The sequence below is a fragment of the Watersipora subatra genome, chromosome 11 (genome assembly GCF_963576615.1).
Source record: "Watersipora subatra chromosome 11, tzWatSuba1.1, whole genome shotgun sequence".
Lineage (NCBI taxonomy): Eukaryota > Metazoa > Bryozoa > Gymnolaemata > Cheilostomatida > Watersiporidae > Watersipora > Watersipora subatra.
The window spans coordinates 9,623,831-9,695,919 of NC_088718.1; the positions used below are offsets into that span (position 1 = coordinate 9,623,831).

Below are 72,089 nucleotides of genomic sequence, written 5' to 3' on the forward strand. Positions count from 1 at the left end.
ACCCAGATCTTGACATTGGAATCTCATGTGATGCTTCAGAAACTGGACTGGGAGCTGTACTATTTCATCATTATCCTGATGGAAGTGAGAGACCAATAGCCAATGTTTCAAAAACACTGACCAGCACACAGAGGAAATATGGACAAATACAAAAAGAAGCTCTCTCAATCATATTTGCTCTAAAGAAGTATCACCAGTACCTGTATGGTCGACGGTTTATCTTGGTAACTGACCACAGACCTCTTCTCACACTTCTAGGACCTACCAAAGGAGTTCCAGCTCTAGCAGCCAACAGACTAGCAAGATGGGCACTGGTACTAAATCAGTATGACTACACCATAGAATACAGATCTACCCAGCATCATCAAAATGCAGATGTCCTCTCAAGACTGCCAGTTGGACCTGATAAAGAGTTTGATGCAAGAGAAGATGAGGTTGATGTTGATACAGTATGCACTATTCACACTATTGGACAACAGCTCAACTCTACAGACTACAATGTTCTAGCAAAGGAGACAAAGAAAGACCCAACACTAGCCACAGTAATGCGCTACACAGCAGAAGGATGGCCTGGTAACAAAGAGATGAAGGAGACTCAGCTGTCACTCTTCCACAAGATCTCAGATTCACTTTCTATCACTGAAGGTTGTCTTCTATATGGCAACAGAGTAGTCATTCCTGTCAAGTTACAGCAGGAAGTATTAAAGATCCTTCACCTTGGACACTTTGGAATGGAAAGAATGAAGAAGCTAGCTCGAACTGCTGTCTATTGGCCTCGCATTGACTCTGATATAGAGGAGACAAGCCGACAGTGCACTGCCTGTGCTGAACACCAGAAGCTTCCACAGAAGTATCCTATACATCCCTGGATGCTACCTGAGAAGCCATGGAGTCGTCTTCACTTAGATCATGCAGTGAACTTCATGGGTAGCCAATGGCTAGTGATGATAGATGCCTACTCAAAGTATCCATGCATACACAGGACGTCATCTACTTCTACCAGAGCCACCACAGACATCTTAGAGGAGATATTCGCACACTTTGGATACCCTCACACCATAGTCACTGACAATGCTACCAGCTTCACCTCAGGAGAGTTTCAGCAGTGGTGTCAAGAGAGAAGCATTGTTCACCTCACTGGAGCACCCTACCATCCAGCTACAAATGGCGCAGCTGAAAGACTAGTACAATCCTTCAAACAAGCCATGAAGAAATCGTCACTCTCACCTAAATCTGCACTACAACAGTTCCTGATGCACTATAGAAGGACACCACTTCCTACAGGATACTCTCCCAGTCAGCTGCTGAATGGAAGACAGATGAGATGCAAGATTGACACCCTATTGCCATCACCCGCACACATAGCACAGTTTCATCAATCCAGAGAAGTCAACCGATCGGCAGAAAAGACAGTTAGCAAGATACACAGCTACAATCTTGGAGCACCATGCTATGCCTTGTATCATGGACCTAGACGCAACAGACAACCTAGATGGGTTCCAGCCATTGTTACTAAGATATATGGAACTCGTAGTCTCAATGTCAAAGTGGTACCAAAGGGACCTACTTGGAGAAGACATGTTGAACAACTCAGACCAAGATACTCAACAGAAGAAGATCAAGACCCTGGAGATAAACCTGATATAACAGAGGAGACAAAACTGCAACTACCAGCCCCTACAACTGTAACAGAGCAACCTCCGTCTAGAAGAAGACCACGCAACCCTCGTCTACCTGATGGAGATGAGTATAGCAGAGACAAACCCCGAAGGTCTAAGAGAACCAGAAAGAACCTTTAGCTTAGTGAGGAGGTGTCATGCAAGTACCAAGTATTACTGGTACTTTGCCAACAAACATTATGCTTTTTAGCTAAAGCTTTATACAAGCTAATATTATATAGTACTGTCTCATTATAGCTATTAATAATGCTTGTAGCTTTTTACAAAGCTTTTCTATGACCAAACATATAAATACTTGGGTTTTCTGTTATCAAATCAGTTGTCTCTGGAGTGTGCAATAAACCATCTCTCTAATTTAATACTCTATTTAATTGCTTCTGTGCAGAAACATAACATTAATCATATCAAAACTCTAAAAAAAAGCCTTTAGTTTCATATTTCATGAAGATTAAATAAATTATTTTATAGTCCAAATCTAATAATGAATACTATTTAAAATTTTAATTAGAGATTTTGTTATTCTGAATTGTAACATACATGTACATGTTCTGGCTGATAAATTTTGTACGCAAAACAATCCGTTTTTTTACTTTCCAAAGAAAGACAACTCTATATGGCCATTAGCAATGCATTACATTTTATCAATATTAGATGCCTAGATGGACAGAGCTTATTGGCAACTATCCATTATAATGGAGATTTAAAATTGTGATGGAAACCTGCAGTACCATCTCCTTTTTGGTTATTATCATTAGAGTTGTGTTCTCTTGTGTTATTTTATATAGTCACGCCCCTAGAGGAGGTTGGCCCTAGCCACCTCATTTGCATATTCTGTTATATTTAAGGCCGTGTTTATCGGCCTAGAAGTTGTTCAATACATGCTTTGCATTTGGACCCACACTCTTCTGTTACCTTGCGCAATAACAGAATCACACTGAGCACTTATTTACTCCAAGCCTCAGTCTACGGACTGTGCTTTGGGAGTAGAGTATAGAAACACTGTCGACCCCGGTCGACCTCAGGTCGACCTTGTCGAACGAGCATAATATCACTCAGGGAGCAATTCCCCGTGTAAGGTGGTTGTAGTAGACCGGTGGTGTAAGCCGACTGAGTCGCCTCCGCGTGTTGGTCAACGGGCAACACTTACACGGCCCCTGTGGAAGGTGAATGCAGACCGGTAGAGTAAGCCGACCCAGGTCGCCTCTACGTGTTGGTCGCTGGATCCAACACACTGGTGGCAGCAGTGGGATCAAATTGCGGTAATTAGGACTTATAAGACGAACCTAGTAACCATGCCAAACAGCCGATGGAATGCTACCAGAGATCTGGCTGAGGCAGAGTTACAGCAGGTCGACCAGATTGGTCAACTGACAGAGGCTATCACTAGAGCCTTACAGATACCCCGAGGGGGAGCCAACTTCAAGCCTCCGAAGTTCGATGGGAGTGAGGATGTAGAGCTATTCATCTCCCAGTTCGAAGAGGTCGCGGAAGCAAATGAGTGGAGTGAGAAGGCCACGCTCCTCCACCTGCGGGAGACCCTGAAGGAGGGAGCCAGAGGATGCAGTCGAGGGGACTCACCTGCCTCCATCTTCTCGGCTTTACGCATGAAGTACGGGCTCTCCCCGAGAGAGGCTAGGAGTAAACTCCACCTAAAAAGAGAACCCAAGACGAGTCTCCAAGAACATGCCACAGAGATGGAGCGTCTGGTGAAAATAGCATACGCTGACCTCCCAGAATCCTACCAGTCCAGTATGGCCATGGATGCGTTTTCTCTGACACTGGGAAATACGCCCCTCCAACGCCACCTGTTAGCAATGAAGGCACAGAGCTTGGAGGAAGCAGTGCAGGCGGGGAACGAGTTCCTGCAAATCCAGCCCACTCTTCCTCGACCTGGTGCCCGACCCCTAATAATGACGGTGGAGGAGGAAGAAGTTACCCCCGCTACAGTCGCCCCCGTCCATTCGGAACCCCCATCAGCCACCTTGAACGACGTCCTGATGGCTATAAAGGGGTTAGCAGATGGACTGAGGGAAGGGAAGCTGTTGGGACAACGGGGAGTGGACAAAAGGGGACCAAATTGTTGGGGTTGCGGCCAGGCAGGGCACATCCAACGCCGGTGCCCCCAAGCCCCCCAAGGACAACGGCCTCAAGTCACGAGGCCGGGAAACGGTTACCATCCACAGCAGTAGGGGGAAGTACTGACTGTGGATCAAATATACCCTTGCAAGGACAGTGGCAACAGCCACGACGGACTAGGCGACGCAGGCTCCCCCCCTGTTCGCCACCGGTCCCCTTGCATAACCAATATCAACCCTTACCTGAGTGTGCAGGTCTCCCACTCTCAGAAGCCAAGGACGAAACCTACGTCTGGCCAAAGCCGTCTCGGCCTTCCAAGAAGGGCCCCCAGAGGACTAGCAAAGCCAGACGGACCCACGGAGACGAATCATGGAAGCCGCATAATAGCAGCTATTTCTTGCCAGGTCGCATCGGAGGTCAGTCCGTCCAATTCCTCGTGGACACCGGGTGTACCTCTAATTTGTTGGGACGACATGTCTTTGAGCGGTTACCTAAAGACGTCAAAAGCAAATTGGAGGTCCGGGAGGACTATGGGCAAATGGCAGATGGTACCCGGCTGCAGTTCCACGGACTCATCACTCTCCCGGTCAGAGTCAGGAGTGTCCAGGTTACTGTGTCTCTCGTGGTGTGTGCCCTGAAGGAGGATGCCATCCTGGGCATGCCTTTCCTGGTCGACCACCACTGCGAGATGAACTTCCAGCAACCCACGTTGGTGTTAAATGGACAGAAGTTGACGTGCACTGACCGAGAGGGTCGACCTCTGACAAGCAGCGTACAGGTAATGCGAGCCACAACGCTTCCCCCTCGAACCGAGGTCCTGGTTGCCGGACGTCTCACGTCCTCCTCCTATCAGCCAGTCGGGTTAATTGAGGGAACGAAGAACGGATATATGGTGGCCGCCAGCCTACACCAACCCGGTGAGAAGGGGAGAGTGGCCATCCGTTGTATGAACCCCACCGACCATCCCGTCAGTGTGACGGCAGGAACGGTCGTGGGGCAATACACTGGGGTCGGGCCGGACGAAATAGGGGCCCCCTGGACAGCGAAGGGAGAAGCCGAGGTTTCCAAAGAAACTCCCCCTCCTGTCTCCAATGTACCACCCCACATGCTGGACCTGCTCCGACAGGCGGCACCACATTGCTCGTCCCCTACCGAGCACCGAAGAATGAAAGACCTCTTGACCCGTTATGCGGATGTATTCAGCCAAGGGAGCAAAGACATGGGGCGTACCACCCTGGTACAACACGAGATCCCCCTCCTCCCAGAGGCACAACCCATCCGTCAACACCCGTACCGTGTAGGACACGAGAAGGAAGCCGAAATCGAACGACAGGTTTCGGCCCTGGAAAAGCAAGGCATGATTGAGCCCGCTCACGGGGCCTGGAGCTCTCCGGTGGTCTTGGTGAGGAAGAAGGACGGGGCGTGGCGATTGTGTGTAGACTATAGGAAACTTAATAGTGTCACTCGCCAGGACGCCTACCCCCTCCCCCGGATTGATGAGAGCTTGGACGCCTTGTCTGGCAGTAGGTTCTTCAGTACCTTGGACATGATGAGCGGGTACTGGCAGGTACCCCTCTCCGCCGAGGCCCAGGAGCGGTCGGCATTCGCCACACGCAGTGGGTTGTGGAGGTGGAAGGTGCTCCCCTTTGGACTGACCTCCGCCCCAGCTACCTTCCAGCGGCTGATGGAACGTGTCCTCCAAGGGCTACACTGGAAAACCCTGCTGCTGTACCTCGATGACATCATCGTCATGTCAGCCGACTTCTCCAGTCATGTCACTAGGCTCGCCGAGGTGTTGGAACGATTGAAGCAGGCCGGGCTGAAATTAAAGCCCTCCAAATGCAGCTTGTTCCAGACCCAAGTCAAATACCTGGGCCACATAGTCAGCAACACAGGGGTGGCTACCGACCCTGAAAAGATTCAGGCTATAAGTGGATGGGCAGCACCCCAAGATGTGACACAGCTAAGGTCATACTTGGGTACCACTGGGTACTATCACAGATACGTGCCGGACTATGCCTCGGTCGCCAAACCTCTCACCTTGTTGACCAGCGAAGGGGTCCCCTGGAAATGGGGAGAAGAGGAACAGGAAGCTTTTCTTAGGCTCAAATGGTCGCTGACACACGCTCCAGTACTGGCATATCCCGACCCCTCCTTGCCCTACGTACTAGATACTGATGCTAGTAATGTAGGGACTGGGGGTGTGTTATCCCAGGTCCAGCAGGGCACGGAGCGACCCATAGCCTACTATAGCAAGACCCTCTCCTCCGCCGAACGCAATTACTGCGTAACCAGAAGGGAGCTACTGGCAGTGGTACAAGCTGTCCGGCATTTCCGGCCCTACCTATATGGCAGAGAGTTTACCATCCGAACCGACCATGCCTCCTTGGTTTGGTTGCACCGGAGGAAGGAACCCTCTTGCCAGGTGGCCCGGTGGCTGGAGAGTCTGGCCGAGCACAAGTACCGAATTATCCATCGAAAAGGCGATAAACACGGGAACGCCGATGGATTGAGTCGACGACAGTGCGTCGACTGCCGGCAGTGTGCTGTTATTGAGAAGCGGGATCAAGGGCCAACGAGGTCGCAAGTATACGACTCCCTAATAAACCCAGGAACGAATTGGGACACTGCGGTGCCAGTGGACCAAGTTCCGGTACAGCCGCCGAGAGGCGTCGGAACATCCAGTCCCAACCCCCGCCAGTTGGATGAGGATGAATGGCCTCAACTACCTGGCAACAGACCGGCTTTAGGGCACGGCCCCCCGATTCTCACACCAACCAGTCCAGTCCCGGTACGGCTGCCGGGCGGGGCAGGAACACCTAGAGTGTTGGACCACCCTCCCAGAAGACCTCAGGATCCTCAGTCACAAGCCGTCAAGATAACTGGCGAAACCAAAAATTTGGATGGAACTGGTGAAAGTGTAGTCAAAAAGGGTCCAGAACAGCTGACGGTGGTACAAACCCCGCTGGACGAAGTACGGGCGCTACAACAGAGGGCCACTACCGACCTAGGGGTCATTTACCAAGCCGTCAGGGACCGGAAAGGAGTGGAAGAAGCCGTGCTACGAGTGGGCAGCCCCGAGCTGCAACGATTGGCCCGGATGTTTCACCAGCTCCAGCTCGACGAGTCGGGCGTGTTGACTCTCCATCTTACCCAGAATGGGCGAGAAAAGGTAGTGGTGGTATGCCCGAAAACATTGAGACAGGAAATCCTGTGGAAAGCCCACGAGCAAACACACTGCGGGGTGGAGAAGACCTTGAAACGCGTCCAATTGGACTGGTATTGGCCGGGTATGGCCGGAGATATCCGGAGAGCAGTCCTCTCTTGCGAGGTTTGCCAGAGGGCCAAAACAGGAAAGGGGCGGACCTCCGGGAATAGACAACGGCTGTACGCCGGGAGGCCGTGGCAACGCCTAGCCGTAGACTTGGTGGGACCCCTACCTCCGACCCCTCGTGGAAACAGTTGGGTGTTGGTGCTCACTGATCACTTCACTAGGTGGTCAGATGCGTTAGCCATCCCCGACGCTACAGCCCCAACGGTAGCCCAGATCCTAGACGAAAGGGTATTTAGTTACTTCGGGCTACCCGAGATTATCCATACCGACCAGGGGAGCCAATTTGAATCCTCATTATTCCAGGAGCTATGCGACTTGTGGGGAGTCGATAAGTCTCGGACCACCCCGTACCACCCCGAAGGGAATGGGGTGGTCGAGAGAAACAATCGTGTGTTGGGTGACTCCCTACGAGCTCTCTTGCTGGGCAGAGGACAGGAAGATTGGGACCAGCTACTGCCACAAATCATGAGGACGCTGCGAGGGTTACCACACTCCGCGACTAAAGAAACACCCAATTATCTGATGTTGGGTCGGGAACTACGTCTTCCTGACCAATTGCAGTATGGGAATAGACTAGAATCATTCGCAAGCATACATGAGTATGTGCAGACTGTCCACGACCGGTTGATACAAGCCCATACTCTCCTCCGAGATAGGCAAAAAGATATTGTGTCAACCGACGCGAGAGAGCCTCCGTTATTCAATGAGGGTGACCTCGTGTGGTTGCTAAGCAAGCGGCGGAGAAGAGGGGAAAACCCGAAGCTAGCGGCCAAGTACTTGGGGCCCTATCGCGTGTTGAGGAGTCACGAAAACCACACTTACGAGATAGAGAGGTATGGACAGCGATCTATCCAAGCAGAGGGAAGGTTACGACTCTGTCGCCCCAGTCCGGTGCAACAAGGACGAGCCCCAGTTGAAGTCGAGCCTGCTCGCCGTCCCAACATGAGGGGCCGACCCAGAAGGCAAATCGCACGAGGAAACGATAACCCAGAAGTAGTTATTTCAGAGTTGCCCCTGCCTAGCCAACTAACGGAGTTGCGAATACCTCAGTCGCCAGGAAGGTCAGAAGCCCTTCGAATTCCCAGGAGGGACCCCTTGGTTCCCCCAGGGGAGCACAATCCTACCTTGATGATTGACCCCGACCCTGGCGACGAGTCGATACCCGAGGAAGAAAGAGCCACAGAAAATATGGGAGCCCAGGCTAGTGATACCGGGGCTGGAGATGCACCACGGCCCCAACGAATCAGGAGGCCTCCCGCGTACTTGGCCAATTACGACACTAGCACCGTCCAATCGGGAGAAGCCCTCGAAGTTCAAGGTCAGAAGGCGGCCATTTTGGGTCCCAGACAGAACGCGCTCATTACTTGTTACCAACTCGAGGCGCACACACCTATATCTTTTCTCAACATGGAAGTCACCAAAGAAACCGTGAAGAAGTCGGCACCGATTATCGGAGCTTTACCCCTGTTGCCAGAAGTAAAGATCCTGCCACTGGAGCTCCACCCAGCGCCGGGTGAAACCCTGGACGACTCAGAAACGGATTCTTTAGATAATCACGTTCCACACCCCCCACTACCAACCAAATGGATTGCGGCAGAGACAGCTAAAACGATCTCGAAACTATGTCGAGAGAAAGGTACTAACTGTCCATTGTGCCAACAACTACTCTCTACCCCTCGACGGCGCAGAATCCACATCGCCCAGCACTTTACACGCTTTTTCTGCAAATGTGGGAGAAATTCTACATCTCGAGATACTATTGCCAAACATCAGGCTCGGATCAAGGATGCCGAAGTAAGGAAGGCGCACGGTGGAAAGGGAATTACTATATACGAGGTCGACCGAGATAGCTACCCGGCCTGGAGCAAAAAGGTACAATTAAATAATCCTCCGGCCTTTGAAAAGCCTATACCCTACGGGCCAATTAAAACCAAGCCACCTACACGAAGAGGACCTCCGGCACCTCTCCCCTCTCCCCCGAAGAAGAAGTGGTACAGTCCGCCTAAGCTGGAACGACCGGTCCCAGCTCCTAGAAGGTTGACGACAATAGGCAGCATCCAGAGCCGGCTGGGGGACGTACGACCCCGGGTTACAGTGGACGCTTTACGAGAAGAGGCCTCCAACCTCCGACGGGCGGCTCGTCGCCTGGAGGACCTGGCAAATCGCATGTCGACCTCCTAGATGACCCGGTCGACATGATTTATCCGTATTTCTCTTGGTATTTAGTAATTGCGGTTTCTCATATTATTATATTCCCTTTTCTTTGTCTGTTTTGTTGTAGCTAGTTGGTGTGTTCCTATATTTCTTGTGTTTTTTTTCTTTCTTTTCTTGTGGTTTTTTTTTATATATATATATAGCCGGTAGTCGTCTATAGGGGCGGCGTGTGTGATGGAAACCTGCAGTACCATCTCCTTTTTGGTTATTATCATTAGAGTTGTGTTCTCTTGTGTTATTTTATATAGTCACGCCCCTAGAGGAGGTTGGCCCTAGCCACCTCATTTGCATATTCTGTTATATTTAAGGCCGTGTTTATCGGCCTAGAAGTTGTTCAATACATGCTTTGCATTTGGACCCACACTCTTCTGTTACCTTGCGCAATAACAGAATCACACTGAGCACTTATTTACTCCAAGCCTCAGTCTACGGACTGTGCTTTGGGAGTAGAGTATAGAAACACCGTCGACCCCGGTCGACCTCAGGTCGACCTTGTCGAACGAGCATAATATCACTCAGGGAGCAATTCCCCGTGTAAGGTGGTTGTAGTAGACCGGTGGTGTAAGCCGACTGAGTCGCCTCCGCGTGTTGGTCAACGGGCAACACTTACACGGCCCCTGTGGAAGGTGAATGCAGACCGGTAGAGTAAGCCGACCCAGGTCGCCTCTACGTGTTGGTCGCTGGATCCAACACAAAATACATTAGTTCTTTTAACACCAATATGGTTACTGACCCAAACAGTCAATGTCTCAGAATGTTTAACAGAAGCGAACATACTGTATCTTGTTATGCTGGAAAATGTACAGAACAGGAAGACAAAAATGACAACCGGCTTGAAGCACAATTTTCTTATCCAAATGACCTTCTTATAGACATCGACAAACAGCTTCTCTGTATACTGGACAGACCCGTTTTGAAAATAAATATGCTCTCAATGCTAACTGACGAAGTGTTGACTTGGTTGGCATTACCTAGTGGCGATAGCTCTACGGGTTTTAGTTTTCTACCAGCGGGTCAAGAAAATGTGATCATTTACAAGACATTGATATCTATGAGAATATTTCTGGAAGCATAAGAAACATCTTAGAAACACCGACTAGTAGTGAGCAAATGATAAGACGAATAGTCAGCCTCTCTTCAAGAAAAAATCTGATAAACAATAAACCGCAGTCAGGAGTTCAACTGTTTGACAGCAGTAATAGGACGATCATGCCTTTTTGCAAAGAAAAAATGTCATATTTGAGTGAAATACATGCAGCAAATTGCTCGCTGAAGTCACAAAACATTGTATTGATGGTGAGCGGAGACTATGTGCATATCCCTGGACTTAATGACAGCCACATAACAATAAAATCACTCAAAGGTAGCTCTTGGTGAAAGTGTATTAGAAGTTGTCCAATCTATTAAGCTATGTCTTTCATGTTAAACCCTGAAAGTTGAGGTCATTTGAAGCATCAGTTTATTTCTGTAACTAAAGTCTACATACATATTTAACCAAGGCTTGAAAACAATTGCATTCTTTACCAGACATCAAATGTAATTTTCAAAAAAATCAAATGAGTTTGCTTATATTACACAATATAGATTTGATTGTAGTTGTGAAAGGACATATTTTTTCTCTGCTGTCTAGTCGGGTGTTCGGCATTAGAGTGGGACAGTTGGAACATATGTAGTGCAGCACAATCAGTTGGTAGTCAAACAAGAATCACAAGCCATGCATTCGAGACCTGCAACTACACAGGTCAATATGATCCATGTTGGACAAAGTTGTCTGTAGGTAAGACATGTCTAATAAAAATATTTTTGAGTAGTTACTTTTTACCTATACACTCAATTTGTAAGAAAAAGTTATTTTTGGCGAACAAGAACCAAATCCAAATTTCTTGTTTTAGTATGAGTAGCCCATTAATAATATACATATTGTGGTGATGACCACGATATGTGTTAGCTTTATATCGACATCATCTGTTCTAGCCCATAACAGCCACGAATATTAGATTTTAGTATGTCTTTATTAAAATTCTTATTGCTTTAAATGCTAAAGTCTAAAGAATCTGATACTGATAATGCAAACCAGATTATCACTCATATTATACCAACAAACACCTGCTCTATCTGTCAGTTTTTACTGTGATGTTTGTCATCATACAAGATCCGACAACTTTTGTTATTTCAAACCTTAATTTTTCAGTAAAATAATGAAATTTGAAAGATACAAAAATAATTGATAACTGCGGAAATGGTACACTGCAAAAAAGGTTTCCCACAAAATATCATCACAACTAACAGGAAAAACTTTCAGTTCAATTTATTTCATTGCTGTCATTTTGCGGCAAAAATGTTTTACGCTGTTTGAAATTGGTCAGAAATCTTGACTATCACAAACTATGGCTTACTGCAATCACCAACTGAATCTCTACTTGTAGATAAAACCATTGAACATTTTGCCTTTGTAAATAATGGCTGCCATATTGGAGAAGAACTTAGAGACTCACAAAGCAAAACAAAATGCGCATCATATTGTAAACTAGATATTGACTGTTTTTCTTTTAGTCACACAGATTCTGAATGCAGAAAGCTATTCCACTTGAAGGAGGTATTGACGACTGTTACATAAAACCAGTTTGAAAAAGTTCATCGTTTGCTTCTGTTAAAAACGATTATTTCATGTTTACCTGTTTTGCTATTTGATTAGTGAAGTTCTGAGCCGTAAATGAGTGTCTCTACTAGTAAATTCTACTGTATCACTTTTGTATGTGTGTTTCTGCTGTCTGTCGCAGGTAAAAATCATGCACGGTTTAGTTGATTATCTCAACCACCAACTATAGCTTCTGCATGAACGTACATCGCTCTTATATAAATATTAGGTTAATACTTTTTATTAAGACATGCATGTACAGGTAATGAAACAGATATCGTTTTGTGGTTAATACACTGCAATATAATTAGTAGGTAAGTAGTTTGATTCACACAAAAACAACTGGGGTCACAAGGGTATGCAACAACAACTGCCCTTGGTTACATCAAAGCAGTCATCAAATTCTGCAGATCCTGTCCAACAAAGTCCTAGATATGATTCTCACTGTGGTATCAGATTATAATCAATCCATGAGCTTCTGGTATGCTTATACTGGCAGAACTTACTTTAATCATTGTGAAAAAAGGTTATAAACGATCTAAACTTACCTTATCAATCATGACGATGAACTAATAAAATAATCACCTTTGACAAAATAAGCATAGCCACTAGCAAACATTTTAAACCATTGACACCTTAACACAGTTTCTATTTTACTGTTCTGGCTAAACCGCATGTTTACCAATTCATAACTCTAGCATAGTCTAGAAGTTTTAAGTTAATTGTATAAGGATATCAAAAAGGCATGTATGAGGTACTAATGAATAATCACATATTGGCATGCATAAATATGGTAAATTATATGATGCTTAATATACTCTACCATTCATTATAAAACTCTCTCATTTTGTCTCTTTTTTTCAGTCACATTGTAATAATAATAACTATGACTCCACTGCCTGTTTTTTGAACTTTTTATTTCTGCTTGTTGTGTAGCCTTTTGGTAACTTTTACATGCTTTTAGTCTAGGTGGTTTAAAGATCTATTACAAATGGCATATTTTAATTGCATCAGTAGCATATTATAACATGTGGTCTACATAGCAATTTTAGATTTATATTTTTAAGCTGGTCCAAATAAAAAAGTTATTTTTAGTCGATAGAAATTAACAACAAATCCCTCATTACGTTAAAAGAAACTTAAGTAAAATATAATTCGACCATTAAAAATATGCTTAAGTTAACTAATAGACTTTATTTATTGAATGATATTTAAAGTTTAATTTTGTATTACATGTAATTAAATCCTGTAAAAATAATTAACTCTTCTGGTAGCTAGTTATATTTTTGATGACTAACATTTGAAACACTGATAATAACTATTTTATAAAATATGAATAGTGAATACTTACTAGTAACAATTGTATCGTCTAGGGCAGTGTTGTCTGCCGGGTTAGGAATTGACCAGGTTTTGACGCAGATTGCCTTGAAGTCAACTCTTCTTTGGCATCGGGCCCTGACCTCAGCAATCACTTACCATATAAGACTTTTTTTCTAATTAAGAGTAAAAAACTTGTGTTCCATTTAAAGCAGAAAGTTTTTCATAACACCTTTATGCTGGATAAAGTTTTGATTTGATCTTAAAATAAAGTTTAGCAACTTTCAAGATGAAAAAACTGTCAAAAACAAGATAAGTTTATCTTAACAAAAAATAAAAATCAATATATTTCACACTTTCTATTTTCTTATAATTGTATATGACATACATCACCATTTTTTATTTTAATTGTGCAGGACCCAAAGGTTTTATAATATGAATGCAAATGTTTTGTGAAATTTTTTTTATGCTGATTCTGATTTGTTTTTAGGGTCAGAAAAAATATTCAATTTTATTTTTATTGATTTTAGTTTTTTAATGACTTTTCTAAATGTATCAATTTTAATACATTGCGTTAAAAAGAATTATATTTAGAATATTTTAATAAAGTATTGACGAACTCAACAAGGAGAAAACAAAAAAAATATAGTAACTATCAGAGCAGAAGCGAAAAGCATTGTTCAAATAAAACTGTTCGAAGAAGTTACAAATGATTGTCAAACTCACATACAGACCCGCTTGAAGCAGTTTCTTTATTTGCTTAGACATAAGCAAACATCACGTTTGTCACACTTAATGCTGCTTTGCCCTTCAGTAAACAGGTTGCACCCATTTTTCTTTCTCAGCCACTGTAGGCCAGTGATGATAGCCGTCCTGCTTTATGTCTTTGCAAGGTGCTTTTTTGGCATGCTGACATGAACTGCTACAGCTGGCTCATTATCTGCGGCACATCCGGTAGTAGGAGGTCGTATTCTACCTCTCCCTCTGACATCAACTGTAATGACTCTGCTGGTGGCAATTGACTGGAAACGGTGTCTGCCCATAACTTATTTTGTTGGTATTGCCAGTAATCTGCAATCACGGTGGTAGAGTAGCCAGGTGTTGACTATAGCTACTGTTACAAAATTTAGGAAGATGTACTTGTACCACCTTTGTGATCTCAAGAGGAACCTATGCTTTTCTACAAATGAAGCACATTCATACCTCCCATATTAGTATTGTAGCTTTTGATGATCGATGGCATTGCTACAGGCAAGTGTTCTTTTCTTTTTTGTCCCAGCACATTGCTTCAGTAAGTGGCTCAATTCCAGTCTCGGTAGAACACAAAAACAGCCTAGTGGCCAAATCATTAGTGGTTTAAACCAATAAAGTGAATTTCAAAAATAAAGTATTTGGAGGCCATTTACTATTACTATTAAAGCATTACTATTACATTAAAAAACTGTTCACAACTAAATGACAATAACTGAGACCACTGTGTTTTTTACAACACATATAAATATACCGAATTGAATAACTGTATTGTTAAAGTATTGGACACCAATATTTTGGCAATACCGTAAAACTTGAATGTTCTGTTTGGTTAATTTGTGTAATCATTTACACTTTACTAACCTTGTAACCTTCATATAGTTGGCAGATAGCAAACTTTTTTACACCATGCATGCTATACAATTTGAAGCCAATGGTAATAGACAGAAAACCACAATTAGCAACAAAACCACAATTAGCAACAAACCAATCAAACTTTTCGGATTTTTGGTCAAGATAACACATTGGGATTTAAGGTTTAATAAAAAATTAGCAAATTGGTGCATATGAAAGGCATTTATGATTTCAACAATTTTGATGTGCTAATTTTAACACAAGGGGCTCTGCAGGGTTAATAGATGTATAAACACAGCATTTATGTGCAGTCTTTACAACAAATAATTGTAGTTGCGCATTCATGAAAAGCCCTTTGCAAACAGTTCCAATATAGCAGTAAAACCCACTCAATAGTTTATGAAGTTTGGCTTTGCAGTCTATTAAGTTAATCAAGCTTAGATGTATATTAACATTTTATAACATATACTACAGGTTAAAACTAATTGCAAATATACATGCATATATATATAAACAGTGAAAATATAACTTAAATTCAGTTTAAACCTCTGCATTGTATAGCTTAATGTATGTTTATTTACAAAATTTCAAGAAAAGTTATGAAATTATTCCAAAGGCTTAGAATATATTTATTTATATTTCATATATTGTAATATTTAAAAAAATTATTAAAAGACACACATTGTATAAACTAAGATGAGAGCATTAAAAATTCTAAACATTTTCTTTTTTAAAACTTTGTCGGTAAAATCACACAGTCAACATTTAAATGAAAAACCTTAATTTGTTAACACTAAACTAACAATTTTTTACTAAAATAGTAAGTCACATTCCATAGTAGAGGCAAAGCAGCTAATCACCATATGTAGTAAACAGATTGAAAATATACACCCAGTTCTGACTAGTTTGACCTAGTTCTAACTGGCTTAAACTAGTTATGACTGGAATATTGCAAATGCATGTAATATGCCTAATGAGTTATTAACTTGTACTGATGAAGTCAACTCTGTCTGTTTTTATAGATATTACTCACAGTTAAAGTTCTGGGAAAGAGCATACTGATTATGAATTTATAAAAGTAGTTTTGCAGCTGATACAGGAACAATTAAATTACTATTACAAAACAATTATAATAAATAAATTTTAACCAGATATTCAGGTTGAAAAATTTGACAAATCAACTTTGTAAACAAATGAAATTTTCTGAGCAAAAAAGTGTTTAACTACTATCAGAGTAGGTGGATGATCTGGTGAGTAAAAATCTGCCTTTTCCCACTAAAATGCAAATGTTCAAGATCCGGGCTTGACTTGCTTAAGCCATTCATCCTGTAAATGACATTTGGAAGTTTTTAAAAAGATCTTCCAAAACTCTTAAATCAGATTGCTGTGTAATGAAAGTGAAAGATCCAACAATGAGAGTATGAATGAATTTTGGCTACCATTTCATTTATTCACAAACAAAACTGACATTTTGAAATTTAAAAACAAAAGCAAAAATCATTTGCACTAAAATTTGAATTGAAATATTATTAATATAAGGATTTAGTGCATGAGTCAAAGTTAAAGTGGATAACAGTAATAATTTGGTCAAAATCGATTACCAAAAATGTATATGATACCGACCTTGTCTCGTTGATACTAACTTATCAGTAAGCCTTGCATAACTCAATGTACACAGCACAAGAGACAGGACCTATTACCACTCACTTACTCTCTGAACTTTGCTAGTAGCTGTGTTGAGGACAGACCACTGAGCAATTAAAGTGCATAAAGAAAACACACAAAAATGACCACATGCAAACAGGCCTGAGCTTAACTAACGATACAGCGCACAGATACACAATTAAAAGCGGGGCAGTATTTCAACTGTCAACTTTCATAGAGATTATCAAAAAAATGTTATGGTGTTGACACTGACGCTGATGCTAGAGGTGAAAGCTAGTCTGCTCTTCTTGAACTAAAAAGGTAACTCTTCTCGCTAATGATTAAAGCCTGGTTCCCATATACAACGCAAAGCACTGGCGACAGCACTGCAGGCTATTAGCAGTGAAATAGGAACATGCACACCGGATACCGCCGAGGACCGCCAGTAGTTGCCGGCGGCACTTCAATTGTTTAGCGCTGTTCAAATTTTGCAAAAGGCCACAGGCAAAACCTTTCCGAAATGCACTGTACAGGCAAAGGTCACCATTATAGAAACGGCATGGCGAGCGAACATTGTATTTGATTACGCGATTATTTTTAGCAATGCAGCTGATATGTAAACATAAGCCGTCTGCCTAACGTCGCAAGCGTTTTGCTGCACAAGTTACCGCAGGAGTTTCGATATGGGAACTAGGCCTAACAGACCGAATAATCATTTAAAGATGGGATTATAGCGGCAACATCTATGCATTTCACACAAATATTTACAGGCAGACAGCTTAACTTTAAGTAAAGGTATTTTCTTTCCTGAACAATTTACGAAGTATATTTTTTCTGTAAAACACTATCGATTGTTTGTAAACAAGTGGCAGTGCAAGGTTTGGTCACCATATCTATGTTGTCATTAAGTCACTAGACTAACTCCACATGTTGTGGATGTTTTGTTAGCTTGGCATTTTTTCTTGGTGTTTGCAATCACAATGTTTGATTGTTGTTGGTTGAAAGAGATAATGATGTTACATTTTTAGATAAAAAACAAGCTAAGAATACTCACCCACACACAGTATTTACTATAATAAGAGCAATGTACATTGGTCTGGAATTTAAAGATAGAGAAAAACATTGCATTGTACAATGCTCAAACCTACAACAATAGGTTCCACCATTGCAGATCGGCAGGCCATCTACCTTATAATTATTAGAGCCATTGTACACATACTTGTTCTCTGTGATTTATCAGCCCACCCGGTGTTGTCTCCCAGTACAGTGAACTGCTAGGGTTTTAGCCTTCACTATAATAAGAGCCCGTCTGTTCAAAGCTATAGTTGAAGGTTGAAAAAAGATTAGCCCAACTGCGACTAAAACCCATCCTATTTATCTTACCAGTTTGACACTTTGATACCCCCACTTATCATCCACTTTCCAACATTCCAGAATAATCATGAAAATACTTATTCTTTGTGCTTTCTTGGCTCACCAGGTAATCTCTCATGTCACAGTGGACTGTCAGAGTGCTAATGTAGATAATAGTAGCATTATATATAAAAATTGGTTTTCTAAATATTCAATAATGGTACAAACCATACAAGATTATACTGGCTAATGCCATGATTATCAGTCTCCTAGTGGCCACCCTAGAATTCCATGTAACCATAGCAATTAATCTTTCCAAACATGTAAACGGCCATGACACAAAAATAAAACCTTTCTAAAAGTTTCTTCTTCCTAATCTCACCCAACTTCAATTTGCGTCAAACAAAAGGCAAAGTACAAGAAGGGTTGACAATGGATGACGGATGACAGACAATTTTTATCTTTCATACTTCCCAGGGACGTGCTTATTCTATTCTGCCGCAAATAAAATTTCTAATGAAGAAAATAAAACAGCTGAGTGATACATTTATAATAAAAGTACTGAAAAATAATCAATTATTTTGTGTCGATTTTAAAGATAACTCTGAAATTTTGGACACTTATAATGAGTACTATGGTATTCCAACTTATGTCTAAAGCAGTGGAATTAAAATAAACGCTGATTATATTTTTGTAGCGACTCTTATAAGAATATTACGATATTTAATTATTAGAATAATGATTCGATTTTATAAGATTATTATAAGATTTAATTATAAAAATAATCATTCAAATTTACAAGACCAAACTATATACTCACCGATGGTGTGCCATATGCTACTGTTATTATTTTTCAAAATATTTTGTTGATGCTACTACGGCTGTGCCCATTATTGCGGTACTGCCAAGCCGTTTTTACTATCTGCAAAATTGAAAATTAGGACTACATTTTTTTTATAGATATACAGCTATTTCTATGACAACCAACTAAAATCTGTTCAGATTTTTAAATTCAGCATAATTTTTTGGATATAAATAGGGAAATCTAGACAAATATCTCAACTTCTTGATAATGGTTGCTATGACGTTTTGCAATGTAAACAAAATTGTGCATTGGTTTTCATTTTCATTCTCTTCAGTTTTGCTGTTTGTTGTACATGATAACACCCAGTAAATTACAGCTAACATTGCAACTACTATTGCAGTTCTCCTATCGCACTGCAGTGCCATTTGACTGCTAATATTGCATTGCTAAACCAGCAGTACCAGTACCCTTTTTTTCCAATATCACTTTGGTCGCAAACTGTATGACAGGGGAATTACTAGTAGTAATAACAGTAGTAATAGTAATAGTAGTGAAGATAGTATTATTAATAGTAACAATAATAGAAATAGAGATAGTAGTTGTAAATGTTAAAAAACCTCCTTCTAACCGCAACTGAAAGTTAATGCCAAAACTTAAAAAGCAAGCTTTATTTATATTTGCAGTACACCTCGATAATTGGATACATACAGCGCATATCTGAAACAAAAACCACATCCTTCCAAAAAGTTGAAATTATTTGCTACGTGAAGTATAGCATCTAAAAAGACATATTGAAACATAATCACATTCAATATGAGTGAACAAAACACAATTTACTACTGTTGCGAGTAAAATGCTATTTGTATGTACTAACCTGCTGTACAATTACACTTGAAATTTAAAGAAAAGAGTTTTGTTGACTCTTCTGCTCCTATATACTTGTTGTGCTCTAGTGTGCGTGGTGTCTCAAGCATTTACTTAGTCTTGCCAACAACTACTTCTACACAACTTTAGTAGCTTGCAGCAGTGGTCACTATATGTCAGAGCAGAGAATTTAGTTATTGAACTTTTATGAACACCTGGGGGTGTTGAGGGGGGAGTGGTGTAAGCCCCCAACAGGTTTTTCTTATGAAGGGCCTCAGCCGGGCCTATCGATTGAAGTTTTAAAAATTTTTATTGGAAATAATCAACATTTTTCTATTTTTTGAGATTTGTTTTGTTTTAGGTGATGTGACTGATGAGACGTTTTTAAATTAAAATAGGCAAAACTTGACCGCTGGTAAAGCGCTCAGAAAAAAGACATCTTTTTCTTTTGAGCGTTTTAACAAAGATCAATTTTGCCGATTTTATTTTAAGTTCATCTGGAGGTTTCTACGCTTTCGATGGGACATGGCCAAGCGGATGTTTGGTAAAACTTGATATTTTGCAAACCTTTATAAAGGTGGTTAACAAGAATATTTTGCGACTGATGATGATGATAATGACGCCTAAGAGCTACTAAAAGTTGATGTTTGTCTCTATGGCTTCGAATAAAGTGATATTCTACAGCAATAAAAATCGTCTCTGTAGCCGTTGGGCAAATAACTTTTCGAATAAATGATGTTGAGGTCGAGTTATCTGAAGCAATTTATCATTGAGTGGGAACGAACCAAACTAATTCATTTGAGTTAACCTTGTGTTTGAGATGAAATGTTATATTTTATCCGAGGGCGAGTTATCCGAGTTAGACTGTACTTAGCCGCGGAAAGTTCCTAAAAAGTTTGGACGGCTCAGCCGGCCAGCTGCCCCAGAGAATACAGGCCTGATCATCTGATGTGACATTGCTTTTGTATTAATGTTGATAGTTGAAGCTCTTTGGTACAACTCTCTCTGTGCTGTAATGTTTATGCGTATTATACATGTACATAGCCATTTTGCTTGAACCAAACTCTAAACAGGTAATTGAGGCCTATTGGCATGCAGACTAGTCTGAGAAAGAGAGTGGGAGAGTGAGAGAAATAGAAGAAGAGAGAAAGAGAGAGAAAGAGAGAGAAAGAGAGAGAGAGAGGGAAATGGAGAGATAGAAAGAAAGAGAGAGAGAGAGGAATAGGGAGAGGAAGAGGGAGGGACGGAGAAAGAGAGATAGAGGGAGAGAAAAGGAGAGTGAAGAAAAGACGGAAAGAGAGGAAAAGATAAAATGAGAAAAATAGAAGAGGAAGAATGGGAGAGAGAGAGAAAGAGGGCAAAACAAATGACAAAAGGGAAAGAGGGAGAGATAAAGGAAGAGAGGAAAAAAGAGAGAGAGGAAAAGAGGGAGAGGACAATATGGAGAAAGAGAGAGAGAGGAAGAAAGATAGAGGGAGAGAGGGAAAGAGGGAGCGAAGAAGAGAGGAATTGCGAAATAGCGAGGAAGGGAGTAAAAAGGAGAGAGAGAAGAAAGGGAACAATGGGAGAAAGAGGGAGAGCCCTTTATTTTTAAATGATTTTTCTGTTGCCTAAAGGGGTTTTACTTGGAGTTAAACCTTAACTTGCTGTGCAGATTGAGCGCTATAGACCACTAGGTCAATGCTATTTCTAAGAAACTGATAAAACAAGTTTTATTAAGGAATACAAAATGAGTCATACTGTAGTTATAAAGTATCTTTCGTTTTTTTTAATTGTTTAGGCATAAAAACAGAAAACTTAGTCACCAACAGTGAGCCAACAATTTTCATTTTTTAAATGGTATATTTTTTTTGCGCTCACAATGTTTAAGCGAGGCATTTTTTATCAGGTCATGTGATGTCATGTTTTACCACACAAAGCAATTGACCTCTGATTTGAATCTGAGAGGTCATCTCCAAGAGGTGCTAATTCAGAGCTGGTTAATTAAGGTGAAAATGAACCTGCTAACTATATAAACATTTCAACAGCTGGAAAACCACAATGAAAACAGTTTTACGCATTATGTCGCAATCAAGCTGTTGTTGTGAGACATTTACTTTGCACTTTGTGATGCAACGAAAATGTCTTATGCTTTCATTTTTGAGTATGCACTATGCATCCAGATCCTTAACTCGATGCAGTCACTCCTTACTTTCTAATGTTTTTTGTAACAGTGGTGTTATGTCTGATGCCGGGGCATCAAGTTTTTTAAGCTATATGCAAATGCTAAAGGTTCCTTCGCTAAAGGCAGTAGCTGTTTAATATTCTTCTTCAAAGTTTAGTTTTTTTCATTTTTTGGCCAAAATTTCATTGATGGTTTTGAGCATGGTTGCTCAGAGTACTCTTTTGTAAACGAGTCTCGGCAAGAGTGATTGGTGTGTGATGGAAATAATTTATACAATGTCAGCAATGATATTAAATATAAATACTTTTTTTAGAGTAGCGGAGGTGAGAGTTTGTACAAACTATGTCGAGCCGGAATTTGGTGTATACACATATAATCACATCTATTCAGCACTCTCTGTAGTGTCGGTCATAGGTTACTTGGTTTATTATTTCGTCAAGGCTAAAATATCTGTTACAGGAAACTTTTTGATCAGCTCTCTCATCACTTTTGTTGCCGCTCTGATCTGTTACTGTCTTGTATACCCAGGTTCCTCTATTGGTTGTAGAGTTATTGCCACACTGAATTGGTATTTTCTAATTAGCATTTAAGTTTGGACAAATGGTATTGGCATTTGAATGATACAATATATAAGTACACTGAGGAGAGCAGATTGGTTCAGATGTGAAAACCTTTATTGGTTATGCTGCCTACACTTGGCTGAGTTTACTAGTGTTTGTTATTTTAGCACATTTTCTTCACTTGGGGAAGGTGGAAAAATTCTATCCTGTATTTACAGACAGTTTTTGCCTTATACTCAGTAGTTGAACTCATCTTTTTTTGTTCACAGGCCCTATATACTTATACATTTTGTTAAACTCTCTGCTCTGTATGTCAACAATAGTCAAAAATGTTCAAAATGGCAACAAAGTCACAGCAAACGATAAGCAAATAATGCAAAACAATGTACTAACTGTAATAAAACTTCAGATTGCATTTGGCTTACATAGGATTCTTTTGCTGTTAAATGTAAACCCGAAAGTCAACAGTGAAATTTTATACAAAATATTAAACAGTTTTCTAACTCTCCAAGGAAAAATCCTGGTACTCATACAGTTTTTGACTCTGAAAAACATTAATAAGTTGAAAGCTTCATTACTTTCTCTGACAACCATTCTGTCCAAACCAAGTGGAGCAGTGCAAGAGTCTGACAACCATGCCAGGCAACCGCTTTGCATTTCTCAAAAACCTAGTATTTCCTTAAATCTTTTAGCTCACAAAACGACCAATAGATAAAGCTTTTCAGCAGTTACATGTAAGTTTGAATGGAATTTAAAGTTGTAATGAATTTAGTTGAAGTTGTAATGGAATTTATTTCACATTGTGTTCTTTTGGTGACCATTTAAAAAAAAACTTTAAATTACATCTTTTTGAAGACAAAACCAATGTTTTTCAGTTTGTTTTAATGAAGATGAATTTTGAAGAGTGTCATTTATACCTTAGCAAAAAAAGTGATTAATTGAGCCTTTAAATGATTGTATTTTATTGAAAGGAAAATCTTTGTGTAGTATTGGTATCTTTCAACTCTGTGACACCCAGTATCAACAGTGCAAGTATAACTTAGAACTCCTCGTCATAAAATATAAGTCAGTATAGATTGCTAAGCATTCTTTTCTCTCTAAAACTTGCATGGATAAAATACCTAAACAATAATCACTTACAATATAAATTCACTATTTATAGGAGCATGAAGTGTGCAGCGATAACCAGTTTAAACTAGGTACAGCAATTTTTATTTAGTTATGGCTGGTTTAAACCAGTAAGGACTGTCAATAATAAGTAAGTGTGACGTAAAGTGCGAACATTCTAAAAGATAATATCGTTGAAATGGTTAAAGTTTATTCAGTGTTTTGCAGTGGCTGTAAGACCTGCAGCTTCATGATTAGTTAACTAAGAACTGGTCTATAGAGCTTATTAGACAGGGTCAGGTGTACCCAGTTCATAACTCCATGCTCTTAGGCATAGTCTTTGAAGTTGAAGGCAGAAAGAGTTTTTTTTTCAGAAATATATGGTGATCTTTACTTAAACTGGCAAGTTGTAAACAAACACCCCTAAACATTGATTATGTACATCATCAAGTGACTGATTTAGACCCAAAGGAGTTTTCTAGATGAAGCCAAATATGTGTGTACATTTTACCTAATTAGAAAACTGATACTTCAAAAGACTGAAAGTTTTCCATCTTTGCATAAAATATTTGTGACAACAAAAGTTAACCATTTTCTTTATTTAAAAATAACTAACATGATCTTTAACAAGCCTAAGAAACATATTTCATACATTTATAATCTTCTATTTCAAATAGACATCGTAACAATAACTACATGTACTTGAAATCTTGAAAACAATTAATTGCCAAGTATGCTTGTAAGTTTTATTAGAAGCCACCAAGTACAAAAATCTCCAAAGTTATTTATGTTCTTTAGCAAAATTAGCAGACACTGATCTCTACCACAACATAGCAAGAATTCCTTATAAGGTAAGGTGAATGATGTCTCAAGTTAGCCAAAACGGAAACAACAAAAAGTTAAACAATTGAAGAAAGTTTAACTAATTTGAGCTCTGTTTAGTTAAGCTGGAGTTCGTCACTATAACAACTGTTTAAACAGTACATGTATATGTAATGTGTAAAAATAGATGGCTGTTTTAAAAATCTATCTGCCATGTCATAAGCTTGACAAGAATTTTGTGTTGTTGTGAATTTATGCAGTCTAAATAAAATAAATGCTGCCTGTATTACTGTTTAAACAACAAACCAGTACAGAGATAGCAGTGACAAGTTATGAAATTTATTGTGTAACCAGTATAAAATCAAATGGATAAGCATTTATTTTTCTAGAAAGTATAAACATTTTGGCTCATTATAATTTGCATGATAAACTGCTCAATGGATGCAGTTTCTATAACAACCTAGAAAAACAATAGCAGAGTTATCACATTTAACAAATTCTTTTTTATTACAACCTGCCTTACCTTTTATTTTCTTGTTACAAGAAATAATCTATGTCCACTGAATTGAGTTATTTATGTAAAAGCCTATTTTGTAGATTTTTAAAAGTTGTTCACTCACATCTAATCTTCAACTCAAAATTTTGAAAAACTTCAGCAAGAGAAGACAAGCTTGATGAGAAGAAAATTGTTCAACAAATGGTTTTGACAACTTACTGGCAAATACTAAAATGGACTCATCGCCAAAAGTTAAAAAGTTTTGCACACTTTCTCTCTTTCAATTTAAGGAAGCTTTACCAATGTTGATAAAGAAGTTTCAATCTTTAATTATCATTGAAAAAGTAGATTCTAGGTCTCTGAAGTAGCAGCAATAATAACTTAATTTTATTACAGCTGTATGTGCTTTAAAAAATGTTGTCAGAAAATACAGATTCACGGACGATGACTGTTTGCATTCAAGTTGATTGGACATCTGTTATCAAATGTAAGCCACAGCCATAGACAGCCTTAGTCGCCTCAGCTTACTGCGTGTGACAGAGACTGAGTTCCCAGTTCAAACAAGTATGTAGTTCGGTGAGTTAAATAGGCTAACATTTATTAAGGCAGTTTTAGATTCTCCACACATACCTTAGAAGGTATGTGTGGTGGATTCTCATTAGAAGTAACAGAATTCTAATTTACACTGATCTTAGATGTCATAAGGCTGATATTTGGATATTGTAGCCTGAAATATTAAAGTATTGAACCGAGTCATTTGAAGCGGATTGCCACATATGCTTTTATCCATTGTCAATTGGTGTTATGACAACTCATACACATGTACCCTTCAGTACCCTAATCAAGACAAAACTGCTATAATCATCCTAAAATTGTAAAAAGTGCTTGACATGCATCTAAAAGTTTTGAGTGTGCCCCTCTATGTGTGAAGGATTTGAAACAATCTTTAATAAGCAGAAATTCAATCTTGAAAGCTAAAAACTACTTTTATAACAGCTATCATATCAGAGTCTTTGCAAAAATGCCATCAGAAAGCTATTTTTGTTGCATAGTTTTTTAGTTACTTAAAACCAGATGTGTAATCTTTGCAACCAAACTGAGCACTATCATCAAAAACTCTTGTGACATAGTTTTTTGCATCAAACAACTCAGATAAAAGGTTAGATGATAGCGTGAAAAATAGTACCTCCACTCAGTTTACACTATCTTGGTGAAACCGAGAAAATCTTGAATCAAGCCATCTTGGCACAGTAAACTGGCATCTTGGTATCTTGGCGCAGGCATTTTCGGTAAAAGGTACAGACAAGACGAAAAGGACCATAACGTATTTGCAGTTGCTTGTGAACTGTTAGATGTTTCTATACTATAATCATAAGCTCAGCAAATAATATTTACTGAGCTAATATTTTTATAAATACATACATATATATTTATATATATACATATACATATATATATATATATATATATATATATATATATATATGTATATACATGTATCTATATATATATATATATAGCAGGATATATGTATACATATATATGTATATATATAGCAGGATATATGTATACATATATTTATATATATAAATACATAATTATGTGTATGTATATACTTAAATATATAAACATGTACATAATTATTCACATATGCAGATTTATATATGTAGGTATTTATTTTATTGCTTTGCACTCCACGGTTTGAATCTTGCGGTAAAAGCGACACCCTAGTTTTTTGTACAGTTTATCCAATACCTATTGTAACTGTACATTAATAAGATTTATTTCTGGAGTTGAGGTACTTTTGTATACATGTACTGATAAATCTTAGCATGTGGCTCATGAGTTTTTCAGTATTGTCGGTATCATTGATGTCAGTCATACTGATTTACCCTAAGTGCGCACAACAAGACTTTCTTGCTGTTGTTGCCTAGCTCTTCAACATGATTAGCTGTCGGATTAATTGATCCCTCTGTTGAAGACCTAAGCAAGTTCTTGCAGCATTATGTGATTAACATACCTGTTCAATAAAAGGTTAAAAAACAAAACACTTCTGTAAACTCCTTTATTTATCAGTTTCTTCAACATTGTTGTGATATTTCAAATAACTTCAGTATATAAGCATATAAATCAAATTGTGAGTATATCTAAATCCTCTATATTTTTACTTTACAGAGCTCTCGACAAAAACTCTTTTAGGCTTTTGTCTATCATCATCACTTGCAGTTCATTAAGTAAGTAATGACTATCCTGTTATTTTTGGTAAAATTAAGTTGGTTGCACGAAGACTTTTTCTTCAATTTAGTGATGGAAAATAAAGCCTCATTTCAATAATCACAGCCATCAGTGATAGGATTTTATTTGAAGAAGTAGCCCTCCAATCAGTATTTTTAGTGAGAACTAACTGAATTCCTCAATACAACTTACTGTTATGATATTATGGTTACAAATAAGAGTTACAGTAGGTTACATTCTAATAGTTTACCACTATTTTATTAGAACACTCTCTGAGGCAGCTGAAATAAATAACCCCTGCTTGATTTTTTGGTCAAAAGCTGACAGTTTAATGTTTTTAAGTAATATATAGTGGGATAGGACATTTTCTGGTTGCAAAAATAAGCCAAGAACAAGTACCAGTTATAACCAGTCAGAGGCTCAATGTAATGATTAACAGTTATCAGTAACAGCCATACACTATGTTTCCATGGCAGGGTTAATCCGCAAGTTTTGTGTGAGATCTATAGGATAGAAACAGCAAAATCCGCTAGTCAAACAAGCTTCGATACTTCCAATTTTTATCGATTGTTTCATGTTTGGAAAAATGGAAACACGGGTAACTAGCTTGCAGAAAATGTAACGCAAGCTATTCCAGTTCGTACATGTTCTACACTGCTGTTGTTCCTATTTTAATTTGAGGAGCTTTGAATGCACAGTGGTTACTTCTGTCGTAGAAAGTCTTATCTCTTTTAGCTAAGTACCCACATCGTTCTACATTGTTGCACAATGAAACACTTATCAATCAGTCAAATTGCTTAGTTCTTTTAACATTGTACCATTTATGTTCTTTTATCAATTTACACTCTCCGCATGTTGAGTGACACACTTATCACCCGGTATCTCAGTGTTCGCACAACTCTAATCCTACATACTGTAAACATAACGACGAAAAAAGTAGTGATTATTAGCAATTCCACGTCATGAACCAACTAAATAGTGAAATAAGGCTTGAGTTTATTCAGTGACATACATCTTTGCTAAACATACCAACTTGTTAATATCAATGAAAAACTAAGAAACAAGCACTTTTGAGAAATAATTTTCTAATCGTTTTCTAAAAGTTGCTTTAACATGTCAGCGTCATGAATAATATAAGCAAACTGAAACAATTTTAATACCTCTACATTTTAAGCACTCACAGAATTTTTTCTGGTTCCACATACATGCACATATAACACATGCATGATAATATAATTATAGCAATTCTCAAAATGTTTCTAAATAAAACGCATTTCAAAATTGTCAAACAACTCTGTGTACTGTTGTTTTGTTTTAATCTGGATAAAAGTCGTGGCAAAAATTGACAACAGTTTATTTTATCATTTTTAGAAAAAATCGCTGCAAAGTAGTATCAGCTTACAATAAAATGCTAGACAAAATACTACCAAATGGAGATCAATCACTCAGTGGCTTGACCTCCTTTCACATATTTAAATGGCTATGATACTTATTTATTAGAAGATCACAGCTTAGCTAGCATTTATTTTCCAAAAATATTACAATAAATTACTATTGCTGTTGCCGTGCTCTCCAGTCTGATTAGCTGCCAGTTTAGTTGATTACTCTTGATGAAGATCTACATAAACTCTTGTTCTATTATGTAGTCAGCAAATCTATTCAATGAAAAACTGAAAAACTCAGCACTTCTTTGAATTGAGTTTTTCATCAAGTTCAATAAAGTTGCTTCGATATTTCAAAACAATTCAAAATCTAATCGTATGAGTCGATTTGGGAGTTTTTCTATACTCTCTAAATTTCTACTCCACAGACCTCTCTACGTGAAGATCTTTACAATTTTGCAAATCATTGTCACTAGCAGCTTATTTAGTGAGTAATGACTGTCCTGATGGTTGTGGTATGGTGAACTTGGTAGAACAAAAATATTTCTTCTTAATTCAATGTGAACCAACATTTCTTAATTTTAAAACTTACAGCCATCAGTGATATGTTTTTATTATTCGCATAAATGTCGGTATCATCAACTTTTTTACTGAGAAATGAATTCTTCAATAAAACCTTATGTAACAATGGTATAGCATATATGCTTGTTCAAAAAAGAAATAATGTTTGTGGCTACCTGAAAGAGTTGAAGTAAATAACACATTTTTATTCATCCCAGGAAACTGACATTTCAAAGTTTCTAGCAAAATGTAGTGCGATGGAATCATTTCTGATTACGACTAACAATACCTACAAAAATACAAACTAGAATGACTTGAGGACTCAAAGTAATGATTAGCAGTTGTCCATATTGACCATAAACTATGTTTCCATAAATGGTTAAATTACAAGTTAGTCGTCCCTCACAGGATGGAAGCAACAAATAGTTTCAAATAAAGTGAGCTTTGTTACTCGCCAATTCTGCACACTGGTGTTTTGTTTCCTTTTGGTTAGAAGTTTTAGTAATGATTAATTGCCAATTATTTCATCATTTCTAAGAAAAAAAACTGCAAATTAATAACGGCTTAGAATATGTAGCTAGCTATGACACTACAGCATGGCTATCAATCACTCATTGATCTGATCTCTTTTCATATACTTTAATAGCCATGGTATTTATCTCCCAGAGGATTACCGCTTATCTCGCCTTTTTTGTTCAAGAATACATATGATTAATGCGTTGGCTGAAAACAGACTTTTTAATGCCTAAACAATATCTATGAACCGGTGGCGGCGGAGACATGATTTAACAAAGAAACAGCTGAATCTATTAATTGTCTATGATTATTTTATTGAATATAATAAGAAAGTAAATTAAACAGTAGTAAACTATATTTAGGTTTTTCCACTTCCATCGTTTATAGTTTATATTTAGTGCATATGTGTTTAGCTAACCCTTTAGTTACAAAATAAGACATGCCGCCATCCATGGTAATACAGCGTTAGCTCGCATATATTGTTCTTTAGTAACAACCCTAACAACACAGCAAAAGCTTGTTTATCAAAGATTGGCTCAAATTACAAACAATAAAAATTATTAGCATTTCAAAGGTTATAAAAAGTGCTAAGAAAAATTTTTAACTTGCGATGATATTTGTATGCCTTTCGGACACAAGGGAGCGGCTAGATATTAATAGCTAAGACTAAATAGTGTATCGATTATGTAAATTTTAAACAACTGAAGCAAAATCATAGTTTAGCATACGTAAAAGGCATATCACACATTGACAATAAGAATATGTGTTTATACAAAGTTGGTAAAACGAAAACTCGTATTTTTTAACACAGCATTACTGTGTGAATCTTCAATGACCTGTATTTTCGAAGGTAGTGATGGTCCTAATGTGTTTATTTAAAAAAAGCCTAGGTTAGAGCTGTAATTCATCTTATATCTAATAGTTCTAGACATGAGCGAACCAGTTAGATTGCTACATATGCTAAGCATGCACAGACAAGTTGGATTGTGACATACGCTAGGCATGCACAGACAAGTTGGATTGTGACATATGCTAGGCATGCTTAGACAAGTTGGATTGTTACATATGCTAGGCATGCACGGACAAGTTGGATTGTGACATATGCTAGGCATACTTAGACAAGTTAGATTGTGACAAATGTTATGCATGCGCAGACAAGTTAGATTGTGACATAATTTGCTGGCTTAGTTCTCAAATCAGCTAACTGCGAAAACGGAAAAACTTGAGACAATTGCATTTTTTGTGTTTTTATAGCGTTACAAATATATGGACAAATCTTTTTGCTAAGCTTTTTCTTTTCTCTGAGATCTCAGTCAAACAAATCAGCTAAAAAAGTTTATTCTATAAGCTCATTGGAGCTCAAACCATTCAACTAGCTTATTTAATACAAACTACATGTGAATACAGGGTGTCTGTAAAGTCCTGATGCAACTTAAAAAAATTATTACTAATCTAGTTGTTAAGATATGTTAACAAGATTGTTTTTTTTTATCAGTGATTAGTAAAGTTTTTTTTATTGAGGGGGAAAGAAAAGATTCCCTTTCTCCTTACAGTCTTTGTTTCAGCCAGTTGAAATTCATTATAGGGTATTCCTCAAGTACACAAAGTTACATGAGAAAGTTTCATTTTAGATTATGCAATGAGAACGACAACATGGGAATTAATTTACAACTCATGAGGGAAAAACTACTTTTATGTAAATAGTAAAAGCAGTAGATTATTACAGATGCAATTTCAAGTGCCAACAAAAGTTAACTCAACAAGATCGAGAAGCAATTCATGGGTCATTCTAGAAACATTAGGCTGAACTGGCCTACAGAACATTTTTGTAACTACCAATAAAACGAAGAAGCTAACTCTACAAAGCGAATATACTTCAAAGGTATCAAAACATGCTTCGTCAATTTTTACTGGCCTGTTTTTGAACATGACATTCAGTTCTGCAAACAACTTTTTATGTAAAAATATTAGATACTGATAAATCAAGATTACCCGGCTTTCATGGCAAAACAATATTCAGTCACCAATTTACCTGATGCTATTGCAAACAAACGTCTATTTCATGGTAAACAATATTCTGTCAATAGTCTTGAAGACATAGAAAATCACATCAAAAGTTTTCCGAAGGTAGAATTGCATTACTGTTGAGCAGATTCCAAGAAAGAATATTTTGACACTGATCTATCAATAGCTAAAATGTACAAGTCGTACTAATGTTCACTATTGTATTACTAACAACAAATAAACAATCGGAAAGATCCAGTTCTGAAGTGGAAATACAAGAAGTATTTAATGAGAGATTCAATATGACATTTCATAAACCCAAAAGGGATCGATGCAACAGGAGCAAACTATATAAGCAAAATAAGCTCACAGCTCTGTAACTGAAGAGAAGGAGAAAGGGTTCCAATCTCACAGAAAACTGGCTATAGCAACCAGAGAGGAGAAAGAAAAAGATCGAGAACTAGCTGAGACAAATGTATTGGTGATATATTTGACTTAGAGAACATGTTTGCATTGCCAAAATTCCAGGTTTCTTGTTTTTACAGGAGAAAGCTCATAACATATAAGTTAACAGGGAATACTCAAAGACGCTTCCTGGGTGAAGTCGGAACGATATAGAAAGTGCACTGATTGCTATTTGCTAAAGCTCAATACAGGAAATCGATTCAGTTCATAGTGAAATCGCAAAAGCTCTACAACTACGGGACATACAGTTCGATCTCCCTCATTTAACACCTACTCGATATAAACCCAAACAAGAAAGCTATGGAAGTCACTCTTCTGACAAAAAAACACATCAAAATTTATAGCGGAATGACAAAAACAGGGCATTACAATCAGGTACACTACACCAAGGTGAAGCAGTTTGTGTACCATGCAGCTAGACCTCAAAATGTTTCACATCGTGAGCACTGGAATGAGCCTACTCCAAAGGTAAGTTATGTTATAAGTAGAACCTGATCAAGGAGATCCTCATTTGAGATCAGATTAGCCATTGCTCCAAAAGATAAAGTGATTATAAAGTTAGCTGAAGCAAAAGTGAAAGATCTCGGGTCACTGCTTCATTTTATGGTAGAAACAGACAAATCATACATGGATCCTAAAATAGACTCAATTTACTATCATAACTTGGTGCTTATATACTGTAATTTTGTAAAATCATCTGGTTATTCATCTAGAAAAAAGAAATACAATATTTTTACACTATATACTAACGTTATTCTTTGCGCTTGTGCATCCTCATACGCATTGTTATGCATGAATGATATACCAGTTGGCTGCTTTCTGCTTTAACTTATAAACTGGTTTGTGAAACAACCAGTCAACTAGAGTTATGGAAAATAGTTAAAGCCACAAAGTATACTGATAAGATAAACATATTTTACTTATTCATTGTCATCTTTGTTAGAATATTGTTTACTGGATTTTGAAAAATCCAGCTAATATTAAAATAAAATTACAGAAGACAAAAACTTGTAATCTATTTTGTGAATTGACCTTTGTGTCCCACATGACTGGTTTAAAAGTTAAGCCAGAAATACCATGATAGGCATGCTTAGACAAGCTAGATTGTGACATATGCTAGCACGCACAGACAAGTTAAACTGTCAGTTATGCTAGACATGCACATACAAGTTAGATTGCCACATATGCTAAATATGTTTAGATATGTTAGATTGTCCCATCTGCTGGGCATGTTCAGACAGATTCTTTATAATAGGCACACTTAGACAAATTATACTGTATGTAGTACTTTTTATGTTTATACACTTATAAGTTTTTATGCAACAAAAGTTTAAAAAAACAGTGCAATAAATGGGGTTTAATTGGTAGCAGACATGATTCACAACCTTAAAATTACAAATGCACTTTCAGAGTTATCTGCAGTTGCAAAACAAATACTTTTGTAGTTTTTAAATTAATTTTAATTGTGTTTTTGGTAGTTCTTGTTTTTTGCCGTTAATCTAGATATGGCTTAAAAATTTGTTATATTTCGTACATGTAGTTTTTAAGATTTTTAGTTAGCAAACAAAAAATGCACTAACAATGTTTGGAAATATAACTGAGACGCAAAAAATTGTATTTTGAGATTTCTTAATTGTGAGAAGAATAGTTTATTTTAGCCCTTTTTTAATTCTAAACTACTTAATCAAATAAGTTTAGTTATACAAACAATTTTATGTAAAATAAATCTTATTTAGAATATATTAAACAGTTTTTAAATCAATTAAAAAATTAAAGGTTAATTTGAATTTATAAACCATATTTCATAAACTACCTTTTCAAAATTTTCGTTGCAAAGATTTTGTAGAATTTTTTTATTTTTATGTTGAAAGCACATCAGAATATTTTCAACTAAAAAAATTATATAGATATTTACAGCTGGTAAATTCAAATAGTGAATTGAATAAATGTCTGCCTTCATTCAGCTTTTAATACCTGGGTTTATAGGAATTTAGTTCAATTGGTTTTGTGCGCTGGCATTAATGCATACAAGATTTACACATACTAGTTGACTGGAGGTAATTAATGGAGGTGGAGAACTGGAAGTGTAATATAACAACCATGAATCATTTCATCTTAGCCAGATATATTATAAAACTCAGCATTCGATCACAAGGCTAATCTTAAAAATGCTTCAAAAACCCAGACTTTTAAGCTAAAGTAGGTACTAGAAATAACGGTCTAAAACTTTCTGGTGCAAACTTTTCAGTGTTGGGCTTTTTGACGACAGCCGCCAGATACTAGCTGTTTTAGCATAGCTACTTTTACACAGAAGAAATTGTTTATTTTTATAAACAGTAAATAATGAATGTGATCACAGTAACAATATAATTCAAAAGAATTATTTTCTTTTTGCAACTTCACAGATAATACCTTTTTCTTCACCAACCATAAGAAAAAATAAACAGAAATTTTATTTCAGCTAGAAGTATGTTACTCATTTAGTTTAGTATTTCATTCGTCACATCATTCCACATTTAACACGAGTAGCTTCAATTGATGCAGCTTATGGTCCTCTTTTCATGCTGGTTTATTTGTCAATCACATCGGCATATTTTGTGTAGATTCTTCTTTTACATCAATGTTTACGTTCACAGCATAAAATTGGATTAATGATTTCATGAACTACATCTATTAAATGTATAAAAGTAGCCATTATGTACCCATTTTGCTTTTCTGTTTTTACTTAAAGTTTTTTGATCTATTGGACAACAAAAGATATAAAAATTCCAGACTTGTAACCTTCACCAAATTGTGTGCATAAAATTATCTTGCATAAGAAATCGTCATGCCAAAAAGTCTTGCGATGGAACGTCTACACAAAAATGTCCTGTCATAATGTACTTCTGTCAAAATATATTTTATTTGCAGGTAAGAGTTTTGCTTTTTGAATTTTTGCAAGTTAATCCTCATCATATCCCAAATGGATTGTGTCTGCAATAATGTATTTTTCTAAATGAATTGGTTTAAACCATTTTGAGATGAGAAAAATTCAACTTTAACGGTTAAGAAACTAAAAGTCAACTTTAAGAAACTTTAAAATTACAATTCAACTTTAAAATAAATCAAGTTAATTAGCTGATACAAACCTGATATAAATCATTCTTGTAGCAAAAACCACAAACAGTCATTAGTGCAAATTTGTTTGTAGCAGAAATGTAGCAGTCTAGAGAAACTGACTAAAGCAGATTACAGACCTAACAAAAAATGAATATTACTCAATATTTTGCAACTGCTATGAAAACTTATATTAGAAAACTAATAATTGCTGGTAGCTGTAAAATAGTCGCATGTAGCTTTTTCATTTGACGAGGATTCAATTTGAATGATAACAGACTTTTCTAAGTGTTTTTTGAGGCTCTGTTTGCTGATGGATACTAATGACTCCTATTGATAGTATTGCTTCTGTTGATACTATTGGTCTCAATAACAACAGCCACAGTTACTTGAAGTTGGCTAGCCATGACTAATCCTAATTGAAAAACATTCAATCTAGACAAAAAACAGTCATGAATATTTAATATATATTACTTAGACTTAGTCACTCTTAGAGCGAGTTGGTTACCCGTATCCCTATCAATGAAAGACATTTTAACAAAGCTCTTTAGTCAGTAAGCTGTGGGTCATGGCATATTAATAGAAATAGTTTGTCTAGCTATGTTTATCTTAATATTTTTCATTATATTACCGCCCTGCGCTGCACAGAATCACTTACTTGAAAGTTTTACTGTATGGAATGAAGTACCTACGGAAGTATATCTCGGACTACTAACTGAATCAGCAGAGGTTGTGAAGATACCTTTAATAAATGGAACTTGCTTTCAGTATAATATAGATGACTTTGATAGATGTAAGTACTATAGTGACTGCTGTGCCATGACACCATCTCGACCTCTAGAGCAACTGGCTCCAAAGACTTTCTCTTGTCATGATGGATATTATATAGTAGATAGATGTCCTCCAGTTACAGAGAATAAGGAGCTGAGAGACCTCTGTGAAGGATATTCAGATGAGGTGTCTGGTAAGTAGAGAATAATACAAAGCTTGAGTGAGTTTATGCTAAATGTATCACCTTCTAGTTGTAAGTAACGTACTGAGTCAGGACAAGAGAAGTATAATTGAGGAAAATCAATGGATAATAGCATCAACAAAACACTGTTTTATTATAACCTTTGATTTTATGGGAAATTTCTGGCTAGTAATTAAAACTCGTCTAATGTACAGCTGTGTTTCTGTATTAAAAAGCAAACAAATTATGAATTTTCTTTAGTGATGGGTCAATAGCTTAGTGGTGAATTGACCACTCATTGAGTGTTTAGCAATCACATCATTGTTTTAGACATATCCATGAAAAGATGGCCAGTACGAGGAAGAGTAAACCATCTGGTATATAAGAACATTTACTGTGCAATGTGTAATGGAATTGATCCATATGATGAGGTGGACTTACAAGCTCAGACCTGGTTTGGTAGACAAGATGAGAGAAATGCTACAATCTCTAGAGTAGAATGGTGGCCTGCTAAAATAGAGTGTCCAAAGGATTATATCGACAGCTATCTTGAAGAAAATCCAGACCACAAAAAACTGATTACCTTCATTGCGAGGTAACTAGTTGAACACGAATGTGTGCATTATTATTGTGTTGTTGTCTTGGTCCCCGTTGTTTTAACAAAGACAGCACTGTTTCTAATTATTATTATTGCATTTGGTTTCTTTTTAGCCTTTGAGATCATACTGGTTTGTGCTGTTCATCTTCTATCTTTTCTAGATCAGTAGTTGTTTGTAGTTTCCTTCTTAGCTCTTGGTATTTCATAACTGTCCTGCTAATAGGAAAGTAGTCAGTGAATGGGTCTCGTCATGGTTGAGTTTCTATTTTTGCTGCTGGCAATATAAGTGGGTGATGCAATATTTCCCTTCATGGTACACAAGAGGCTTAATGACACTGTAAGTTGAATATTATAGGCAGTTTTTAATGTTTATGCGCTGCTTACTGACTAGTCGAGGCCAAGTATGCATGTATATTTTAGCCAGCCATGCAACAAAACTAGAAACCTTTAACTAATCATTTGAGTTGTTATAATATAATATCTCTCATGGTTGTAAATAATGTGTGACAGAAAGTGCAATAAATGGTACTAAACACACATATATATATATATATATATATATATATATATATATATATATATATATATATAGTGCTCAATCTGTATTCATGCTTTCCAAGCCCAAGTTTGAATAAAGTGCATTATTAAAAGTCAATAACAATGTCTGATATAGTTTACATAATGCCAGTGAGTTCTTTGTTATCTAGCATCCAAACTTCAGTTTTAACAAGTTTAAGTATTTCTCAATTATTGCTAGTTTTCCTCACTACCGTACAGAGCAGTTCCGCTATATAAACTATTATTGATTTGTTATTGTTAGCTATTTATTAATTTATTTTTATTAGATTTTGTTACAGCCAGGTTGAATTCATGATCTTTAGATCTATGCCTTTTTCACTTCATTGATAGCTGAAAACAGTAAAGCATATTCTATTTAGCTATTTTCAGAAAATAGTGCTTTAGCTGCTCCTTCAGCACAAAATAACATCATTAATTCTAAAAGATACTACTAGACTATCTCCAATGATAACTACAGTATGTTATTATTTCAGCTTTTATCTGCTTGTTCCTTTTAGTTTCTGCCATGTCATATATCTACCACCAGAAGAGCCTGATCTTTGCTGGGAATCTGAACGATCGTGTCCACCAGGTTCTAATGCTGAATTGGTAAACTTATGTGAAACAGCACCTGCCAACTACATTAACATCTCAACAACTAAAAATGTATATAGGAACCAGTTTTGTGCTTTGTGTAATGGAGAAACTCTTTACTCATACAGTCAACCTGAACTTACAAACAGTACAGTGGCCGTTCAGTTTAAATGGAAACTTAAAAAACTTTCAACTTACTTGAACGAAGGAAAAGAAAGAGACATTTTTGCAATACTGCAACCAACTTTGTGGAACGATTCCAACTTTTCAATTTTTACCTTTACCAGTTTCATAAGCGACATGGATCTAACCTGCTTTCTATTTGCACAAACCGAAGAAAACTTTTGCGAAGAACTGTTAACATTTACTGTGGAAAACTCTCAGCAAAATAACTCCGAACCTGTCTGGAACCTTCGATCTTTGTCATGTTTCAGTCCTTTTCGCAAAGTCTGTGATCAATTTTTAATTAGTGCTACTTCTGATTGCTCGCTTCCTGGTTGTGGAGTAAACTCTGTCCTAGATTTCCATACACTACAATGCATCAACTTGACCACATTTGTAATTGGTAATGAAACAGTACTAGAGAATAATGACTTACCTTGGCACTCACATTCCATCTGTGCTTATCAAAGTCAGTGTAAGTCAGTTGAACTAGGACTACTACAAACTCATGAACTTAACTGTTTCTGTGATGAACAGTGTATCTACTACAATGATTGCTGTGAAGATTCACCATATCAGGCTACAGCAGAGACCAAGTTACCAGACAATACGTTTCATTGTAAGGAAGATGTTTCAGAGTTGATGGGAAGATGGAATCCAAGTGATATACCATGGGGAATAATGGAAGTAAACCGATGCCCTAGTGGATATGAAAATGATGAAATTAGAATGCAATGCGAAAGCGATCTTTCTGGAAAATTGAACCTAGAGAGTATACCTGTTACACATCTTTCAACTGGCATCAGGTGAGCTTCTGAGTTTTTTGGCAATTTTAAACACTGTTCAGAAGTGTTCTATTTTTTGAGAACAAGTGGAGAATGTAGTAAATGATTGCATTGACTTTTCTAATCACTTGAGTGTGCATGCAAGTAGTGTTTTTTGTAGACCATTATTTGTAACTTGTAAAAGTTCTTCGCTACTTAAAAATTGTCTTCAACACTGCTAAACTAAATGCCAGAAGTAAAACTTAAAAAAAAAATAATTAGAAAAAATATTGTACAATATTCCATGACTGACCATTTTTATCAGACAGAACACTTTTATGCGTGTAACAAGGCCACACACTTTGTAGTGGTTTTCCATAAATAATTTAGTTAAAGAAAAAACTCTGATATATGAAAAGTAGCCAATTAATATTACTGGGTATCCAAGTAAAGCAGCTTATTATTTTGGCATGCTTGCAAACCATGAAAACCAACATGACAGGTAACCAGGGAAATTTTCTAAATTTGTAAAAAAGATTATTTTAGGTTCACGAAGTATGAAGCTTTCAATTTGAAAACCAATTTCATGTATATTTACATGTATATGCTAATTTTGTCACTATGACTTATAAAGAGTACATTCTGACAGTTTTAATCTCAATTAAATCCAAGCCAAGCTAGAATAAATAATACAGGCGTGTAAATGGCTCAGGAATGTAAGGCAACAGACATGTGCCATAGTGGACCAATGAAGATCACTAGCATCTGTTAGCAGATGCCACATAATGGTTTCTTAAAAACTAGTGTTAACCCGTGATTAATTTATAAGAAAAGGTTTAAACATTTTTTTGGAAATCAGGGTTGCCCCTTGGTGAGTTTATTATTGTGTAAGTTCTGCAATGAGTGATAAAATATTTTTTGTTTTATAATTAACCACTAATCGGTAACACTATCTAAATGTACTTTTTGTTGTTGCAGATATTCCAATTGGTACTGTGCACAATGTCATGAAATCAGAAGTGTCCAGTTCTGGAAAATAGATGTTGGTTGCTTTGGGGTGGCTAATGATAACTGCTCATACCTCATGAGTTCAATTCTCAGTTTTGACAAAAGGTTTCTTGACATCCTTCGGAATGACGCAACTCTAGATACACTTCAAAATGCATTTGAGTCTCACAGGTGAGAAAGCTGAAGCAAATTTTTTAGATGAAGGTCTAATTTGGAAAATATAGAAGATGTACCATATACACTTTTTGAAGGAAAACACATTAACTGCTTCTGCAGAATACTTGTCGTGAACAGTTCAAAATTCGGATCGTAATTGCGCTTTTGTCTAAACACGAGGAGTCAGTAAATATTGCTTTCAAAACAAGTATTTATAGATATCTTTTATGAAGGCAATTTATATACATATCTATATATATATTAGATGAATGCTATAAACTTACGTTTTTGTGTTTATATATTTATCTGTTTATATATATTCATATAAATTTTTCATATATGTTGTATATCTATATTGCCTGTTATATATTTATGTATGTATATGTATTACATATTTATATGTATTATACATTCATTTTCATTATAAATATATTTATATGTATACTCTATACTTGTATAGGTTAATTAGTCAAATATATTATATATTTGTATATGTATCATTTATTCATAAAGATATTACATATATATTGTATATTTACATATGTTTTATATTTATATATTAAATGTATTATATTTATATGCATTGTATATAGTATATACTTATATTTATACATTTATGCTATATATAATAAATATATAACATATATAATATTATATAACATAAAATATATTATATGTACATACATGTAATATGTATGCATGTAGCATGCAACGCATATTTATAATACTATATAGCATATAAATATTATATGTAATATATGTATTAAACAGACATTATAAACAAATCTCAGTATTTGTTTTTTTTTCTTTTCATCCCAATGTCATAACTGAGGCCAACGGCATAAATGTTGCACAGCCTAAAGGAAAGTGCAAAATATTGGTGACATTAGCATCTCTTTAATCGTGAAAAAATCAAATCTTATCTTTTTAAAGTTCAACCTTTTTCTTTTAATGGTGTTTTATTAAAGGCGATGATCAAATAAAAGGTGCTGCTGTATCTTTTGGCTAACTCGTTAGAATTTTGAGTAGGTCACTTTCACTTTATTATGGGCAAACTGATGCTAATGTCACTTATGTTTAGCACTTCCTTTTGGGCCGAATAACATTAATGCCATTGGCCTCAGCGCTTTTATCAATCCATTTTTTATAAACATTGGAGTATCAGCCCAAAATAAACAAAGAGCTACCATTAGCCAGATACAGTTATTAATTATTTTGAAAGTTTTTATTTCAAAATTTAATAGAAAAAAAACATAAAGCTTTGAAGCTAGAATTCAAGCTTTGATACGCCAAAACAATGGCTGTCATTACATCATAGGGTGTCTCTGAAGAGTATTCTCATCCTTCATAAAAACACTTCAAATTTTTTTTTATCAGGCTACATTCCGATGATTGGGACAATCAATCTTGTCAGGTGTACCATCAATAAAAAAATGGCAACTACTACATCCACAACAAAAGATTTAATTGTAACATGCAACCGAGTTATTATTGGTACCATTTTGTGAATACTTTTCTGTATTTAGATTTGTAAAGATCAAATAATGGCAAAGTGGAGGTGTTCGATTAATAAGTGGCAAGGTATTCTTCAACCATTCTTCTATATTTTGTTTTATTAGAGGTGGCATAACAACAAAAGTGGTATTCATATAAAGTTTTTTTGGTAAATATAACTAATTTTTTGTATCGTTAGCTGCATATTAACACTTTTTAAATATTTATTATGTATCGGACACCAATGTCAAAACACAAAATATAAGCTTTTGTATTCATTATACTTCTGAAGCATAGTTTGGTCTTTATGCTTTAAACCTTGCAAAGAGAATTCGTAAAACTTCAGGTGCAGAGTGAAGCAGTATCTTCCACCAGCTAAAGCAACGGATGTTCGTAGATGTAACTATGATGCTGAGGAATATATATCTACCTGCCCTCCACATACAAAAGACTGGGTAATTTCTGACAAGTGTGAAAATTCTCCAGCTTCTTTTGTCTTTGAAGGAGGGACACTTGGTCAGCTTATTAGCCATGGGTATTCCTTACCAACAGCTTACTTGTCTACTACTTATGTGGATGCTGGTTCTGTATCTTTTTTAAAGCATTGGCAGAATGTTAAATATAGGAACAGTTATTGTGCTAGTTGTCATGGCGTGGCCTGGTTGGGCTGCCATACAAAACGCAGCTTTAAGATCTTTAATGAAGATCGTGACTTGTACATGCAATATGAGTCAGAGGTAAATAAGTTTCTCCTTGTGTACAGAATAGACTTGAATGAGAGATCTTGTAGACTAGATTCAGACTCAGCTCTACTTTACAGTGACTATACAACGGGTTGGGACACATGTACCACTATTAGTTCACAACTTAAACAATGTGACTGTCAGTCTATTTTAAACTTAGAAACGGGTGACTGTCTCCCACTACCTTACTACAACAATACCAACTGCTTAAACAGCAAATATAGTGCAGAAACCTTTGAGTTGTCCTCTTATGCAATCAAGAGTTGTGAAGAGAATTTTACTTACACACCTTTGCCAGCAGAACTTGCTCAAAATCAATGTTTTGTGTGTTCTACTAATTTGTCAGAGTGTTTTTCTGTAACTGCATATGCTCTTTTTAACACTGGCCCAACAGTTTTGTTTGCTAGTATACATTGTGCCTACAGAATTATGGCACGATGCAATCAGCCGCTGAATGGCAAGTGCGTTACCTCAATTTTTGAACAAGGTTTGAGCTCAGACAGATCTATCTCTATCAGAGGCCCTAAAGTGTCTTTGTTAAATGCTGTGGCAATCTCTTACATTCCTAGCAAGTTTGATTTTTCTATTCAGCTTAATGAAGTAGCCATTGATGGATTTGAGGAAGTTTTTGCCACTTTTACAGACAAACCTCTCTCTACTTGTTCTGAATATTCCTTGGTCAACCAGTCTCAACAAGGGTGGTTGGTGTGCAATGGTGACAATCTATATGATGTCAACAATGACAATGTCTACATAGATTTTATTTTGAGAGGGGATGAGCTGAGAATTTGTACTGATTATGTAGAAGCTGAATTTACTTTATACGCATATAACTATGTCTTTTCAGCTTTATCTGTGTTGTCAATCATAGGTTACTCGGTATATTATTTTGTCAAGGCTAAGAGGTCTGTTACAGGAAACTTTGTGATCAGCTCTCTTTTCACTCTTGCTGCCGCTCTGATCTTTTACTGTCTTGTATACACTGCTTCTTTTATTGGGTGTAGAGTTATTGCTACACTGAATCAGTATCTGTTAATCAGTGTTCAAGTCTGGACAAATGCTATTGGTATTTGGATGGTGAGAGGTATAAGTAGCCTGAGGAGAGCGAGCGATTCAGGTGTAAAAACTTATATCGGTTATGCTTCCTACGCTTGGCTGACTCCAATTGTGTTTGTGATCTTAGCATACGCTCTCCACTCAGCAAAGGTGGACATATTTTATCCTGTATTTACTGATAATCTCTGCTTTATATCCAGTGGTTGGACTCGTCTTCTCTTGTTCACAGGTCCCATATATTTCTATATTTTGTTAAATGCAGTGCTGTGTATATCTGCAACCATCAAGGTTGTTAAAGCTGGTACTAGTATCACAGCTAATGATAAAAAGAAAACACAGAAAAAGATAATAGCTGTAATCAAACTTCAGGTAGTTTTCGGCTTCCACTGGGTTCTCTTGTTATTCAATGCAAGTCCTGCAGTAAATGCAGATGCAGTATATGTGATATTAAATGTCTTTCTTACTCTGCAAGGAGTCATTCTTGTCCTCGTGCAGTTTGTGACTCTAAAAAACATAAGCAAATTAAAATCAGCATTTGCTTCTCTGTCTGCAAGTTCATCCATGACTAAAGAAGTATCTGCTACAACTGTCACCCTACCTGAACGTTTTGCATCATCTTCTATAGAGCTAACCACTTCTAGTTGAACCAAAAGTTAGGAAGTTCAATATTGATTTTGCATAATATATAATACTTTTGCATACTTTCACCTGAGTTTTCTTCTTTATTGTAAATTATAAGTTGATGAGCAATCCTTATTGTTTACTTCATGTTGCGTCAAAGATTACTTCTATTATTTTGGAATTTAGAGCTAGTTCTACTATTTTTTTTATTTTAAGATATGTGTCGTGGTCACAGAAACCATGGTTAAGTCGCAAATCACAAAGTTAACTTATCCGACTTCGAAGTTGCACAAACTGAATCTATAATATTGGTAACAATTTTTGTACCACGTGCATCTGGACCAATCAAAGCGTGATCTTTCTCAATCTGAAATCAGTTTAGCCAATAGAAGTATTTAACCCTCAGAAAAAAACCTTAAAATCATTGCTATGCTAAACAGGAAGTACTGAAAAATGGCGTTCGATAAATATTATCGTTTCTTTTTTTGTCGATTTTAAAGATAACTCTGACATTTTGGACACTTATAATGAATACTTCAGTATTCCAACTGATGTCAAAAACTGTAAAAGTAAAAGAAATTACAATGATATTTTCCTAACGATTCTTAAAGGATTATTACAATATTTAATTATAAAAATAAGCATTCGATTTTATGAGATTACTATCAGATTTAATTATAAGAATAATTGTTCAAATTTCCAAGATTGAAGTATATAGTGACCGATGGTGTGCAGTATGTTACTGTTGTTATTTTTTTTAAAGATTTTGTTGATGACTTGGCTGTGCCCAATATCGGCACTGCCAAGCCGTTTTTAATATCTGCAAAATTAAGTAATACATTTTCTTATGAATATACAGCTATTTCTATGACAACCAGCTAAAATCTGTTTGGATTTTAAACTTCAGCATAATTTTTTGGATATAAACATTGAAATCTAAATAAACATCACAACCTCTAAGTATTGGTTGCTATGACGTTTTGAAATGTAAACAAAATTGTGCATTGGTTTTTCGTTTCTCAAACTTTAACACCAGTTTTCTCCAAACTATGTTTTAGCTCTAATGGTAAACGCGCATTCAGTTTAATTACCATAAAATCTGGTGTAATTAAGCTAAAATCAAAATTCTTTTGCAAAATAACTGTGAGAATTTTTTCCTTCTGCTAATTTAGATAACTCCAAATCTCACAACCCCGACTTAACCATGGCTTCTGTGATCATGACCCATATTATTGCATTGTCTTTACCAATAATTTTCTCTGTTTTTATTTTCTTATATTATATCAGGAAGCTTATTCTGTGAGCTAATATATATACTAATCCACCATGACCTGATTTATGTATCATTCAAAATGTTGTTGACGCTGCTCAATATTATAAGGCCCGATAAAGTGTAAAACTTATTTCTGTTTAATGGGAGACAACTTGCCTTCTATTTAAAACATAAAGTTTGTCATAACACTTTAATGCTAGATAAAGTACTGATTTGTTCCTGTAATAATGTTTAGCTATTTTAAAAGTAAAGCAATAAATCATAAAAGCAAACTTTATCTTAATAAAACAGACATAAGTAGAAATCGTGTTGTTTGCTCTCATATAACTGTATTTAAAATACAGTCGACTATTTCTAAATTTTTCTGCCTTCATTGGCAACTTATTATTGAAAGACTTGAAAGCATTTGGCAGCATACTTCGTGTTAGTAAGTCAGCACAACTTACTTGTGCAAATTTATATTAGGAAACAAAAGATAAATAGCTATTTCTAGTTTTAATAGATATTTGAACATAACATTCACTTGTAGTTGCTGTAACAAAATCTTCAGAATAGAAATTTGAAAGCATTATAGATGGGTTCAATAGAACTTTCCACAGAAGTTAAATAACATTATTTTGCAAAATAAACAAACAAACATCTTTAGCAGACACAATGATGTCATCTTGCTTAAAAGTTTGATGTTTTAATGTAGAGTGATGAACACATCGTCTACCAATTTACTCTATAAAGTGTCGTTTTTAACAATGACGGAAGCAGGAAAAATTTTAAGTAAGTTGACAGTTTTTCAGTTTATAAAAACACCTGTTTTACATACAACAGGCATTTAGGCAGAGGCTGCAAGCAGTGAACACCCATTAACTGTGTAAATCATGTGAATAAAGCTTGCTTGCCGATCTGTTTTAGTCACTATGAAACCACGAGTAAGAAAGAAAACTTACTACTACTCTAACCACAAAAAACTATTAAAAAAGAAAAAAACAGCCAAAATTTTAGTTGGAATAGTCGACCAAAATACATCTACAGATGACTTTGATTAGAATTAGTTTAGGTTGAAATAATGTGCATGATGAGATTTCAATAACCATGTAAGCTGATCAGCAGGCGCTGAGTCTATGTGGTAGAAATTCAAAGCTAAATTAAAATAGATTCAATAGTCGCGTGAACAATCATGACTTTCATACTTTTTGACCAAACAAGTTTGATTGTTTTAGCCAGACTTGACAAAAATGGTAGTTGTCTAATCATGAAAGAAACTGTGCAAACAACTCCCACATAGCAGTGAAACCCACTCAATAATTCATGAAGTTTTTTATTACAGTTTGCTAAACCAAAACCAATCTTTAATAAAAATTTATGTCATGTACTACAAGTTCCGCTTATTTCAAATATTTGTATATGTAAGCAGTAATAAAAAAACTTAGTTTAAGTTTATATGTACTCGTTATATATATTTTTTGTTTATTCAATAAAATTCTAAATTTAACTAAAACTATAAAATATATTAGCAACAGTGGCTATTCAGACCAGTTTAAAAGCACTTAATTAAGTCTGTTTAAGAAAAAGGGCATTGAAAAATAAAAACTATTTCTTATTAAAAACTTTTGTAGTTAAAATTACACAAAAAAACATATAAAAAGCATTAATTTTCCAACGCTAACCTAAAAATATTTTACTAAACTAGTAGGTCATATTTCAAAGTAGAGGCAAAGCAGCTAATCACCCTATGTGTTAAACATATTAGAAATATGCATCCCGTTCTGACTAGTTTGACCTAGTTCTAACTGGCTTAAACTACTTATGACATTAGTTTATTGCAAATGCAGGTGATAATGGTTTGTACTGGCCTAATGAAGTCAAATCTGTCTGTTTATACATGTATATGTCATTCTCGCAAAAAGTTCTGGAAAAAGTAAATTTACTGATTCTGAGTGTAGAAAAGTATTTTGGCAGCTAATATAGAAACAACTAAATTACGGTTACAAAACAATTATGATAAAATATTTTATTAAGTCAAATGATCAGGTTGAAGAGCTTGATAAAGCGGCTCTTCAAAAAGTAAAGGTTTTCCTGCAAAATGTATGCTTAACACACACAAGAGTACACTTAAAATGAAAATCTATCTAGTAAAAGTATGGTTTTGTAACCAAAAAATGCCTGTTCAGCATCTGGACTTGGTTTGCTTAGGTCATCCATAGATATCAAGTCTTTAGTATACTGTTTGTGTTGTAAATGACACTGAGTTTTTTACACCGAGTTTCTAAAAGTCTTAAAGCACATCAATTAGATAATTTCTTTATCTTATATTTCAATACATCAAAATCTTGGCTTTCAAATGAGCCATTGTTTGACATTGTGAGACAAACATTGGTTGGTGTTTTTAAGACTTCCTCAGAGCTCTACCGCAGAAATGTTCAATGGTATAGGCTGGAAAATTGCGACGTCACAATTTTCATATTTTGTGTTGTATGCTCTTACCGCTTATTTTATTGCTCACTGCTTATATTTATCACCTACAATAATGACGCCAGTGGCAGGCGAAGGTAGGACAACTCAAAAGAACCAACGAATATGACAAAGGAATCAGTGTCATTAGCTCTCCATGTACAGATTATTTCTATGATAAATAACTCAGATTCTAAGCACCATACTATGTTTTCCAGATGATATTATGCACTAATCCTCTCTTTTTATTGTGATGTTGAGGGGCACGAACTGAGATTAATTATTTTCGAGCATTGCGTGATCTCGTGAAGTGCGATTGACATAGTCCTACGGCCACGCAACTGCAGGTCACAATTTAATCGATGTGATTTCATTGCCTTTATCAAAGACAGAATATTTATTGAAGCATAATTAATTAACCCAGAACATGTGTTTGTATTGGTCAGGCGTTAGCACAATCTCGGGCATTGTTGATTATCTAGATTCCTAGTTTATTATTAGAGCTCTCTGTTTTAACCGCGCCGATTGTCACAGAAAAGCGCAGCTTCAATGGCACCGAAAGGGAGCCACGATTTAAGACTAAATGATAATCCTGACATCACATTGTGGGAACCGCAACCAAGTGTTTTTTATTGCAGGACATACTTTTGACACCCTGTTTTTCATATTTATATTATTCTTTGTGTATTGAATATAGGCTCATTCGAATGCCAAGACTCTTATGTTTTGAACTATATAATAAAACAATTATGTGATTTATGTACTTTAAGGTGGATTGTGTGTAATGAAAGTGTAGTTCACGATGAAATTGTGTAAGTTGTTTTAGCCTCTGTTTCATTTATTTTTTAATAATTCTGACATTGTGAAGCATCACAAAAAAAACATTAATTAATTGAATTAAGATTTGAATTGAAAGATTAAAAAACCTGGATTAAAAGTATAAGTCAAGTTTGAAAAAACACTCTATGAGTTGGTTCAATGAACACAAAAACGTATATAATACCGACCCTTGTCTCTGTGAACAATCTTAGTAAAAACCTTAATTGATTCAAACTTTACCATAATTCGTACATAACTCACTGTTGCGTGTAGCTAAGGTAAAGGGGTCAACTACTACTCTTGGCGCATTCCCACCAGCCTTGACAAGTCAGCTCAAGGAATTAAAGGGCTAATGGAAAGCATGAAAGAAACACCAGATACTGTCCACATACACACAGGCATGCGTATTACTAACGATACAGCCACCAATCCAAGTCAAAAAGCAGGTCATTAGTGCAACTGTCAATTGCAATTATTTTCCCAGCACATTAAACAGTAACATAATTCGAACTGAGAGTTTTTGCAAAGTTTACATAATGTTTGTTTGCTAGATGCAAAACAGTTAATATCTAGAGGCTTTTGAAACAAATAATAGTTTTTTAAAAGTTGAGATTGGTGATTTGTAACGTCTTACTCAAATATGTTTTTTTCCTGAGATGCATGAACTAATGAATTGTAATAAGTATAGCTTTGCTTCAAGAAAAACCCATCGATAATTTAGTTTTCCATAAATACAACTTTGTAGCAGCTATACAATCAAGAATCACAGTTAGTCAAAATTATTTGAGAATTGATAAAAACTTGCTTGAAAGGTTTGATTTCATGAGATTTGGTTTTATACTTGTACAACAGTATGTTTTGCTAGTTGGATGCTGCTCATTTTTGTTGCAAAGCCATTCTAATCATTTTAACTAAATTAGATTATCTCATTGTCTAGTAGGCATGTGCATTTCAAAACAACTTATGCCAAAATCCGAAAAGTCATTGGATTTTTTGGATCTAAAAATATATTTGATAAGTCAAAGTGATACTTTTAAAGAAGACATTTTGTAACTTAGTAGAGTAAATGTTACACTATAAATGTTTACTAGCAGAATTGATCTTTTTTACAACGGTTACAAAATATTATCTTGTGATCCTTTTCTGACAGTTTAAAAATGTTTCTATTAAATAATTTATAGTCTATGAAAGTAATTTCTTTAATAATTTATTCAATACATTTAATTTCTAAATCCAAAAGAACAGGTATTCTATGCATCAGTGTAGTATGTCTGGTTTTTATAGGGACAAAAACTGCCTTTATTGATAAAAAGACAACAATTGAAGAAATCCCTACACTTTTTAGCAAAAGACTGGTTAGACTTAGCTGTTGAATTACTACTCTATTGTTGGTCTGTTCATTGCTGACATATGAACTCAGTCTACCAATTTTAATACCTACAGGTTTGATCCTACTCCTAGTATTCTATGTATAGCACATGAAGATTGTTTGTGATCTGATATACCTTTTATTCTACTTTAAACTTGCATGAACATGTGAAAGATTATTCCTTTTTCCTTCAAAACTCTATAAGCCAATGAAAAGTCAGTAAATGTAGTAAGGTCGTTCACAGTATCTAACATGGTTGATAGGCCTTCTGTACAGCTTATTTCTCTAAATATGATTTGCTAGTTCTCTTGACATCAATTGCTTAGGTTTGTACATTTTTAAACAATTGCTAACTCATAGCTATCAAAATGTTTTATTCGAAAGAAATCTAATGCCGAATACTAACTTGCAATAGAAACCATTCTGCTTATCAATAACGATTGATTTTATGAATCTACCTAATAATTAATTTCGTATTTCTATAACATCAACTTTCAATCAACATATTTTGTGCCATTTAATATTAAATTCTAACTTTAATTTTTGTTTAAGTTTTTGATAAAACTTAAAGTAGTTACTTTGTATATCGTTATTTAAAATAAACTTGCACTTTTTAATTAACATTAATATCAAACAAGTAAAAACTTATAGAAAAATATAATTGAATATATTTGATATTCAATGAGACTGTCACAAAACTACCAAGACCTGTACACATTTTAGTAAAATGTTGCAATTGCTTTTGGAAGTTGTCATGAATGCTTTTCTTTTCATATTTTGATTCACGGTCACATTGTCCCTATTTTATTGTGGTAAAGGTGTCAATTTGCATGAAAGTAGTCGTGCGGGTTTGTATATGCACCCAGGATAGTCTTTCTGCATCTGACCAGTTTAACCTTTTTAAAACTTTTAGATGAGAATTACTGAAACCAGTATTCAACGGATATGCCAATCTATAAATAAAAAGTGAAGCAAATATTTTCCCAAAATATTCCTATGTGAGCCAACATGAAAACATGTAACTGAAGTTGCATTTTATCACTAATTGCAAAAACATTTCTTAATAGCATTTTCTACATTTTTCCTATTTCTAAAAATAATGTTAATAGTATTTTTAAACCTTTGTCAACTAAAGTAGCTATATGGAAAGCTGTAAGTTATTGATTTGTTACTGTACGTTATAAAATGTGAGTTAATAGGAAGAAAGTGTCTCAACAGGTAAATTTAGTTACATTATGTTTTACTGTTCATCATAAATGGTAAGGTTGGCAATATCAGGATAACTAGAATCATGGTGTTTCTATTTTTCACCACAAAAATTGCATGTCTATTTACTAGCAATAAGTGAAATCCACTTTGTAAGTCAGTTTGGTAAGTGAACGATTCGAGCTTGTCACAATACATAACATAACTTGCCCATCACTGTTCAATAGATGGGACAGGAGACATTTAAAATGTTCTATTATACTATGGTGAATTTGCAAAAAGAAAAAATACCCAACTTTATCAAAATATGAAATAGAACAGATTTTAGAGTCAGATGATTAAACTAATTACAGTTTATTTCATTTTGAGTAGCAAAGTTAACATCATTCTTCTTGAGTAGATAGTTTAAGCCAGAGTTAAGTAAAAGGAGGGTAAAGTAACTGGAAGTATAATAGCACCATATTGGATCTATTTTATATCCCTCTGTGAAATTACTCTGTAATCTAAATTGCCATAGAATAAATGTATTATTGGTATACCATGGCTGACCATGGTGTAATTCAATTGATTATGTGATAGGTTGTGGTTTCCATAGCATCTGCTTAAAAGCTAGGTATGTATTAGATTTAGATTAGTAGTCATTATTTGCTATTCCTCAACCATCCTAAAGGTATCTGAATACTTGCAATAAACCCAAAAGTGGTTTGTCATTGAAGTTGAATATTTAGCAAAGATAGGCCATGTTTTTAACCTAGTGACACTACCCATTTTATTCAATCTTACTAAGGGACAAGGTGACCTTCTAAATAAGTTTATGAACTGGAATGTAGTACCTACGGAAATATATCTTGGACTACTAACAGAATCCACAGAAGTTGTAAAGATACCTTTAATAAATGGAACTTGCTTTCAGTATAAGGTAGATGAATTTGATAGATGTAAGTACTACACTGACTGTTGTGCCATGACCCAATCTAAACCTCTAAAGCAACTGGCTCTAAAAACTTTTTCTTGTAATGATGAATATTATATAGTAAACATATGTCCTCCAGCTAAAGAGAATAAGGAGCTGAGAGACCTCTGTGAAGGAAATTCAGATATGGAGTCGGGTGAGTCTGACATGTTTAGGCATATTGTCATTTATTTAGACCTTCACGATTTATCCTTAAAACTGGCTTAAAGGAAAATTCAGAGTTCATAAACTAAATGTATAGATCTGAAGCATGAAAATGGTTTGTAAAATATTTTCAATTAAGACCAGGCAAGCAAACCTCACATTCTAAAACTTTTATAGCCCTGAGTTGTGTTTGAATTTTTATCCAGCTTTACATCTGCAGCTCCTGCCAGGAGTGAGAATGCTTAATTTTTTACCTTCTAACAGATGATCTTAATACGCTTTGTCAAGTTCATCTGATTCTGACTATGCATAAAAAGCAGGTGATTCACAAATAAGGCCTGCCTTACTTAAAAATGTGCTGGTGCAATAAATACTTCATACAAATGCATGTACTTTTTCTAAAAAGTGTTTATAAATTTTCTTTATGAGGTGCAACTACTATTTTTATTCAAAACTAAAACAAATACTACAGGTAACCTACTGAGGAATTTAAAAAAACTAATGAAAACAAATATTTTTTATAGTATGGAAGTTTAAAATAAGTCAGTTCAAATAAAAGCTTCCGTTTTAAAAGTTACTTACAATTTAAGTTTAGCCAGGTTGATTTGTTATATTCAGTTTAGTACTGGCCAGCGCCTGTTGTCACTGTCAATGCTGATGTAATTACATTAAGTCCCAAAAGTTTGGTACCTACTTTTGAGTTTCTCAAAGTATTTAACTTTATCTGATTGTTTTTCAAAGTGAACATTGGCTTACTAGATATCATTGTTTTCAATTAACTGTTTACTGACTAGGACAAGACTAAAATGTTTTAGACTAAACTTTAGGATATTTATAAATTAGAAGCATAGATAGTCAACTGGTCAGGTCTAATTTTTCAGTATACTGTGCATGATTTATTGTTAAGTCCAGTTTGGACAATAAACTACCCCAGTATTCTTATTGCGCGCATACACACACAAGCAAACATACTCACACACGCACTCACGCACACACACTCACGCACACACTCACAAACATACTCACACACACACACACTCACAAACATACTCACACACGCGCACACACACGCACACACGCAAACACACACGCGCACACACAAGCACAAACACGCATGCGCACGCACGCACACATACGCACACACAAGGACACGCACACACACACACACACGCGCACGCACGCACGCACGCACACACACGCACACACACACACACTCATGCACACACACTCGCCCATGAACGCATAAGGAGTATGTGAGAAATGATATATAGATTCCTGTAACACTGTTTTCAGCCATGTATTCACTGCTAGGTGTAATGTTTAGATAAAAAGTACATGTCAATATTTGTTGTAACTTAACAACTAGTAAAGTTTATAATAGTTACAACTAGTTGATAACATTTTAAAACCAATTTACCTGCCTGCAGTATATATAACAAACATTGTACATGTAAACTAAATTTCAAACCAAAACTGATCACTTTTTGAAAAAATTTCAAAAACCAACCTAATCATTATTACCATATTATCAAACCATTTCTATTTCTGTATAATATTACTAACCCATTTCTATTTAGTTATCTGTAATATTAACCAACCATTTTATTTACATATGTGTAATATTGCCAACTCATCTCTATTTATGTATGTGTAATATTACCAACTCATCTCTATTTATGTATGTGTAATATTACCAACCCATCTTTATTTATGTATGTGTAATATTACCAAACCATTTCTATTTATGTATGTCTAACATTACCAACCCATTTCTATTTACATATGTGTAATATTACCAACGTATTTATATTTATGTATGTGTAATATTACTAACTCATCTCTATTTATGTATGTGTAATAATACTAATCCATTTCTATTTATTTATCTGTAATATTAACAAACCATTATATTTATGTATGTGCAATATAACCAACCTATTTCTATTGACAAATGTGTAATATTACCAACTCATCTCTATTTATGTACATGTATGTGTAATATTACCAACCTATTTCTATTTATGTATGTGTAAAATTACTCACTCATCTCTATTTATGTACATGTATGTGTAATATTACCAACCCATATCTATTTACGTATGTGTAATATTACCAACTCATTTTATTTACGAATGTGTAATATTAACAAACTATTTCTATTTATGCATGAGTAATATTAACAACCCAATTTATTTATGAATATGTGATAGTAACAAACTATTTCTATTTATGTATGTGTAATATTAACAAACCACTGTACATTAGGACTAACAAACAAAGTAAATTACATTATATTCCATAATAAAAACATCCCAAAAATTCAAGCCGCAACTACCTATTACGAACTATCAAAAATTGAAATACAATTTACTATAACACAAATGTTTAAAAAAATGTATAGCTATTTGTCAAAATGGTAATTTTGAAATCAGACTTGGAAAGCGATAAGTAGAAAATTAACAAAACAATTGGAATACACCTGAAAACCATACCATAACCAATATATTGTTGAAAAATAAAGGAAGTAAAACTGGTATTAAGCGATTGTTCTAGCTAAGAGTCTTGAGACATCTACAGGTAATTTTATACTTGATATAAGTCTTGAGTATAACGAATAGTATTATAGGCAGCCATATATGATGGATAGTTCAGACAGACTGAGGAGGTTTGTGTAGAGTGGCGCTTGGTAGGAGCATTATTGATACACCATGTGATGGTCTCATGACGGCCAGAGACTCAGATAACCCTACAATGATCATAAGAAAACTACAACTTGACTATAGGACTAATAAAACTCTGGAGACTTGAGTTGATGTTATAATGTGAAGTTTCCATCAGATTATTTATTGTATGAATGTATTGACAGATATAAGGTAAGGCGACTGCTTAGTTTGGCTGCTTAATCCATGCCAATGAGTCATAAAAATAACACCTGAACTATTCATAACATCACTGCAACACCTAGACTACCCATAACATTGCTGCAAAGCCACACATACTTAGAGCACATAATATGTGCTATTTATCAACTATTATATTATAATAGTTGATAAATATTGATGAGTCTTCTTTAATTCCACAACAAAGTCAGTCCAAGTATGTATGTACACAGGAATACCGGTACTCATGTATGGATGAATACGTGCATACATGTATATGTGCTTATGCACATGTATAGACATACACATGCATACCTGTATAAACGTAAAGAGGTATTCCCAAATGCAAGTACAATCCCATAATTGTTTAGCAGGTAAGGCATAAGGTATAGCAAATGAGTCATTGCAAAGTCTAGTATGATAGTGAATAGAATTTCTTAGTTTTTGGACTTCACAATCTGTCATACAAGGTCATACTAAAACAGTGCTGAGTTCACACTGTCAAAGCTATGTAAGAGTATCAAATACAAACTCCTATTCACACCTTTGATTCACTTTATAAATAAAACACAACACAAACTAAAATTGTATCTAGCTCCTTAGCTGAACTAAAATATTACTTTTATTGCTACCTTGTCATTTAGACCAGTGTTTTTCAACCTTTTATGAGCCAAGGCACACTTTTACATTTGAAAAGTGTTGCGGCAACCATTAACCAAAAACTTTATAAAATGGCACTCTGAACAGTATATTTAATCACAATATAATTTCTCAATTTATTTATACTCAGTGTGAACCCTGAGTCTGTTTAGATGAACACAAAGCCAATATCCTAGCGCTACCCTTCATTTGAAGGCCATATTTATTTAAAGGCCGCTTATGTTTGAGTGGCACTTTGACATTCATCCTGCTAACTATTAATCAAAGGTACATAATTAGGCATACTGTACTAAACGACTAGTCCAATTTTGATGGACTTTGAGTTTTTTGGGCCGTTATTAAATGAATCGACCATGCATCAAACGGGTGAATAGACGCACCTAGATAATGGTGCTTGGAAATTTAGCCTAAAAGATCAAAGTCTAGGCATTCAATTAAAACGCTCCTAACGCACAATTTGCGTGTGAAACTTCATCAGAGCACTCTGAGAATGCAGCTACAAACTTTGGTAGACACGTTTAGCAGGCACAAATCCAAAGAAGTTAATCGGCAGGTCGTTCGAGGGGTATGGACTGACCAACACTCTAAATGGCTCTGAGGATAACAAGATCCATAGTTTCTGGTTGGACAGCCTGATTAAGACTGGAGTGTCTCCAGCAAGCGCAGGCTAATGCTGACCATAACCTGTAAAAATGGCATTCAACTTTTCGACACTGATTCTAGAGTGATTCTAAAACTATTTGACTGTTTTAGAGAATGATGAGAATTGTTGCAATAGTAACGTATCATTTGATTTTCAACATTAAACATTTTATTACATACCAGTAATCACCGTGTTATTTTGTATTATGTGTTTTTTATTTCATTTCTTGTCTTATAATTTTATGTTGGTTGAGATTTTATCATTCGTTGTTTGTTAGATTGTATAATAACTTCATGTTGGATGTTACGTTATGTTATGTTATCGTTCGTTATTGGTTAAATGAAGTTTAACTTAACAAAATCATGAGCAGCTAGTTGAAAAATTGAATGCTACCCTTTTATTAAATGCCACCTCTAATTAAATGTCATCATAAAAGAAAGGTTGAAAAACAAATAAAGGTTTTACGGTAAATTATCTTTCCCGTCTTTACAGCACGGACACCGGACATTGACATAATTTTTAAAGAAAATGGTAAACAAATGTTTTATGAATTTTAAAATTTTTAAAAAGTGACATTAGATAATTTCTCACGGCACACCTGGCAATCTCTCACGGCACACTAGTGTGCCGCGGCAGTGGTTGAAAATAACTGATTTAGACCACATTTCAACAATATGATATGGTGTTACTTTAATACCTTATACCAAGTGTTTAGTGACCCTATCGCTAAAGAAATCACCAAGCTCAATCTATGATATTAACTCTTCTCAGTCAAGTCAACTAAAGCTTGCTCTGAATATTTACACCAGCTGGACCAAGGCCCATGCAAAGATAGATTACAGGTATTAATTCTTCAGTAATGAATAAATCGGAAGAGCCAGTAAGGCCAGTATCATAAGTTGACACAGATAACCTCCTACTTAAGCTCTGCTTTTGATATAGAGGTTTAATAAAATCCTGAACATTGATGAATGATCTTCACATGTATTTATAGCTGCCCAAGTAAAATAAACAGAGTAAAATAGATAAGTCAAGAAAATTTGCAACCAAGACAGTCGGATATCACAGGTAAATGATATATAAGTATACATATGACATTGTGTAAGTCATATTAGACAGAAATCACATTAACTAAATCCTTACCTGATCAGTCATCAATTTCTTGATTACCACTCACATCTGTTGGCTCAGCTCTCCTCAAGTATATTTGAAGGTCATTGATCATCTGCATCGTGTACATTGTATTTGTCATCTCGCTCAGCGCTATCAGATAGATATAATGAATATGGCAAAATCGGTGTGACATAGTGCTTAAAAATCGGAATTTTTTTCAATAACATTGATGTATTGTTGCGATTTTTTCCAACTGATCTACATCATTTACTAAGAAATATGTTGGTTTATTGTCCTAATTCACTCGTCAACATAATTATGAAGCAATGCTGACCTACCTGTTCCTTGTTGTCGATTTTCTGCTTGTAGAGCTGCTATAGCGCCTTTAGCCTCTTTCAGTGCTTTTAAATGAAATATATACAGCAGTTATAAAATAAACCAGTGCAAAGTGGTGATTAAAAAATTAGGAATGTTTTTCATTTTTAATTATAATGAAGTATTGTCATAATTTTTTTCAAACTCACCAGAAACATTTACCAGTATGAGTTTGCTTAGTGTTCCTTATTTAGTCTTCAAGCACATTATCAAATAATACTGTTCTACCTGTTTCCTGTTGTCGATTCTTTGCTCGTAGAGCTGTAATACCACTTTTTGCCTCCTTCAGTGCTATAAAATAAAAAGATACCACAGTCATAGTAAAGCCAGTTGGAGTAGTACTTAATCCTTTCACTGCCATCCAAGTACAGATTTCGCTTTCGGCCTACTGCCAGCCATTTTACTGAAAATTGCCGATTTTGTTTCATGGTATGTACACATTTTTTTCAATTCCAAACTCTATATGGAATATTTGTTATATGTTTTATTTTGCCAACATGTTAAAAATCAGCGCTATGCAAAAAATTCAAGGTATTTATGTGTTGTGCGTTGCTGATGCTATGTGAAGCTACAATTGCTACAAAGCTAAAATGGTCCTCTAAGACACTCCTTACTTTTATAAGACTATTACTTTCCCCACCATCAGAGCTAATGCTGCTACTTTCATTGTCAGTGTAATCACTAAAATCTAAATCGGCTATAATGTCATCAACATAAGTGATTTTTTGTTTTCTCACTCATGGGGTATTTGTGAAAGCCATAATAATACTAAATAGTTCCAACGTCAGAAAGAAAAAATATGTGTCTTTGCGCTAGGAATTTCCAAAAAATAATTTAAAATTGCTTTGCGAATTTAGGCTAATTTTATAGATAATACCTTGGACAACACTATCAAAATCGTAAAAGTACTAAGTATCGTTGGTTACGTTGTAAAATAATAATAAAATTTGGTTACTATGCAATTGCTAGAAATTTTGCAAAATGTGCATACCACAGTAAAAGAGTTAAAAAACAACGAGTTTTTTCCAATAATGTAGAGGTGTTGTTGCAATTTTTCTACAGCTCGACGGAAACATTTTCTAGTCAAGACATTGTTTGATTGTTCCTGATTTCATCTCAAACAATGATGGTCTACCTGCTTCTTGTTGTTGATTTTTTGCTTTTAGAGCTGCTATACCGTCTTTAGCCTCTTTCAGTGCTGTAAAACAGACATGCACAATAATTATAGCAAATCCAGTGTCAAGTAGTGCTTAAAGACATGGTACCTTTTTCAACAATATAAAGTTATTGTCACAATTTTTCTAAAACTTGTCAGTGTACCCTAGTGTACCTGCTTCTTGCTGTCGATTTTCTGCTTGTAGAGCTTCTATACGGCCTTTAGCCTCTTTTGCTGCTATAAAATAAATGTAATTATTATAGCTCATCAACTGGAACCCATGCTATTCATGAAATGCGAGATTTCAAGAGCCAGGTCTGTAGCTACTTGGCTACTGCTAGCAATTTCTTAGAAATTTATGTAACCATATATAAATTAATCTGTATACCAAAATTATGAAAAGGGTTTTTGTTTTGCAAATAAAATATACATAAAACATTTATTCCTGGCAAAACACAGAATTATTTACAACCTTTATGTGACACTTGTTTTAGATTTTAAAGTGGAATGAGGTTAAGGAAAGATTATGCCTTCATTCAATTTGATGTACTTCTGCTCCAAATAACTCCATCTTAATTACTTAGTTAGTTACAGTCATTTAAAGTACTTTTAAATAAGCAATCATCAGCAGACATCAAACAAATTCAATAAAGTGTTCCACAAGAGGATTATAAATCAGTGAATTCACTGCTTCGAGTACATACAATAGCTCTGGCTACACAGCCTGCTATTTTATGCACAATATTATGATCTATCTAATGTACTCTCTGACCAGTGGTGCATATATAAATAATTATGCAAGATATACCTTTTGATTCTCCATTAGCCTTGATCATTAGTCCCTCTATATCTTGCAAAACCACTATAATAGATAAAGTAAATATCAAAAACTACTCTATATGCAAATAAATGTTAAAATTAAATTTGTGAAAATGAAATCTTTTTGTTCTTACTGGCTACCTCCAACAACTCATAGACAACTCAAATTGCTGCATCAGCTGCATCTTTGCCTTTTCGAACACACGAAACATTTGCTTTTGTAATTTCATAAACTGTCCAAACTGAAGCGGAATAGTGAAAATATGAGCTTTCAAACAACTAGCTTTATAGCCAAATTCAATGCATGATTAAAGCATAATTTTGTATCTCATATTTCTACTTGTTTCTTATTCAACGAGTGAATCTTTTAGTATAGTAGTCATACCTTCAAGTTTGATCATTGTCTCATAGTGAGCATCTACAACAATAAAACTTAGAATTTCCAACTTTATACATAACAATTGAGTATTGTACATAACAAAATGTAATTCTACTCATCGGCTATGTATATATTATATTTTACTTAGCAAATAACTTAAACACAACTATAAAATTGCATCTTTCCAGTGTTGTATATACCATCTGCATTTAGTATAATCAATTAATATAAGATTAGCTAGTTTAATGATGCTAGATGTATAGTACTAAGTTATATAGAGCGGTCAACATGTGCTGGCTAAACGTTTACTTCTAATATTTATGAGCATGCTGAGGCATTTATATTGTCAGGACTTAGCTTGTTGATAATTAATTCTATAATATTGCTGAAACCTGAATTTGGCAATTCCTAATTAGCAATAATACTGTAAAATATATATTTGAGCACCACCTTTATTAGACCACCACCTTTATTTACTCGCTACCATAGTATAAAAGTTTAAAAATTGAGGGCCATATTTTAATGGAACGCCACCTCTATTTGAACCTCACATTGACAATCGTGGATGTTTACAAACATACAATACAAAGAAATCAGTAAAAATGTACCCTCAAATCGGTAGTAATAATGGTGGTTGCTATTTATATTGCAATTCCTTTTTAATGTTAAAGATTTCCAGTCTTTTTTCTTTAAAACTATAAAAGCAACTCCACAAAATTAATTAATAACTATATCTGGCTAGTAGTCATTCCTTGATTAATGCGATCTGGATGCTTTGATGTACACAAATGAAAAATAGTATAGCAACTACAATGAAATCTGTCCTAATATTTTGAGAATAAAACTTGTGATTAGCACGCTAAGGGTACAAGCAGTTTTGCTTAGCCAGGTTTCTCATTTGTGTGAAAAGCATTTTTAATTCTTATTTCCAGTCAGCTAAAAAAATTGTTTGGATGCTAATATTGACGAGTTCAAAAGAGCAGACCAAACCTTTTGATCAGAAGACATTGTGGAAGGTATTGAACAGCTGGAAGAAATTAAAATGGAAGCAAATATAGCATTGATCAGAACGCAATTAGTCAAGCAAACAATGCAAATATTTTTGTTTGAAAAATGTTAATTTTTGTTTCTGTATGTATCAATAATGTGGTTTATTTATTTCACTTGCTCTTGAATACATATTTGCAGCATTTGTTAGATTATTATTATATAACTTATAAATTTATAGATTTATTGGATGCTAATTGATAGCATCATTGATATTATTTGACCTCGGCTTCCGATAGATCAACGCTCACAACTCATCTTCTATTGACATAAAAAGCCAGTTTTGGCTGCAAACTAGCAAACATATGAGGTTTCATGCAACAATGTTGAATATAGTTATAAAAACACATCTTAAATTCAAAAAAATGAAACAAAAAATTGAAAGCTCAAACAAATTGCAACGCAGGCTATAACATCGTCGTAGGTTGAGTGCATGCAATATACAGTCAAACATGGATTTCTCGAACTTCACAGGATCGAGCGAAAGTGTTCGAGTTATCATAGCGTTCAAGTTATCAGAGCACTGTCACAAGTCCATGTATTTATTTATTTTTTAGTAGATACAGTACATGTACATATACAAACTATAATATAAATCAAAAGCATAAATGGTTTGTTTCAAATTAAATGCTTCTAATGTAAAGTTTAAAACTTTTTTATCATTTTTTTTAGATTTTTCTATCACTTGAGATTGGTTTGTTGTTTGAGGTGATGTTATTGCCAGGACGTTTTTGAGATTAAAATTAGCAAAACTTGATCGTTGTTGAAATGCTCAGAATAAAAGACATATCTTTCTTTTGAGCGTTTTCACCAAGATCAATTTTGCCGATTTTTCTTGAAGTTTATGCGAATGTTACCTCACTTTTCTTTGCTTCCGAAGGACCATCGCTAAGTGGATGTTTGGTAAAAATCAAATTTCACCAAACCTTTTAAAAAGTCGTTGACAAAAGTATTTTGCCAATGGTGGTAATAACGATGCCTATAAATTCTGAAAAGTCAAGGTTTACCTCTATGGCTTGGAATAAAGTGATTTTCTAAAGCGATAACAACCGTCTCGGTAGCCGTTGGGCAAAAAACTATTCGAGCTAACAGAGTTGAGGTCAAGTTATCTAACGCAATTTATCATTACGTGGGAACGGAACAAAGAAACCGTTCGAGTTAACCATGTATTCGAGCTATCTGAGGGCGAATTATCCATGTTTGACTGTATGTCAACTGGTCAAAACCTCCATTTCCCAATACATATTTATTTAGATATTTACGTCAAGCTGGAAGTAAGTTGCAGCAAACTTATTAAACCGTAAATGGCCTAATATTATACCGCCTGAAAAAGAGTGCAAAATGTAGGTGAAATTCACTTTGCCGTCAAAGGGTTAAATTTATCTTCCCGAAATTATAACGAGCTATTTGCAAAAATACAACACTACCCTCTATTTAAGAGTTCTCTCTAATAAAACGCCACTATAGATAGAAAGTAGAAAAATAAAGTTCCGCAGCCTTCAAACAGAAGTTTTACAGTAGTTTGCTTACAAAAAACAATTGATAAAGTTTTTTCTCACTAAACCCATTTTTGAAACCACTCTTTTGATTCTTGATTGGAGCACCAATTTATTGAAAGTATATTGGAGACAAACAAAATGTATACCAGACTACAAAACACATGTATAGGATTAATATTGATTAAAATACAGATGCGTGCCTATTATTGTAAGACATTACATTAAATGGTAAAACATATTCATGTCGAGTTTATTATTTTTTTATGTATTTAATGAAAAAAGTTTGGATAATCACTTATCATTCACATTGGTTATTTTTACCAAATGTAATAACTATGGGTTTTAAAATGTGGACTGTAATTACCGGTATTGATTGTTAGCTTGAAAAGTAACTTGCTGACTAACTAGAACTTATCTTAATGTCCAGTTTTTGGTTTCCTAGCAACTCCAAGTGAGTTTTTTTTTTAGTTTATATTGCAGGCATTAGGCTAGAAAAAATACAGAGATTCAATGTCATTACATGTTATAAATGGTTCAGTGATACAAGGTGGGCCAGCATACATAATGATTACAATCAATAACTTCCAGAATATGATCAATTATCTTTAATAGTTTTGAAACAAGTCACTCACATACCACATACCTAATTACATACCAATATCTAAAGTACCTTGTATTATTGTTCTATTAATTTATTGCCTTTTAGGTAAATTAGATACACTATAGGATTTTACATCAAGTTATATAAAAACGCAATTTCAACAGTTTCTTTTACTCTAGAACATAAAATTGTAAATTATTTGTAACATTACTGTTGTTTTTAAAGAGGCGATCAGCTGAAATTTTTTGTTGTTATGCTAAAATATTTTTTGAAGCAAAAGTTGTATACAAGATGTAATGTTTAGATAACTGACAGATTAAAGTCATATAAAATATTAGAGAAGAATATCTCTACCGAATGTCTTAGTTAATATAAACTATCCTTATCAAAATATAAGATTAATCTATGTCAATGTTGTAACGTCTATGTCAATAGTCTTACCCTGTGGTATTTGTTGCTTTCTTGCATCTTTTTTTCTATTCACCAAGGATTTTAGAGCAGCCGTTTTCATTTGATCGAGAGGAGTTGTATCGTAGCAATCTTTCATGCTCAGGAGAGTAACCAGTCTGTGAGGACTCAAGCTACTCATCATACACTCTACTGTCTTAGTTCTATCAGCACCCCAACAGGTAGCTGAATGGAAAGGTGTAAACCGATAATTGTGATCATCAGTTATCTTCAAAATATTAAACCTCTCTTCTGGTGTGAATGGCTGTAGCATCAGGTACATTGCCTCTGTGCATCTATTATAGGCTGCCCATGAATCAGCTGTGTACCCACTCCTTTCCTCTCTCATAGTTATCAGCCTATACATGTTTGATTTATCCACTGATACAGATTCTAGTATACACCTAACTGACACTCGGTCTCTCTTATATAGTGCTTTATGAAGTATTGTCCAGCCATTAATCTTCTTTATCACTCTAAAGTGTGCAAATTTATCTATAGCTCTCAGCAACTGTTGCAATATTTCCTTATGACTCTTCTCAACAGCCAAATACAGAGCTGTAAAATTATCTTTATCTCTCACCTTGTCTAGACACCAATTTACATCATAATTACTCACACCTGCTAGAGCTGTTCTAAGACTAGCTAAGTCTGGATCAGATCCTCTGACATACTTGACTAGCCAGTAATTGAAAGGTGAGCTTTCTGTCATTGTCTGTAAGAGTATATGCAATATATATACTAAAAATGTATATATACTATGAAATAAAGACGTTTCTTTTTAGGAATGTTCACACTTCAACTTAGCCATCTACTAACAGAGCTAGTCATGTTGTCATACAAGACATCCTTTTCAATTCTGAAAATTCTTGTAAATGTTACAAAATCTTATTCAATACTAAAAGTGCAGCACATCACTGTATAAAACTCTTTACTGAAAGTGTGGACAGACAGTAATGAAATATTCCTTTTGTTTGTTTTATATTTGTGTATAACATACATGTATATTTGAGTCTGATGTAGACATTAATTGATGATTATCAAGGTTAACAATAGGTCAATAGTAATTAAATTTTACTAAGTTAATAACCTTTGCAATCATAAACGGCTGCTAACTGATTATAAAGAATCAAAATAAGCTGCTGATAAAATATCTTCAAATCAGTTTCAGCTTTTATTACACAATTTTCATATGGCTATTGAGATTAAAACTCTGATGGACTGAGCAAATGTAGTTGAAACATAGCATAGGCTTTATTCAGAATGTACGAAAACATTGCAAAGACTGACATCGTTACACTAGCGTTGCTTTGCTGTGTCAATGAGATTTTATTTTACAGCAGTGATTAGTATGAACAACTTTAATGATAAATTCAGATTGCTGGCTGCGATTATTTAAATTGTAATGAAACAAACTGCTAGCCAAGCACTGAGTAGCCTGCTTGTTCTCTCATTTGTAAGAGATCATTGTTATTAGACATATTTTTGTTCGACAGGTTTTACTATGGTAACTGCTGTTGTTGACTTAAAATAATTGAACATGCTTTCATACTCATATTGTTGTTGGTAATTATAATATAACTTATTTAAGTTTAAGTTCCTTACATTTAGTTACTTTTGAGAAAATTGTATATTGACTTATATCATTAATAAAGCCAAACACAGAACAGTAAATTTTTAAGTTATCCAAGTAACATTTGTGCTAATGGGAAGAGTTCTACTGATGCTAATTTTTCAAAGTTACAAGTTAAGTTTTGTTAAATAGTTTGGACCTACAGCTAAAAATCTTAAGAAGTTTATGGAAAAGTCACTGAAATCATTGGTAATCATTGGAGTTGAAAATATAAAAATAAAGCGCATAACCTAAGATTAAAAACATCGGCAAGGAAAACATACTTCAAAATACCATGTGATTACTAATTAAAATGCTACATACTAAATAACAGAATAACAGAATAAATTAATAGATTTAACTGAATGTAAGTCAAAATTAAATTCTCATAAAAAATTTAAATTGTTAACATATGTAACTTTACTCATGAAAGCAATATTTTTAGACAGTTCTCAGAAACACCAGGTAGCTGGGCTTTTCGCTTTGGGCCAGCTATTTTATACTCATTCGACCATTTTATATTTTTGGAACTTTTGCAGTGTGTGTACCGCATACAACTAGAAAATCTCAGCTGCGACTTTCTGCTCACCATGGCTTGGCATTGCTTACATGAATGTAATACTTCGCTGGTCTAAAAATTGAATGCCAGTGGACTTGCTATTATTTATGCTAATCAATGCGTAGCATGACTTATTCTACGTATGTTCAAATTGTGGGTATGTAAAACAGTGTTTATAGTAGCTACATTATAGTTATAGCAGTTTATATTATCGGTTAATGGTTAAGTATATTGTTTGCATTATTAGAAAATGAAACTTTTACATAGAACTATTTGCTGCACCATTGTAACTTCTTGTTAACACCTGACTTGGCATTGCTTAAAAGATATTTGGAGTTTAATAAATGAAAGCGAACGAACTCTTTACTATTTACTCTTAGAATTTTTTGGAATAATTTATCCCATAGAATTAAAGTCTTTATTGCTATTATTAGTATTTCTGAACTCACTAATCAAGAACAGTGAGTACTGAATGGTTTCATAAAGAAGTCAAATGTAGTAATCGAGAAATTTAGATAAAGCAGCCTTGAACTCATATATGGACTGAGCAGTCCTCTGCAGGTAGCAATGTGTAATGGTAGTGTCTACTGCTGGAAGTGCTACTAATGTAAGCAGAAATTAATTGATTCATTCCTATAGCTTTGCAACATTCTAGTGTCATATTAACTCTACTGCATGTAAGCATTAGTTTCCATTACCGTGAAAGTCAATCATCTCTTGTGTCGGAAAGCGTTAATCATTATAGAATAACAACTAAACTCACCTGCTTTGCTGCTCACTAGAATATCAGCTGTGTTATGAAAAGTTAGACTATCAACTAACTTAGTATACTGATCGTTCTGTCTAATGATTGAATAAGCTTATCAGGATTAAGTAGAAAAGGGGCGAGAAGAACTACAAAGATGATAATTGGAGCTGAATAGTGAGCGGCCATAAGAGGAGGATAAATTAGGGAAACACTGGGAAGGTAACAATGGGAAGGAAGTTTATTCTAAGAGGGAGCAAAAAGGAAGATTAAAAAGGGGGTAGGAACAAAGATCAGGAGGAGAAAAGAAGAGATAGAATGATAAATATAATTAGGGGAAGTAGTTTGGAGAGTGAGATTTCGGAGAGGGAACATTGAAGAATATACAGCGGGATGAAGAATAGCAGCAAAGTAGTAAGGAGGGTGTTAAAAAACCAATAGAAGAGCTGGGAATAAGAGAAAGGGCAAATATGTTAAGTAGTATGCTATATAGGCGTTCTGACACAAGTTAACTCAATGACCTTTGCACACAATTACCCCAACATTTTATATAAATTTTCATATCAACTTTTATACCAATTTTTATACAGAACATGATAATATGTGAAAAAAATATGGATATGGATATGGCATGATATGGATGCCATTGACGACAATAAAAGCAAACCCCCATATAGCATACTACTCTAAGCTACTCAAGGCCTAAACTTTGTTTTAAGCATAAATTATAATAATTAAGATGGATAGCAAGATAGTAAATGGTACATAATTTAAAGCAACTATAGAGTCAATACACAAACTAGCTACATCAACTCATTTGCAGTCATCATGGGTAAAATCCCGAATTTTTATCGTGGCTAAGCTACCAACACGAGTTATTTTGCCTTGGCATTTTACCCATTTCATGTAGGCCTACAGTTATTTCAAAGTTAGAAAAGAAAATTTTTGAGTGGTTGTGTGCGCGCGTGTGACTTGTTTTATCAAATACATAGTACATACAATTGCATAGATAAAAAAAGAAAACAAGGAGAAATTTCAAACATTCAAACAAAAGTAGAGATGATTGAGCCAGTGCAAAATAGCAGAGCTAAACCGGTCGCAGGCCTAAGTTGACACATAAGGCATAGACACTAATCTTTACCAAGCAGGTCAAAGGTGGAACCTTATCTCCGACTTGAACTCACCAATAGGTTTTATTAATTTCAACGACACTGGCAATTTAATCCACAGTGCAGACATCACAAAGTTAGATGCTCGTTGAACATGTTCGTTATGTAGAAATATTTCTGGACAACCAGACAAACTTACAACTATGCCTAAATGATATATTGGGCAGTAGATACAACCAAAATACTGAACCCATGTCGATCTTTGCCTAAACAGGAAAACATCATGGCAACTTAAAAGTTTATTGATCGTGATCAATTTATTCAACTTGAGAAGTAAATAATTATGCAGATTCAAACATGGTAAAACAGTGAAAGACTGCATAACTCAAATTGAAACGCCTCTGATGTTTCAAAGTTATTATTAACTTCAAATTTTGCCAATTTGAATGGCTATGCTCAAATAAAAATGCAATTTTTAGGTACATGTAGTTGGCCAAGGCCAGAGTAAAGTTTTCATTCACCTTTAATAGGATCATATTTATTTTTAGGGCCATTTTTAAAGTCTGAAAAGACAAGAACAGAGTTATTGAGCATATTTCAAAAAATCAAAACAGGTTTATGACAGTTTATTTGAGTTACCTATAATGGCATGTCGATTTGCTAAGTTTTGGTTTGAAGGATAACGCAGATGAGGAAAAGTTCAAACTTAAATTTTCATGATTCTCATGCTCATGACTAGCTGTTACATTTATATATATTATTCATAACTTTGTATTGTATGTAATAAAACAATAATTTTAGTCAAATTAGTTTATTTTACGGTCTTTATTGTAAAATTCTAACTTTCTTTAGCAAGAAATGTTTTGTAAATCAGGAATTGTTTAATACTAGCTTCTTTGAGGCACTCGTCTACATGCAAGCAATATAAAACTAATATAAAATCTTGATATTCGTTGCTATTTCGTTTTGAAATGTAAACAAAATTGTGCATTGGTTTTCGTTTCTCAAACTTTAACACCAGTTTTATCAGAAGTATGTTTTAGCACTAATGGTGAACATGCATTCAGTGTATTGACCATGAAATCTGTTGTAATTAAGCTAGAATCAAAATCTTTTTTGTAAAATAACAGCGAGAATTTGCTCTTTCTGCTAGTGTAGATAACACAAAATCTGACACACCCAACCTAACCTTGGTTTCTAAGATCATGACCAAAATATACAGCTTATAAGCGTGATTTCAGTCATCATGGTTAAAAAAGAGAGGATTTAGTAGTTTTTGGCTTAAAGGTTGGCTTGCAACAAAATTCGCATTACAGTTATTTGGTATCAAAAGTTTTACCATGTCTTACTCTGCTGTGTTGTAGGTGCAAAATATGTAGAAATGTGATTACAAGCTCTTGAAAGCTCAAAAACAAACAGGTAATCGCCGCCATCACAAAACTGCAGTAGATTGGAATCAGTTTATTTCTCCGATGTAATCAATATATTTGGTTATTGTTTTGACACATGATGTTCTCATGTGAATTAAAAGGCCAATAAAAGGCTCACTATAAAATTTCTCGTAGCACTAGTTTATGATAAACACTTCGGGATCTACATTTTACAATTTTTTATAAATGTTTTAAATTTAATACTAGTTCCATACCATGATCATCTAACATGGAAACAATGAGAATATTTAAATTCAACATGGCACTTTCCTGCATTGTAATGATCCTGAGGCCAGGAGTTTTTACGTTATAGGGACTTAACGTTATACAAACAGTAAACTACAAGCAATTGCCTGATGTATTTTAAGTTCTTTCTTAACTCTCCCTGTGGCTATACAAATAAAAATTAGACTTATGCTTATTTTTTAATTTCTTACGGTAATGTAACTGCAGTATTATTGGTCTGTATCGACACACTTTCTCCTTTTTTTCATCATTTTTACTAATTTGATGGTTCATGATAGCGGTAACTTTACAAAAGGTTTGTTTATTGTTTTTAGACAGCAAGGTCTATTCTGTAAAGCAAACCTAATAACAAATGTTTTATAGGTCTAGAATGGAATCAAACAAAAATATAATTTTACCATAAGATCGGTAGCCTGGCTGACATCTACATGTATATGTCTCCACTGGTCAAGGTTATGGAGAAAGATAGCTTTCGACAATACTTCAACTAGACTAATGCTGTAACACTTGCACCAATTAACTGCTTTCAGTATTTTCAAAAAACTGTGCAGCTACATACGCTTCTCTGTTTTGTTGACACATATGACTATCTATCACATTGAACAAAAATGTCATGGAGCTTGCATATATAATAGAACAAATGTTACATGTACGTCATTTTGAGTCATAAGTGCGGAAAAAAACAACGATGTTATAGCAATAAATAAAATTCTATTTTTATTCTAATCAAATTTAAGAACTTCTACCAATTTGAAAGTTAACGCCTTGTAAAATTTTTACACTGTACAAAGCGAAAACCTTACATAACTTTTTTATGCTCTGTCAATTTTGTGTAATAGGAGTTATACATTAAATGAGCATCTACAGTATCATCATTACTTGAAAAGTTCAAGAAAAGTAAGAAACAGGCATTTTCCAACTCGAGCCACTAATTAGGATTATCGTTAAACAAGCTTCTTGCCATTCTTTAATTTTGGGAAAGCCTCACAAATTTCATAGAGGTTTTTCTGTACAGCATAATTGGGAATTTTAGGTCGAGCATGCATTGTTTTTTGTCGGACTCCATACATCAACACTATCAATTTTATTATATATTTAAGGCTACCTCATAACTTATTTATTTTGTAATAATTTATCTCAATAATCTACCTTGATTTCTGGAAAACAATGGTAATGTCAGTCACACAATGCTAATATCCTCTAAAGGTTATTCATGGCAGTTTACCAACACCAAATTATTTCTCGATAGGTATATATCAGTTAAATAAGGTTGTATTTGCATTATGCCAAGTTATAGTCTCTTTTGTGTAATCCTTGCACAAAACCTTTCGTTTTCGGCAGCTGAAATATAGCTACAAGGCAAGCAGAAACACAGAAAGGAATTTTTTAGTGAACACTTTTACTTACCTTATCTAAGCTCGTATGTCTAGGAGTAGGCATGAACACCCAAGTTTTGTTTCTTAGACTTCAAATTCAACTGTGCATCGCTACCAACATATGAATACCAGCCACCTTTAAATATATGAAAAGAAACTGTAGAATTGACCTTACGGTGGCTGAGAATTCAGTATACACTAAGAAACTTAAAAATTATTCAATATAATTGTGCATTTACACAACGCATTTATACATTTTTATTGTCTTCTAGCAGAAGCAGGAGGCAATCTGCTTAAGCAACACGATTCTGATCAAAATTGAAGAGAGAAAGAACTTTACCGAAAAGCGACACAGTGAAGGATACAAGTCTGACAAACTAGGCATCCTAAAATATACCCACTTTATCGCTCAATGTTAAATACATTTTTAGTTTTGCTTAAATTTCGATTATATGTGTTTGAGAGAGTATATGAATATAAAAAGTGACTATAATATAATTAAAAAATAGTTTTAATTTTTATTGGTGCAAATTTCAATTTTAAAAAAAAAAGTTTTACTAATGATATATACCTCCCACAAGAATAGGCGACGGCTATCATATGGGCGAGGTTTAATGATCGAGCTCTGTTGGGATAAACACAAACATAACACCAGAACAAAAAAATATGCTGAATAAAGCCCCTTGTAAATTTACAACTATTATAAATAATTGTGGTTATTTTACTGATCTGTTGGTTTCATTTTGTTGTTAAAAAATATAGTTGCCTAATATTGTCACTGTTATGATCAGTCAGATGCCATTCACAAGTATTCATGACGTTAATAATCCCCATTCCGAAATGGCCCAAATTAGGTTTTATACTTAGATTTTGAGTATGAAAACTACACTGCACAGCTTTGCCGGCTGTCCCATCTTATTGGCCAGGTCAAACAATGTGACAACGATAAAAGATTTTGTCATTTTATATTAGGCCTGGCAAACTATTAATCAAAAACTAGGGAAGAAAAGACCATTTTCAGGTGATTTTTGGTAAATTATAATTAACTTTAAGCATATATTACGACCTCCAACAATCTCAAAATTACTAAAAATAGATAATTTGAAATATTTTATTTTCATAGGATCTATTTTTTTGATTAGGTATTACCCCTACACTGTAGAAATTGAAGGTTTGCTATTGTGAACCGTGGGGGTCTACTGACTGAATGAGCTAAAGACATGATAACAGCGAGTGGTGTTTTCCAAAACCTAACAAGGCAACGCAACTACCCAGCGAAAACTGTGTTAGCCCTGAACTCCAGGCTAGCGAAATCCCAAATATTTGGCTAATATAAATTTATAAAGCTTTTTGTAAAAACAAAAACATGATTATAATGCTAATTATAATCATTATAAGCTATAATTATAATGATTATAAATATATCATTATTATAAAGTACAGTAGACGCTCCTATAAGAAATACCTCCTATAATGTAAATTCCAGATAACGTTAAAATTTGGTGTGACATTTTGGGTCTCC

At 35.1% G+C, this 72,089-nt stretch overlaps 1 pseudogene; it reads left to right on the plus strand.

Moving 5' to 3' along the window:
• Nucleotides 1-21,968: 21,968 nt before the first annotated feature.
• LOC137407801 (uncharacterized) lies at nt 21,969-31,942 on the plus strand (annotated as a pseudogene).
• The last annotated feature ends 40,147 nt before the right edge of the window (nt 31,943-72,089 follow it).